This window comes from Phalacrocorax carbo, chromosome 3, assembly GCF_963921805.1.
Source record: "Phalacrocorax carbo chromosome 3, bPhaCar2.1, whole genome shotgun sequence".
In the NCBI taxonomy this organism is placed as follows: domain Eukaryota; kingdom Metazoa; phylum Chordata; class Aves; order Suliformes; family Phalacrocoracidae; genus Phalacrocorax; species Phalacrocorax carbo.
In genome coordinates, this window is record NC_087515.1 from 4,028,067 (window position 1) to 4,082,701 (window position 54,635).

At 41.0% G+C, this 54,635-nt stretch overlaps 1 protein-coding gene across 1 annotated transcript; it reads right to left on the reverse strand.

Annotated features, from left to right (window-relative positions):
• Window positions 1-551: 551 nt before the first annotated feature.
• COG2 (component of oligomeric golgi complex 2) lies at window positions 552-32,960 on the reverse strand. The gene is made up of 18 exons (XM_064445667.1): window positions 32,763-32,960; window positions 31,836-31,997; window positions 30,982-31,047; window positions 29,950-30,030; window positions 29,224-29,327; window positions 27,837-27,945; window positions 26,037-26,216; window positions 22,893-23,017; window positions 21,461-21,587; window positions 17,008-17,147; window positions 13,683-13,744; window positions 12,301-12,452; window positions 10,677-10,877; window positions 9,787-9,859; window positions 8,205-8,347; window positions 6,006-6,145; window positions 2,596-2,776; window positions 552-991 (listed from the first exon to the last, which is right to left on the reverse strand). The coding sequence occupies exons 1-18, from the start codon at window positions 32,832-32,834 to the stop codon at window positions 890-892; spliced, it is 2,220 nt and encodes a 739-aa protein (XP_064301737.1). The 5' UTR covers window positions 32,835-32,960; the 3' UTR covers window positions 552-889.
• Between the last annotated feature and the right edge of the window lie 21,675 nt (window positions 32,961-54,635).

The following is a 54,635-nucleotide window of genomic DNA, read 5'->3' on the forward strand; positions in this document are numbered from 1 at the left end:
TTCAACCATTTAAAACCCTAATAACACTTCCAAATTTCCTGCGATATAAAGATGCACCTTGTACTGAAGTAACTAGGTCTGAAGTTACAAGAATTCTACATGTATCCACGCAAAAATATTCCACTGAATCCTAATAGACAATATAACACAAATCTGAAATATGCCAACTCTGTATAAATTCTAGCTTAGTGAATTAAGTTTTAGTTTGAAGGCAAACAGGTAGCCTGAATGTAACAGCCAGTAAGTGACACTGATACTAGAAATTATGTTTGAAATTTAAAGTGTGAGCTTTTTTATGCAGCACGTCTCACCAACAAGGACCACAGGAAAACTGAACCAGTAAAATGAAAACATTCAAAACTCAGACAAGAGCTGATGATATTCCATGATGAGGGAAAGCAGGTAAGTGCAAAGCAGTAACAAGAAATAGCAGATTCCTATTCCTGTGAGCATTCTCTTTATTCCAAAAGATCTGGAATAAAGTCTCTTTGAAAGATTTTTGACAGCCATCAATGAATACATTTGATTCAAAAACATAGGGGACATCAAAAGTTAGGAAGACAATTTATTACATATTATTTTCATCATATAAGTTCATTCTTCTACATTTTAAAGTGTACAACAAAAATAAAAAAAATCCATTTTCTTCCACTTCCATTCTATAGCAGAAAGTTTAGAACTTTTGATTGCTTTCCATATAATGGAAAACTATGGAAAATTCTCAGTCTTTCGGTGAAACGAGCCTATCTTGACAGAAGATGCACTGATTTGTTGCTCGAGATACACTAGGAAGCACTTCATTGCTACTTATTTGGTAAAATAAAGAAGAGTTAAATTCTCTTTCTTTTAGGGACACTGTTTATCTTCAGTCACATGCTTTCAAAAATATCTAGGATTGTTCCACTGTAGCCTGATCCTTGGCAGTTAGAACCAGCTCTGTAAGGGCTGAAAAGCTTTTTATGCTGCTCGTTTCCAGTCCCATCTTTTGTATCTAAAAAGACACAGAAGAAACGTTAATTTTCTTTAAAACATCAAAAGCTCATTAATGATTCTACTTAAACCATTTAGCAGAGCATACGTTTTGCCCTGCATTGATGTGGGGCAAAACAACACAACTGCATATAGTGAACGCTATAAAAAAAAAAAATTTCTATCCAACTTTAAGTCTTTCCAGTTAATGTAGTGTCTTGCGGGAAAATATTTAACCATCTTCCAGGGAACTTGTAACTAAAGCCAGTTGGAATTTTTCCAATGAAACAGTCAGAAAGAGAAACTTGGCTGTAAATTTGTTTTTAATGCATTGATTTCAAACGAAATTTTTTTTCAAACTCCAAATGATGTTTCTGGGCAAAATTTGAAAGGTAAACATGAATAAATCCAAGAACAGCAAACAGCATGATGATGAAAGCATTTCAATAAGCTGCGAGAGCCTATGGTTCTAGCCTCGAACTTCCTGGGGGATGAAAACAGCTCTACAAATAAAGAGGTTGCTACGAATCGTTTCTTACCCAGGAAATATATTGCTCTGACAATTAGAAAAATACGGCCATGAGAAAACTAAGAATGCACTGAAAAAGAAAAATCTAGACCTAAATAAAACCATAATGAAATGATTCTGAAAAAGGTGTTTACTGCTGGAACTCATTGTAGTGTTCACATGTACCAAAACAGCTCCCAAATGATTATGAATAACGTAGCCCAGTTCAGCTTAAATTCACATTGCAGTGATGTTAGCACACATAATAGGAAAAAGTCCCAAACCAGTCAAATAATAGTTCCTGATTGTAAGATTTCCGTACTTCCACCCAAATCTTCTTCCTTTATGCTATGTCTCAGATATGAGAAAGGCACCTGCTCGCACACGGGCAGACTTTACCTGTTACAATGCATCAACAGCATCTGCTCATAACCAAGACTGATGACAACTGCTTGGCACGTAATGATACGGACTTGCACTTGGAGGTTTGTTTATTTCTATATACAATTTCCAAAACTAAATGAGCACAAAACAGTATGCTTATACAATTTGATGTAGCTACTGCACACATTTCCTGGAATATTTTCTTCTTTTATTTGTTGTTATTTAAGGTTTCATATTTGGCACTGAAACAAACTTACAGTTATGAACCACAACAAATAAGGCTAACTCTTCACAGCTCTTGGGAACAGACCCTTGACTGCAGTAGTAAGCCAAAGCTGGAAATATCCAGAGAGAAGGCAAACAGAAGCAGGGCCATAAAGACATCAGAGTTATGGAAGGTCCCTGCCCTCCAATCTGTCCATACAGTGTTTCTCCTCTGCGCTTCTAAACGCCAAGCAGTACTTGAATTTTCAACAGTAAGAAATACAAGGTTTGCATTTGTATTAGAAAGCAAAGGAAAGCATGCATTGCTCAGGTGACAGCTACAGTCACCAAGGTCTTGAGTCACCTCCTTTATACAGCTGTGATAAAACAAAGCAAAAAGCTCAAAAACCAAAACCACAGCGACAAAGTTTTCAAGACCAAAAAAATAAGCCAAGCTTCCCTTCCTTCCTCTCCTCACTCCCTTCCAAACCCAGTAATAATAGTAAACAAACTTGCTTCTCATAACTTACTTGTTCTCCAAAATACTCAACGTCTAGGGCCAGCTGCAGTCGGATTTTGTTATCATCACTCATGCCTCCATTCGTGCCAACAGGGTTTGACGTTACAGTTCTCCTGGCTTGCTTCAACCTTTTTAGACTCTCTTCCATTTTCTTAACAGAACTTAGCACATCAGATACAGTTTCATAATACCTAAATTAAGGAAGATTAATGAGAAAGCAAAAAATTACAATTTTACAGAAAACCCTACTTCATACACACCAGTACATCACCGGCCCTGAGAAAAATGCTGAACACTGCTGTGAGGAACGGTTTTCCTTGTGAGGAAGCTACTTATGTTTTCATCATTATCAATTAATCAGTATTTCCATCATTAGTTCTAGAAGTCAATCTGAAAATCGCCATTCAGTGTTGAAGCCTCCTTCTCATCTCATTTTTGACCTGTTCAAGATGTTTCATCTCAACAGAGACCACAGAATGCAATTGCTCAATTTCAAACAGTCTGGATCAGCCTCTGTTTACAACCAGTAGAGCACTAAGTAAAATTCCTTTTACAAACAGGACAAGAATAACAGCCTGACAAACCAAAAAATTGCATAGTTTTAGACAAATTTAAGTGTATGTGTATATGAGAGCATGCAAGTGCACACCAGTCAGAAAGGCCCATTTCTAAAACGAAGAAACTGATCTAAATAGGACTCTCGGGAAGTTGGCAGGAAAAGTCAGAAGAACACTAATGCCAAGTTAGAAATGGTATAGCTGAAATAGAACATTGCTTCCCACATACTGGGATCCACATTAAAGAAAGCATGGAATCAAACAAGGTGAACAAATCAACTAATCAACGAAATTTCAAAAAGCCTTATGGGCTGAAATCCCACGCTGAAATGGGAGAGGCATAATATCACGTAAATTAGCTAACAGATGCCCAAGACAGTGACTTGGTAAAAACAGCTAAGAGGAGAAAATAGAGTAACAATGGGAAATTAGAAGATCCATAAGAGAAGTGACCAGACCAGTTCTATAATTTTCTAAAATCAGTAACTTTCAAAGAGCCTCTCTCTGACAGTGATCAAACTATTCCTGTAAGAATTAAGAAAGTTGAAAGAATCCTCCCAATGCTTACTTCTAAACAGGGAGGCAACAGAAAGCGAGCAAGCTTTCTAAAGAGACGATTAGATAGGAATGGCTAAAGAAAAAGTGCTTGTCAGTGCCACGGAAACCATTTCAAGATACCATTCTACAAGAAGTAAAAGCATACCAATAAAAGTCAACCGTGCTCTCTCTTCATATCTTGGTTATTTCCCAGACCCACTCACTTGTGAAGACCTCCTATTTCTGCTGTACTTAGAAGTTCATCTGCCTTTAAGCAAGTTTAGTCCCCAGTGATTTTTTAACCAGAGCTTATTATGCTCGTTTCTGTTTTTCTTATCTGGATGCAAAAAGATATCGTCACATAATCCTAGTGTGAAATTAACTTAGTTACTTGCCCCTGCTTTCTCAATGAAGAAACTGCAAGACTACTCTATTGAAGAAATTCAGTTTATTTGTCTCTTCTCTTGTTCAGTGAGGATAAGACATTTTAAAACAAACTGATAAAAATAGTAACAACAAATCATGAGAACAGAATTCAACAGAAAGTTCTAAGGAATTGACAAACGAAGCCACCAAATCTACTCCTGTGTTTAACCATTACCGTAGTGTTTAACCTCGCACTTAAGTCAGTTTTAGTAACACTGACATAGAAAGTGAGAAACTGCTTTTTTTGGAAAATAAACCCCACAACTCTAGATGGATCCAAGAAACTACAGAACAGCTCCTTACTTTCAGTGTGGTGTCACCAGGTCTACTGCACTTTAAAAGCAAGGCTTAGTAGACACAGCGAGGTAGACAGACAAGAGTTCACTCTAAGATATTTCAGCTCTCCAAGCATGCGACTTGACATTCCAGAAGTCTTTGGAGTCCTTCAGCAATGTTATTTAAACAAACATAACTGCTATGGGTTCAAAGTAAGCTTCTTTTTATGGACTAAACTGGTCAAAAGAAAAGACACCAGGCTTGAATAAGCAGTTTTTGTGCAAAATGGAAATGACTGGTGGAATCCAGACCAATCTATGCTTAGCCCTGTCCAAAATACGTAAGAATAATTTTAAGGACAGTTAGTGAATATTTGAGCGTTAAAACTGTCTTACAATTTTAAGTTTATTCTGAATAACCAAAAAAGTGACTGCAAAGTGCTGCAGATGCACTGGGCATTAACATGAACCTGAGAGGTGCCAGGGTGGAGCAGCAGGGAGGGATGAGGAGGCAAAGGGCAGGAAAGGACTCACGTTCTGACTACAATTCAAAGCCTCAGAATTACATGGCTAATTCTCAGCAAACATCAATCCAATGCTCAGCAGCACCCACATGCTAAGAATGGGAATAGGTAAACCATGTGAGGACAGAGAAACCACCAGCATCACACTTTAACCAGTATGGACTCTTTTGATCATATCACCTATGATCAGAGGGGACAAAGAAGAACAGCAAACAGCACCTATACAGATGGGAAGAGGAAACAACAATATAGGCTAAAGGGACTCTTTAGTCTGAAGCAAGATTACAGAGATATATAAAATTACAACTGTCACAAGGAATAAATTATCCATAATGCAAGAAGTAGGGGGTATCCAGTGAAATTATCTGAACTTCCGAACAAAGGCAAGTATTGCTTTCTCATGTTACATAGTTCAACCGGTTGAACTCACAGAACGCAACAACCCACAGCAGTATGAATTTAAAATACAGCTAGACAAAAAGAAAGAAAATCCATTAAGGAACTTAATGCAGATGGATGTTCATGTTGAAGAAGTCCTCAAGATGCCGACTAGGAAATAGAAGATCTATTAAAGAAAGCATTGCTTTATGACTGCCTTATTAAACTGTGAACCGCTGGGTCTTTAAGAGTTAAAAAAATCCAAGTGGCCTTTTTTTTAAACCACTAAGAAGTCAGATAATCATTACATACATTAAAACAGTAAAAGGAAAATAGAACTCAACTTTCTTGAAAATGCGACCATTGTTCACTGAAAATAACATGAGGTTAAGGTCTCATATCAATTCTGAGACAAAATGCAAGTTTTTAGTTCACTGTTGCATTACTAGAGCTAAACAATTTTTCCAATGCCCCACCCCCAATGCCACGGTTTGCACAGATCTGAGCAGAAGTCAGGTCTCTGGATTCCCTGCCCTGCTTTTCATCTGCAGAATACACAACACCAGAGTAAATCTGAAGAAATACAGCCTGCCAAAAGAGCGATATATTCTTGTTTTCTTTACAGTTGTGTTAATTCATAGTGGTTTTTTTTCTTCCTGTGCCCATTCAATGGACACTAGAATTTTTAATTAACCCAAAGAATGTTTCGTATGGTTCTCTTACTTCTGTGTGCTTTCAGAGAGGGCACCTTCCAACCATTGATGAATCACGGGCTGCTTCAATATATCTTTGTATTCGTTCTGCAGTCGGTAGAAGGGCTTAAGAGCACTGTCAACATAAGGTGAAGCTTTAGTTGGGACCTCCTGGTAGATGACAGAGAAAGAAGGCAGGGAAAAAGAGCCAGTAATTTACTTACTGAAAGCATTGACGCTGAATTATAACACATATATAAAATGTTAAGCCTGTACTTAAGCAAATAGATACATACTCCATTCGTGACATAACAATGAAAAGGTCATCATACACAGGAAAGACACCAATCACAAAACCATTCAGTATTGTTATACTATGGGATGTAATCTAGAACAAGGTTCCAAACGACTAAACCTTTTTGGGAGGTGCCACTCCTATTATCAGGGCATGATCCTGAACACACTTTCTGCTGATTTCCGAGAAAGCTGAGCAGACTCAGTGTCTACAACAGCCTATTATTCTTTTGTTAAAATACCTACTACTTCACACTAAGCTTCGCTAAACTGAAGACATTGTTCCTTCTGTTCTTATACCATTCTGCTCCCTCAGTATATTTTCCAGACGAACACTTTTGGGATAACCAATATGCCCTCTATCTTCCTCCCAGCTAGTTCTGGTTGCAGAATGCTTCATCTCGAGGGATGACCCACACACAGCTCGGATGAACTTCATGCATTGCAAAGCAACAGAACATATCCAGGGTACACAAAATCCCTGACACCTGAAACACCTCATTAACCTCTTAACAGTTCCAAATCTTAGAACTTGGCCAAGCAAAAGTCTGTCCACATCTGATTCCTGCAAAGACTATCCTCATGCCAAATTCTGATTTCTGCTGTAAAACAAAATATTGGAATGTAATAAAAAAAGTTGCCAGAACTTAACATGACTGTAATAATGTACCTTCTCTACCCAAGTTGTCCTGTTCCTGTTTATCAGTTCAGGCTTCGTACCACATAAAGCCAGTTAGACTGATGCACTCACACTTATGGAGTACAGAGCTCAAGCTAGCAACTCGACTGAACTTTAACTCTGTCGAAGACAGAACAATCTAGTCACTACACAGATTAATTTATTAGCCTTGAGGTTGTTTCTTCTTTTTAAATACAATTTTTCATTAAGTACGTCTTTAAAACTAAGACTGTGAGAAACTCTAGTAAAAAACTGAAGTCATAAACTACTCCCTTAGGAACAATTTCTCTTCCAGCTTACCCTAAATGTTTACCACCCAAAGGAAATTTAATATCCTTGAAAGCAGTAGACTTAACAGCTCTAATTTTTTCCATTTAGCCATTGGAGAAGTACAGCCTCGTTGGTGGCAGTGCAGTTTCCTCATGATAGCCAGGAAAGTGCTTTTGTTTTGGTGAATCAAGGCAACCCTCCTCCCACCTCCAACCAAAACCACCCCACAAACAGGCAGGAAGAGTGTGTAAGGGGAGAGGGGTGAATGGGAAAGAATTGTGGTGTTGCCCATTTAAGCCTGCCTTCTGTGTTCAAATTAGGCAAGGATGTTGTAGTCTGTAGTTCCCATTACTCAAATTTTACTGTTGCCTGAATGATACCAAGCTAACTACCAACACGACTGGCAAAGGCAAGTCACAGTAGCAGAACAAGCCAAGATCAGACAATTGGTTTCGGTACTGTATTTCACCATTACTTTTTATTAGTTTCTCAACAAATTACTCTTTTTAGCCATTCTTGTCTTTTTCCTTCTGTGCAAGATAATTCTTGAGTCAAATCCAAGCAGCTGGCTTGCTGGGAAGGAGTTTCTTAACATAGCAGGCAAAAGTGTCATCCCCTCAAAAGAAGCCTGCCACTCAGCAGCACTGCATCTTACGGTATATGCTATGACATGAGGGAAACACGTTTATTCTCATTAACCCTTATTCTTTGCACATCAACGGTTCTACTCTTTGCCCTTCCTTCTATCTCAGGCCTGTACCCTCATCATTGTTACGCGACCTGAAGTTTTGAAAATACCATATTTTTTTTTCCCCTTTGCAATGAGGTAAACAGTACATCACTAAATTATCTCAAGGTATTTAAGAGGGCTCTTGACTGCCAAGCAGAGACGGACAGGCCTGAAGAACTCATAAATGTACTGCCCAGTTCACATTTTTAGCATAGGCCTATCTGATATTTGTTTTTTCATCTGCAACCAGCACTGACCTTATTGGTTCTCCTATATAACCTTGGAACTTCCAGTGCACTCTTCAGGTAAGCGAAGGAGGACTCACTGAGATCCTGGATAATCCTGTTATTCAAGGTAGGCACGCAGGCTGATAAAGAAGTCTTTGAGTCTTCCAAGGCTCCTATTGAAGTAAAAATTCTAAAGTTTAAACTGAGCTACTCTGCCCAATCACAACGTAAATTATGTGAACCCCTCCCCCAGTCTCACTCACTACCCTAGATGGCTGCCGGTGTCAAGTACAGGATGCTTGCTAAATAAAAACACACCAGCAATTTATATATAAAACATCACCAGTAACATCAACTATTCCTCAGCCAGAAAAACAGATGGAGGGAAGGAAAGAAAAAAAGAGGTAAAGTAACATTCTCCAGGTTCACAGGTTTTTCAGTATTACCAATGTAGCAATGGGCTTGAATCAAAAGGCTCTGACCTACCAAGGAAACTGTGGTTGTGAGGTCCTTTCTCACAGCATCTAATTTCCTATGGCGTGACTGGAACATGATCAACTCAGTGTGACTGACAACAGACCATCTACTGAGCAGGGGGATGCGCACAAGCTCCTACCTCTCTTATGGACTTGGACATCTACCAATAATCCTGATTTAGAGATTTAAGTGGAATTCACAGTGCAGAACTTCTGGCTATACTTGAAGAGCGGGACTAGTTCACTCACCCAGCTACATGCCTGGCACAGGCTGCCCAGAGAGGTGGGGGAGTCGCCATCTCTGGAGGTATTTAAAAGACGTGCAGACGTGGCATGTCAGGGCCTGGTTTAGGAAACATGGTGGTGTTGGGTTGACACTTGGACTTGATGGTTCTAAAGGTCTTTTCCAACCTTAATGATTCTGTGATTCTATGCCTGGCTTTAATCACTAAATTAAAATCAGACTCCGTGTTTCACACACAAAAAAATGAAAACAAACCTCCAGGAAAAAAGAGGCTAAATACTTAATTGCTTCTGTCCTCCAAAGCTAAGGTATTTAACTATGAAACTTTGATAACTCTCCTCCTTACATGATTCATCTGGCCAGAGGGAGAAAAATCTTTTTAGAAAAATATTTTAGCTCCAGCTGTGTAATGCAAAGCTTCTCCTTAATTCTTCCCCATTTCCTTTACCAGCAGGAGTTTAAAGATATGATATGAATCTTCTAGTCTAAGGTTCCCCACTTCCTGGAGAAGCATCCTAATTACCGGACAATCACAACTTCAAAAAAAAAAAAAATCCCCAACACAACCCAAAAAAACCCCAACCAAAACCACCCCAAAAAAGCCCTACCCAAAAACCCCAAACCAGCCCCACAAAAAAAGAAAACCCCAAACTGAAAACCCAAAGCACTTCCAACTCACTCAATTTTAACCAAATCTTTTCCAGACTCAGCATGTCTGTTCAAGATAGTTTCTGTTTAACAATTTAAACCCAAAGTAAGCTTCATTAAGTAATAAAAGCATGAGTATTCTCAAAATTTTCATTGTAAATAATGAAACTGTATGTAAAAGCTGATTTTGTTTGGTTGGCAGAGGGATTTAGGGGAAAGGGACTGAATTCAGTCTCAGCTTTACCTGCAATACAAGATATGTTCTTGAAGCCAATCATCTCAAGTTTTGGTTTAATCATTTCTAAGATGTCAGGAATCTGAACAAAAAACCCAAGAGAGATACGGTCAGGTTATAAACACATTTTAATTACTATTCTTACATTCTGTAACTTTCCAGTGCATCAAAAGACACCTTCAATCTTTTCTATATTTTTACTGCATTTGTGGGAAACCAGTACTAGAAGAACACAATATTCACAAGGATTAAGGCCTATGCACTAAATCCCCAACTTCACTATTGTCCTCAGAGGAAATAATTTAGAATTAAGAAAATACTATCAACCCAGATGCAATTTACAACTTCACGAATTACAGCAATTGCAGCCTTATTGACCATGGAAGTCATCCCTACTGGAAGAAAATTAATACCCTGTGTCTCTTTTCAAGATTCTGGATCATTAGTAAAGTATAATCATGATGACAAAAGATTTTTCAACCTCAAAGACTAAAACCAGTAAACATTTTAAAAAGAACATAATATTTATGCTGAAAAATGCACCACACTCCAAGCCACAACAGAGATTTTTGCTAGCAAAGGTAAGATTCTGACACAGTGATGGTTTGCACCAAAAATGAGCAGAAATGTTTTAAGGGTTAAGTCCAGCGGCTCCTGATAAAAAAAAGTTTAAATACTTGAAGTGGTTTCTCTCTAATCTGCCACTCCAAATAAGCACAGAGTAGGCCATTTACTTCAGGTGATATTTTCTAAACCAGACTACAGTTTTAGCATTTAAGATTAAAAAATGCTTTATGATACATTATTTTTAACAATTTAACGTCCTTAACAAGGTGCCAAACAATACTGGCACATAGATCAAGGAGGACTCTTTTGTAAGTAAAGTCAAAAGCACAAACCTGATCCTGGAGTTTGTCCAGATCTGCAGCAACATATACCAACTGAGTACTAGATATAGAAGGCAACGGCTGACTTTCTGGAGAAGACCCATTGCCTTGGTCCTCACTAGGGTTGAGGCTTACAGAAGACTCCTTTCTACCAGCTGGCACAGATTTTTTGCTTTCCTTTGTATTCTCACTGGAAATGGGCCTTACAGAAACCTGAAACATCAAATGGAGATGTGAACCCTAGGAACAGCAAAGGCAGTTGAAGTTGGACAAACAGAAACAGTATATAAAGGATTTGTAAGTTCTCAGCATTAGAATGCCACACTGACAAGGACATTAGCATTCTTAAATTGCATGTAAAAAATATTTTTAAAACTCTTTTTGGTGCACTATGGAGTTTGATGATTTGGAGCAAATGTGTCACTACAGTAGAGGGCAGCCCAGCCCTACAGCAATTTTCACCTGTGTGGTGTCCAAATGAACTACTGCACTGGAGGAACATGCAAGACCAAAAGTCTGATCATTGTCTGCTTTGCAGAAACACAGTCTATTTTCATATGCTGGAGTACAAAAATCATAACCATTCACTGCTGTCAAACAACCCCCTTCTCCCACCTCCTCAAGCCCTCTGCTGTCAGGCATGTGCTTCACTCAACTACTGTTTTAACACTGGTACTTATCAGTACTTCATGAGCCAATTTACCTGAGAGAACTGAGTCACTGAGTCTTAAAAAAAGGACAAAGGGAGACCTTACTGCTGTCTTCAACTACCTAAGGGGCATGTATAAAGCAGATGGAATCAGACTTTTCCTTGAGGTACAGTGACAGAGTAAGAAGCAATGGACATGAACTGTAGCAAGGGAAATTCTGATCAAATACAAGGAAAAAGTGATCAGTTATTGGACCAGGATTCCCAGAGAGGCATGGAATTGCCATCTTTGGATATAGTCAAAATGCAACTTGAAAAGGCTCTGCACAACCTTACCCAAGATGGCCCTGTGTTGAGCAGGAACTGGGACCAGATGACATTCTAAAGTCCCTTTAAACCCCCATTACTCTATCATGCTGCCTTTCTATGACACAAGAAAGAGGGAGAAACTTGTATGGCTGGGAGCAGGGAGTAGAAAAGCAAGGTAAAACCTCTCCTGCTCAGAAGCAGAGAATCATTGATGTTGAATCAGTTGCCCATGAAACTTCCAGTTTTACAGTCTCAACACTGAGCAACTGATCCAGATTAACCTACCCCTTCCCCTCCGCCTATTATTTTTTTTTTGCAGGGTTAGTTTTCACCTGGCTCAGTTTCACAACCTTGTTCACTGTATCAACTGTATCAACACAACAAAACCAAAAGATTGTGGCTACTTCTTTCAGTGGCAGAGGCAGCCTTAAGCATACATGGAAGTACAGCCTGAGCAACCATCAGACAGTAATACTGCAGCAGCACTGATATTTCTATTTAATAACATTATTTTGCAGTGATATTTTTTATAAAACAAACTCATCAACTGGTTGAAAGTTAAAGAATGTTAAGTTCAGAAAAAAAGCACTTAAAAAGAGGTCACACACTTTGTTTCAGAAGGTCTCTTACTGATGGGCATACCCCAACACCAAAACCCTAAGCATGCTGTCCTCTTACCTCACCAATGAACACAGAGTAGCGTGCCAAAATTTGCAGACTAAGTTTCCACAGACGGTGGGCTAATAGCGGTAAAAACATTTGATCTGACCAGCACCTCAGAAGACTCATCCAGACCATGTGAGTGGCCAAAAGACAGTATGAGCTGCCAGCTAGAAACAATCAGATAACAAAGGTCAAGTTCCTAAGCACATTTAAAACGATGTAACATCAGTGTAATTGCATTTTTTTTAAAAAAAAGGTTAAAAAGTCTTCCAAAGAGACAAAGATATCAAAGAGGATTTATTAAGCACTGTCTGAAACAAACTCCTAAAACACTAGCTCCTCATTGCTTTAGATTTCAAATTCCACTAAGTCTGGCTGTAGCTATGCAGGCAAAAGCAATAAATGAGAAATCACCTTCAACAAAGGCAGGAACAGCTTGGCCAAATAATCCACTTCAGGAGATAACATTTCCAGCATAATGTTTGGCTGTCTTATGAAGAAGTTATATTAGACATGCTTGCCAGCCATAACAGTAACGCTCCCTTAGCACTAAACTACTGCTCCTGTCACAGCTATATCCGAGATATCTGCTAGAAATAATTATTTAAAACACAGTAGGAATATCCATATTTAAACCAAATAATTTTAGAGCAGTTCATGCACTAACATTTTATAGCATACAATTAGAGAGCTAAGGAACATGTCAGCAAGTTCCAGGCAAACGCCTTGAAGGGGTAGAATTTATGCATTTCATCTCCATTAGGATTTTTTTTCTCCTTGATCTCTTCAGAGACCATGTGTGCATCTACACACACATTTATGTGGCTCTTACCTAAGTTCTTCATAAGTATTTACTCTGTTAACTGAAGTAAGTTTTTCTGATTACAATATACTTCTAATAAATATACCAGGTTTTCCCTTCCACGCTAACCCTTCCTGTGCATACCTCCTCATCTGCTCATAGATCAAGGTAGGTTTTTAGAGCAGACACCAACATAAACCATAGCAAGGCTAAATGCTGCCAACAGATAGTAATTTTCGCCTCTGCATAGCCCTGCAACAGTTAAGAAAAATATGCCAGTAACACAGCATAGCCTTTTGGTCGTCACGTAGAGGATACCAAGTGCCAGTTTAGTTCCTCCCTGCACTGAGGGGATAGTTCCGCAGCTATGTTAGTGGCTGCTGCCAAAAGGAGTGTTTTTAGAAAGTGATCACTGAGCAGTACTTTCACATTGCCTTCTCTATAAAATTGTATTACACTGTTTAATCAGTTCATCGGGAAACAGAAAGCTCATGTGAACCCGCAGGATGCATGTTACTAAATACTCAGACAGTAACCACTGCTGTTTACCAATTCCTTCACAACAGAGAAGTTATTTTTTGCAATAGAAGTTTACCTGGTGCTTCCTCTAGTGTATCTGAAAGTGCTTCTTCTAAGGCCCCTGCTATTTCTCTGAACCTGAAACACATAAAAGTTTTGAATATTACAATTCAACAGCTGCTTAAATTGATGCCAAACTATTTTTCAATGTTTATTTCAATATTATTTCAATGTGGTATCAACGCACATACACAGATTTTAAATGTGGGGTTATTTTTGCCCAACATAAATTGGGATATAAACCAGACCACCATTCCAACACTTGAAAGAGAACCTTTGACATTTTACAGGCAGATACGAAGCTTATACTTTGGGAAATTATTAAAGTCACGGTTGCAAACATTATCAAAATGATAGCTCACAGTGTCAAGTCCCCACCTTTTCTGAGGCGTGAATTTTTTTTTTTGTTCCTGTTTTTAAACTAAAAGTGAACACATTGTGTCACACTTGCTTTAGCTGACCTTCAGATCTGGCGTGTGACACTAGAGCTTTCAGCTTTCTACATGTTTGTTAATGAACCGTGGCATAAGGTTCTGCAAACAGTTCTGTACCTGATAAAAATCAATAGTTCCTCACAGGATGCTTTGACCTCCTTTTTTTTTTTTTTTTTTGAAAAAAATCACCCTTCAAAGTAAAAAAAAAATCCCTCCTCACAGTTTTTTAGGTATAAGAGCAAAGCTAATATTAAAACTTCTGATACTTCTCCATATTTAAAGCACACTGGATAAAACATAGTATTTCCCTTACCTAAAAATTGTCAAGCAAAATCTGCACAAAATTCTTCTTTAACCAGGTTTTCCCTCTAAACGCTGAGACAAAGCTATCATTTTAAGCTCCCCTATAGACAGTCCTTTATTGGTTTCCCCTTTCTTGCTTTTAGGTGCATGAGAGGAACTCTGTAAGCCTTCCTATCAAACTTACTGATTATGAACCCGTAGGGCTCCTCTTAAAGCCTCTTAACTGTCATCTGTAGAACAGGGGCCCACCCAGCTTTTCTGGTTCAAACTCCTAATGGAATAGGTGCATGTTCAGCAACTAAACATGTTTTACAAATATTTGGGAAATGGCTTCAAAACCTCATTCTTGCCTACGCACTTCCACCAACGGAGTACTGTCTTTAAGTGAAAAGGATTCAAGAATGGAATCAGATTTTTAACAACGGCATTATTTTTGCTGAATGTTTCTTACGTAGGAAAAAAACTTCCCCAATGTGGGGTTCACTACAGTTCAACGATCAGTTGTACTGACACAACTGAAGGAATGGCAAGGGAAAGAGTTACTGGGGCTGTTTGTGCGAGCACTGCTACAGGAGAAATGCCTGTACACCCCTCTGTTCCTCAAAAGAGCATTTGTAAAGGCTTTAGAAAAGGCTGATTGTTCTGGGTAATTTCTGTGATTGAAAAAAAGAAAAAAAAACCAGCAATCTTAACTATAAATGCCATAGTGTGAGATAATACTTCAGTAAAAATCCTGTATGACTTAAGGATATTAACATACATCAAAGAAAAAGCTTCCCTGATATGTAATGAATATGTTGCATTATTTTGACAGTTGTGCGCTAAATACATGGGCACTTCCCAAAGTTATCAGATTATTCCAGTATATAGGAATAATCTGGTGAAAGATGAACCAGCTGCTGTTATCCAACCATTTATTGACATAGTGCACTATTTATAGTATCTTGAATTAAAGGAAGAGGATTTTTTAAAAAAGTTTTTTTTTTAATCAGAGCTCAAAATACCTCAGGGGAAAGAACATTTTTGAACAGAGAGAATATGCTGAAGCTCCATTTCAATTTTATGAGCAAGAGTATCAAAGTTTGATCAAGTGGTCGCTTACTAGTAAAGCTGCACATTCAGAAACAAAAGGGGCAGACTCACAGACCTACACATCTGTTAAAAGGTTCATAGTGGCTACAGTTCCATGGACACTTTTAGTCTGGGCACTCAGCACGGCTACTGTAGTGAGTACTGCTGCCCTTTCCCTTGGGCCAGCACGAATACTTGTACAGTTAAGTGGTTTGGAGAATGGACTGCAGTTGAACGCCAGCCTTTTTTTTTGCCCAGGGTAAAGATCCTCATATCAGTTCACTACACAGCTGCAGGAACAGATGTGCAAGCAAAAAAACACCAAACCAGGATGCCAAGAGGCTGGGCTACATTTTACAAAACACAGTGAACCACAAAAAACTAAGACCCTGCTCCCAGCTGCATGCTCCTGCCATTGATCTTATATTAGCTCCAGCACTCATAAGATTCCTGGATGGGATTTTTCAGCAGCAACGTGGATTTATCCTGGATTAAAGAATCTGTATAAATGTGGCTATGATTGTACTGTTATTGCCAGTTACAGAATCATGCAATAAAAAAGGCCACTAAAGCGATCTGGGTTGAAAACAAACATCAGTTTCTCCCCCCTCTCTTTTGGAAATTCTACAGGTTTTTTTCTTTTTGGTTTTTTTTTTTGTGTGTTTTGGGTTTTTTGTTTGTTTTAAGAGATTCCCAGAAGATTTTGGGCCAAGAAAGATCACACACAGCACACTTAGGTCACAGCAGACTTCATCAACCGTTCTCTTTCTTGCCTGGAGGCTTGCTATCCAGCCCTGAAATCAGACTACACTTTCTAAAAATATGGTTTTTATATTCTGTTTTTTTTCTTTCATTAAAATTCTAGCATTACTAGAATTAAAATGGGGCTTTCTTTGGTCTTTCTGCTCTCTTCCAGCTGCAAGATCTGCAAAAGTAATACTATAGGTACATCAGGCCTGCTGGAAAAGTAAGTTAAAACTTATTGCTTAGCTCCTCAGGAAAAGGGCAGAGTAGGGCAATCTTTGGGAAGGCAATGCTGCAATACCCAGCACTTTACAGAGTACACCCTATGAGACAAAAAGGATGACAGATCCTTGGCTAGATCTGGAAAAGCTGCAAGTTGTCAAGTCCAATTCTGTATTTCTAAGAACGACAGACTTATTCCTTCATAGTAAGTATTCCTCTGGATTTGCACAAGTTGCATCCTTCAACATACAGTTTAGTTTCAGGGACAGTGGAGGGAAAGAATTTGAAACAAGATTTCAAGACTTATCTAGACCTGTTCCTGAAAGTCTTGTGAGTAGCATATCAAATTCGGTGTAACAAGAACACGGTACATATTGAAGAGTAGCTGGCTGTGATTTTGCTAAATTGCTGAAAGATATATAAAAGTTACTTGACTTATTAACTGAATTCATAGTTTGACTTGTACTGTGATTTGCTGACAAACAAAACTTTGAACAATGAGATCTGACCCCAAGGCAGATCATCTTGCTGTGACTGACTGAACCCTGCAAAAAAATGCATACTAACCTTATTTGAAAATATACAGGCAAATTCCATTTGTTGTTAAAGCTGTGGTAAGAGGGATGAGATCTTAACCGTTTCACGCTGGCCTGGGAGCCACACTGTCGTTCAAATTTTCGTACAAAATCCATACTAGTGGTGTACTTCTGCAGAAACAGAATGAGCATTCTGATCACGTACAGGGTCCCAGCAAAGAAGAAAGGCCACCAACCATTCAGCAGAACTCCTGTACCACACTCCACTGAAGCTCAGGGTTCAAAATCGCTGACACCACCCCATCACCTAATTGCACAAGACTAAAATCTTGGACTGCAGTGAAACCGAAACCAATTAACTAGTAGGTGTTATCCCATGATAAGAAAAGCTAGTGCAGGACACTTCCAGAAAGTATAAAATTAGCCAAGTACCCTGAACAACAGAAGTGATTGGAGAGATGCATTGGTATTTCTGAGCTGATTCACTGAACAACAGCGCTGCACAGAACTAAGAACAGAGTCAGTCTCAGGAGGTAAAGGGATAGAACAAATAGACATAGTCAGGCGTAAAACCCAGAAGTACACATAACCAAACACACATGAGAATGAAAGCATGATATTTTTCCTGTCATATAGGACCTGTATTACAGGAATTGCTAGAACTGTTTCCCTAAAAATATGTTTTGCAAACACCAAATATTTGCAGAAGAACTTTAAACATTTTCAGATTAACTTTATCCAGTTGTATACTTCTAATAAGATGTTTATGAATAGTATTAAGTCAGTTGCAAGCAAAGAAAAACTACATTAATCTTCAAATGCACTTTGGGCTTACTCTCAACAGTAACTTACTAACACCCTGAAATAATAAATGAAATAATAAATTAAATCATACACAAAGCAGAATGCAAACACTTGAGTGAAAAACAGAAGCAAAATACTGCACAGAAGTATTATTTCACACAAAACAGACTGTGCTAACAGAATACAAAGGTTACAGAAGAAATCAATGTAGTCAAAATATGGCTACAGTTAAAATCTACCTCTCTGCAGTGAGAAATAGTTTGGCTTATGTCAAGTTTCTTCTATAAAATAAGAAGTAGAAAACATCCATAAAAACTATCATACATGCTCATTAAGCCCCTGCTGAATTAATCAAATAAGCCTGACTGAATCTCTCAGTCCTTCTGACTTCACTGCGTTAAGAGCAGCAGCAGGGTTGTAGCAGCAGGGCTTTTACCAAAACCAGAGAACTACACGAGTGATGTGACTGTACCTCTTAGGAAGCAGTGGAACATTGTCAGGAGAAGCCCCTGAGTTGCTGCTTATAGGTTCTGCTCTCAGAAACATTCCTGCGACCACAGGACACGCACTGACACGAGCATGCTTTTGTGTTGCGTAGCTCAGTAAGTTCATAACTTTCTGTTAAGACTATAATTACAGCATTTTTTCTTGTGGTATGGCAGTTTCAGGGTATCCAAATGGTATTCTGGAAATTGCACACAAAAGCTTTTAGGTAACTGCTTTTCTTCCAACGGGGCTGTATCCATAACATGATGGAACCGTAAAAGCTATGGCAGTTAAATCCAGAATGAGTAACAGATTAGTGCTCTTTCAGGCCTCATTTCTTAGACAATAAACCCAGTGCTGCAAAAAGGCAAACAAGCCCGAGTACTGCTCACAGCTCCGGAGCCCTCAGCACAAGGACATGGACCTGTTGGAGCGGGTCCAGAGGAGGGACACAAAAATGACCCGAGGGCTGGAGCACCTCTCCTGCGAGGACAGGCTGAGAGACTTGGGGCTGTTCAGCCTGGGGAAGAGAAGGCTGCGGGGAGACCTTATTGTGGCCTTTCAGTACTTAAAGGGGGACTGTAGGAAGGGTGGGGGCAACCTCTTTAGCAAGGCCTGTTGTGACAGGACAAGGGGTGATGGTTTTAAACTAAAGGAGGGTAGATTTAGACTGGATATAAGGAAAAGATTTTTTACTATGTGGGTGGTGAAACACTAGAACAGGTTGCCCAGAGAGGTGGGAGATGCCCCATCCCTGGAAACATTCAAGACCAGGTTGGACAGGGCTCTGAGCAACCTGATCTGGTTGGAGATGTCCCTGCTCACTGCAGGGGGTTGGACTGGACGGCCTCTAAAGGTGTCTTCCAGCCTAAACCATTCTATGATTCTAAGCCACTAATGCTCTGCTACCTTAAAATATTAGTCAGAGATATAAACCAAACATTCTGAAAAGGACCTATCACTTTCGAAATATAAGACACCTCAAGAGACATTTGTCTAGTTACCAATAACATTATATCCAAGAGAGGGAACTAACTGCAAGATTGGTTCCCATTTCAGCTTCCAGGATTGGATTGTTGACTGCACAAAGTTATTTAAGAGAAGCTAAAGTGGGAAACAAAATGGAGCAATTTTCAAACACGGGGATGTAAACTTAACAGTCGCAAATGAATGTTCAGGGATAGAAGTAGTATTCTTTTCAGATGCCTGTAAATCTACAAGTCTGACTCGGAAATAAGGGCACAACAACCTGAAGCAATTTAAAAAAAAAAAAGGACATATTCTGCACAATAGTTATTTTCATGTACATGCTTAACGTGGCCAGTCTGATTTTTACTGGATTAAAAAAATAGAATATTTTCCATTCCTCCCTCTATATCTAAAAACCTAACATATAATACTGCATATTCCAACTTCTCAGCATTAAACCTGTACATAAATGCATATGCAAACAAGCCTGGAGAAAGACTTTTCTGCATTTCTATCAATTTAGGAAACAGAGCTATAAGATTACTGTCTAAAATCTGTGTTGCATTACTTGGATTATCAGCAGCGCAGAAACAATTTTAAAGTGCCTCCACCCTCAATTCAGAACTATTAGCCTTTTGACAGATAGAATTGCACTTTTATACACTTAGCATTTCAACTTATTGATTTTTAGAGAAAATATTTTAAGGATTTAGACTGAGTCACTTAAGTAGTCAAAAGCAGTCTGAAAAGTACATCAGACTTACTAAATGATTTACTTGAAAGCAGTGGGGTGATACTGGGTTTTTATGGTTTTGGTTTTTTAAACAAACTCAATGGTACTGTTGGTCAATATCGGCTTAGTATAAGATGACAGCCTTTTAAAAATAATTCATTTAAAACAGCAAACCAAGCATTTCTGAAGAAAAAATACATTCTTGTGAAAACCAAGGAGCACAGATGACAAAAGCCCAGCACGGCTCACAATCTGCAGCATGCAGGGCATTAGGCATAGAAACTTTATAGGAAACTGAGAAGCGTTCTCACAGGGGAGGGGGAACACCCTATAATGTCATTTGCATCGCATTACCACAACTTTCTCCAACATCCTCATCATTTGCTTCTTATTCAGAACCAGCCCTGCAAACACTCACCATTGTGCCTGCCTGCCTTCAAATATTCAATGTATCTGTATGAAATAGATCTTAAATTCCAAGAAAAATATAAGTATTTAGTAAAAGCAGTTTTGCATGAACACAAGAAGAATCATTTGCCTCATAAGCCTCCACCAGCAATCCAACATTTCCTTAAGTCTTTTGTCCTGACTACCTACTATGCCTGCCATCTCCAACTAGGAAACAAAGGTTTCACACTAATCATAAGTCAAGCCGCAAGGAAAAAAAAATCCAAATATTTCAGCAACCCTGGTTAAATACAGACACACAGAACACAAAGAGAAGCAGAAAGCTCACACCTTCTACTTGTGACATACTAATAAAGTACTGCCAGAGCCAATCTTCATCCTAGACCAAGATATCTGTTTCAACATTACTGGAAGATTATCTTTTAGAGGCAGAGCAGCACTGCCAATGATGAAAATATGAGAGTGACAAATACTTGAAACTCATTTTATAATGCACGCTCCCTTCATAATTGTTTGCGGTACCAGAGAAAATACTACTTTTACGTTCTGAAACTTATCACACTGCCTCCAAATGTTTTTGGTTCTTTTAGCCGATTTGTGTTTCTCATCACAACATACTCTGCAGTACGGAAAAAGAGGAAAAGCTAAACAAGCAAATGAAACAAAGAACTTTTTTTAACCTTCCCATAATACAGGGCAAGTTGTACCCCAGGTATTTAACCTTACAGTCCCTCCTATACAGAAGTCCCAGTCTTGGGTGAACACTGGAGTCGTCCGCTCCTGCCTTAATTATGTTGCAATTCTACAACTAAGAACGTATGTCTACTCCTAAAAGAAATATTAAGCCCAAATTCAGATGACCAAATGGCTTCCAATAACTTCTGTATGAACTTTCCTGACACACTTTAGGGGAGAATTAATTACTATAAAAATTAAATCAAATTATTTGAGATAACCTCCTCTTCTGACCTATGCAGCAACATGAATTTACACAGAAGCAGCAGGGAAAAGCCAGAGAACACAACTCATTCAATTCTTGTGTGTGTCAAAGGAATCACAAATGGAAAAAATGAAAGTTAATTACCTCATGAAATACATCTGGGTTTCCAGGGTTAAACAGTGATGGCAATTTCTCTTCTAAACCATGTACTATTTCTGGCCACACTGAATTCACCAGGAAGTCATATCCAGGAACAATATCTGCTTTTTCACTGAAATAAAATGGCAATTATTCCATGGTTATATTTTACCACCAGGCTTCTATTTGGAGGTAGGGATAACTAAAGAGACATGCACTGCATTAGACAAAACACAATTAAGGTTTTTTCATAGGTACGCTGATTCCCTTAAACTGTTCTTCCTTCCAGCTTTTTTTATCTGATCCCACAGACTCATCAAATGAAAGGCATTTTTTATAATTCTCAAAGTGTTCTAAAACTTTATTAGTTAAACATTTTGCAAGTTTGTCTGGAAAATGAGTACATTTCAGCTCACAACTTCTATTCTTACTTGTATATTTCAAGTTTTAACCGCTCCAAACTTCAAAGAGGTACCAAGTAGGACTGTGATTAACGCAATGGAAAGAAGCAGAACTTTTAATAATTGTTCCAAGCTGTATTTATACATGATACTGTACTTCGAAGTGAAAGATTAAAAGCTACCTTGATTATGAAAATTTATAAATTGAAAGCAGAAGAGATACAAGTATTTAATTCAAGTTCAGTTCACCACAGTATAAAGTAGAAACGTTCCATTATTAAGAAGGAAGATTAAAACTTGCTGAAGGATTAAAGGAATTGAAGTGTTAGTAAAACTTAGGAGTCATAAAAAGCTCAGCAATGGATGACTAATTAGAAAAGTAATTCTACAGTCCCCAGGGGCTACATCCATAGTTCTGCTAATTACAGCAGTCTACTATATTAACCAGCCTGCAAACAGATGAATAAATGATACAATTCAATAGACCTGAATTATTTAAACTTCAAAACAGGCAATTTAATTGCATAAGGAATTAAGCACTTTTGGAGAAGACAGTGGAAGCACTACACAAATCAATTAAACCTGTAGTTCCAGTACATGCAATACATCAGTCAAACCTCTGGGGATCATCCCTGCTTTTCTGATGTACACTAACAATGCAGTAAGTTTTGAACTTACATGTTTTAGTAGCTTTATTATGCCCTTCTCCTTGGATGAAGTGTACAATCATGTTTCATGGATCCAAAAAAACAAGGTATCTGACACATTTTATTATGAACAGTACTCAGTTCTACTACTGAAATACAGGATTCTCTTCACCTCCTCTGAAGGTCTGGGCCGCACCAGAACAAACAAGGAAGTTTGTTCACTGTTTTGTTTTGAAAGGCACACGTGACAGAAAAACCAAATTTGACTATGAACCTTCAGGAAAGGCCAGATAAATAGTTTGCACATGGAAGCTAATTATGCATAACATTTCAGAAGTATGATACTTGCTGTAACTTCAGTGCAACCAAAAGAAATCCCAAGATATTTACCTTGAAATAGCTCCCCCCGTTACTTCACGCAAGAGACGGCAATGATGAGGAACAAACTCCAATAGCCTATTGTACATAGCCTGGAGGCCATTAGGATGAGACTGAACGTACTGTTCCACAATTACCTGCCAGGAAGAGCTCCATGTTAAATGTCAGAAAAGTGAATATGGAATAGCATAATGCAAGACTCACAGTCTACTCCTTCAAAACTCCTTAACACCATAATCCCAAATATTGGGACAGTCAGTATATTACTTTTTTACGTTATAGTTTCTAAGTATCACTTGCCAGCTTGAATTATTAATTCCTTTAATGCAGCACTCCATCTGGCAAGACTGGCCACAAGAATGGGAATGAGCTTCTCGCTTTTAGAAGTTAGCCACTGTGTCTGGCTCTCCACCCACTGCACACATCACCGTCCCCTGAAGCAGCCTGCAAAGTTAAATGGGTGACTGGCAAAAGGTAATCAAACCTCGGAATAAAGTCAAAAATTCCTTCCAAATTTAGAGCTTGTTGGTCCAATCCCCAAGTCAATAGCCAAGAACCTTCTGTGACAATGCTAAGCCTTTAACACTGCTGGCAAAGCAGTTTGTCAGGACAGTACCTCACATCCAGTGAAAAGGGGTTATCTCTGCCATAAAGAGAAGGCAGGCAATAGTCAGACAATACAGGAAAAGAACAATAGCTTGTATTTCTTGGTATTCTTCCACCTGTCTGAACACTTTTGCCTCTTGCTACATAAACAAGTGGAATGGTACAGAAGCGTGGAAGGAATAGACACTGAGAAAAATCGAGTGCGGAAGATAACCTGTCCTCCACTATAGCAGTTGCTACAGCATTAGCAAACACCCAAAGGAAATTTGTCCTTCAGGGCAGAGGTCACCACCGTTTGACTACCTCTCCCATCCAAAAGCCAGGAGCTGGCTTTGCTTTATAGATCTGTATGCCTACAAAGTAAAACCAGAATAATTTTACATGTTTCCTTTCGAACAGCAGAAAAGAAACATCCTACTGAATGATGTACAGCTCAGGTGTTACCAGACATACTATTCTTTCACAGGGAGGGGAAGGGGAAGGTAACAATTCTATCTCTTGTCTGCTAATGACATTATTCGGTGGAAAAAAGGTCATTTCTTATCTCTATCTGGATTTGGAAGAACTCCTTCAGCAAAAGTTATACATATTAACTCTTCATTTGCCTCGGCTGGGAACACTGTGGCAAGCAGCCACTAAAAAGGAAGCAAATACCTTAAGGTCACTTCTGTATTTATGCTCAGAAAGGCAATCAGTGTAAGAAAAAGCAAATGTATTATTGCCTACAGAAAGATATTCAATACTTTTAGAAACAATGTTCACATTGCTTTATGGGTCTTAATAAAAATGTCATCTCTATAAGCAGTCTCATTTTTTTTTGTAAAATGCCAGTAGAGAACAAACTGTTTTAAATATCCTGAAAGCAGAACAGAGTACCTCACATCATAACATGCCTCTCATAGTTTACTGAGCAAAGAGAATGTTATTAAATACCTCGATTTAAAGAGTAATGACAGTAAAAAAATCTTGACAGCAAAAAGAAAGACTCATCAATGGCATAACCTGGGACTCAAAGCCACTGAAACGTGCTCTGTATTACAGAGGCAATGATGAGGGGAAGATCTATTCTGCCTTCTGTTAACATGCATAAATTCAAGCAAGCGTATATTTGCAATCACCAAGGCAGCTCCTGTACTTCACAGTTTTATCTCCCTACAGGAGCAGGAAAATTAATCCTGCTGAAAGATTCATAATGCTAGTTTCAGAACAACTTTATAGCCCTGGCGCTGGCCCAGTTTAACAACTTCTTTAAGGACAGTGAATTTAATGCATTTATGAAATACCCTGACAATCTAGTGAAAGCCAGGGAAATGCCTGGAACAGGGCTGACTGTTACCACTAGTAATGACATTGTAAAAGGGCACTTATTTGGATCTCAGTAGTGAGCAAACATCGCCTGAAATGATATGGAATCATTACCTGACCTGGACATAATTCCCAACACACTGATGAAAAGAGTCAAAAGAAGTCTTGGTATTATAGCAACATCACTTCAGCACAAACCTGGTTTATGAAGTAATTTCAAACACAGCAGACTATCAAATATCTTAAAATGAATTTTTAGATTTTTACTTGAAGTTTGAAACTAGAGTTACCACAATATAATTTTGGGTCCTTAAAAGTGTTTTCAGTGGCAACTGCAGGTGTGCTGACATACAAGAAAATCTGACTGACTTGCTGACTGTGACACTGTTGTGGCAGGTTACTGTCTGAACTTGTTTTTGGAGTAATTACGTTACCACCAACCACCAAAAAAGAAAAAACAAACTAGTGTAGACTGGTCACCAACTGCTCAGGCCAGAAGAATCGGTAAGAACAGTGCTCCAAGAAGGTGAGGAGCCATTTTACAGGTAGCAGCAAAAGTTGCACAGTCAAGAGAATTTGCAGAATGTCCCCTAATTTCAGAAAATTCAGCCAGTACTTTCTGGCTGGTCCAACTTGGTACTGTGAATTGATGGCCCGCTAAAATCAGTGTGTCATCAACTGAGAAACTGGCCATCTGACACATTTTTCCCCACCAGACAACAGCAAATGCTTCCCTAACAAACACTTGTTCCAGCTCCTGCTAATGTCCTGTTCCAGCTGGGAACTGCAGAAACTGCTTCTTCATACAATGGAAAGAAAAGGACAGTACACTAAGGACTATTTTTGCTGCATTTGCCTGCTCCTGAGCCAGCCATGGAGAAATGCAAACTCCAGATCTGATCCAGTTCCCACAGATGCACCCTGGTCCAGAATAAACTGGATTTTACTCCAGGCATATGCTTGGTTTAAGGTTTGTTTTTTGAATTCCTCACCCCAAGGAAAATATAGGTTAGAAAAAGGATCCCAGCTGGATATAACCTGAAACTAATGACAGGCAGATAGAGAATTCCCCCATCCTTTTTTCTTAAACAGCAACAACAAACAAATTGACACTGTGGTGGGGCCCAGTTCTGCTCTCTCCACAAAGGCTTTTAGAAGCTGCTAATGAAAGCTGAAGGTTAACAGGAAAAATAAGAAAAATCAATTGATTTACAAACTTGCTTAGGTTTCTTGATTTTATCTTACCTCATCTATATAAGGTTTTACAAGCACTTGACCAACTAATGCCTCTGCGTCTCGTGTTTTGTCAATTGTTGCATAAGTGCGAAGACAGTGACGAATTATGTCAACATTTGAAGTTTGAAGGCCTTCCAAGAGCAGTCCTTCCAGAGACTGCTGCAACATAGCTGTTATTCCAGCTATACGCTACGAAAAGAAACGAAATATAGTAATAAAAAACAAAAAATCAAAGCCTCGTTATCACCATGGAAGTAAATTCTTCCAAAAATACCTAATTCAGGTTCCATTTTATTTTGAAAGATGCACAAGTTTTGATAGCTGGCAGCATCAGATGAATATTAACACAAGCTGAAGAGGTTACTGATGCTATTTAACACAGTGATAATACACAAAAGTCACCAGGGATAACAACTGCGGCATTTACCCCTCATTGTCAAAACACAATAGTGTGTTCCCAGCACTACTTGTCAAATTACTGCAAACCAAAGACACTGAGTGACGCTGATGGCGGGGGGGGGAAACAACAAAAAAAGACAGGCCATTAGATCCTTTCTGGCTTCTGCCAAATAGCTGCTTCAGTCAACATATATTCTCCCATTTGCTAACCATTGTTCCTCATCTCCTGCAACATCTCTTCCACCAGACCCAACTCACTGCTACGCTCCCTGCAGATATACGCTTAGCCCAAAATGGTCCCTTACAACTCAGTATTTGAAGCAAGTTCAGCAACACGCATTAATTTAATCACAGCTGAACTACCACTTTAACACGTCAAAATTTTTTCTCTGGTCTTTTGTATGCTACATCGTGTCCATTCATCCCAAAACGATTCTTTAAATAGACACAGAATTTGTTCTGAACACGCAAAGCCCATAACCCACTTGCTAACTAGTCATGAAAACTATGATCTGATGACCCTTAGCAACACCAGGTACAGGACAGAAGCCCTGGCACACATTGTTGAGGAAGCCACACACAAAGGTTCTCCCACCATAAATACTACCCTGTTGCTCACACTTCTGTTGCTATCCATGTTTGATAACTGAGTGGCCAGAACAGTCTTCTAAACTGCCTGTGCATCAACGTGGTACCATGGAAGTCTTGAGCTGAAACACATTTATATTGCCAACAGACATATAGTGAAAAACTGGAACTATGAACTACCTAGCGAGCTCAAAAGCCATCAAGAATGTCAGCTCCATGCTACTCAGCTTAAAGCATTACCCTGCCTCCATATTCACACTACCTGCCTTTAAGCACCAGTCTTCATTTGTTCCCTCTCTCCAACGAATAGACAGAACACAAAAAAATACATCAACCCATTTTTTACAGTAGACAGTTATTACAAACAGAAGAGTAGGGAGATTAGCCTACCAGCCTGAACAGCCAGAGTTAGGCAACAAATTTCACCAAAAGACAAAGTTGTATATATTCAAGCCAGCCACTTTGGAGGCACATTCCATTTATATTCTGGTCTGTATGCTGCAGCTAACAAACCCAACATAAATCTCTAGAACTAGGCCTCAATATCAGCAAGCAGACAAACCGCAAGATACATTAGGCTGACAAAAATGTCTTATTTCCTGTTCTTATTCTAAGTAATTTATCCTAAAGAAGTTAGCAAACAAAGCATAAACCCTCAGAAGATGCAATACTTCTAGTCGACTGACAAAAATTACCACTTGAAACTCATTTTCCCCCATAAATCAAGTCAGTAAAACTCCGTGGAAACAGGCATTTTTCTTCCAACTGTACTGGTTTTGCTTCATCCTACAAGTGTTAAGCTGGCTATCATGCAACACTTACTGGTCTCACTTTGTCCAGAAGGGGCATTCCTTTGCTTTGTACTGCATGAAATTGTAGTTGATTGAATTCTGTGGCAATTCTTTCTAAAACCTGTCCAGTTAAAAGTGGGCTAGAAGAGAGGTGACACAAAATGAGAACACAGTTAGATCCTTTCAAATCAACTCACTTTTCCTCTGCACCAGATAGATAACGCTATCCCCCATTTTTTGTGGTTTAAACTAAATATTTGGAATTCTGACAGGTACTACTATAATTATTGCAATCATGCGATAATAATCTGGAACAGACTACGTGATTAGAGCTGTTTTGGAGCTACTAAGATAAGAAGTGGGTGAAGCAGAAGCTGAGAGGAACATAAGAAGCCGCCTCAGCAGTACGAAGCACTGTTTTCTTTATAGTAGTGCTGCTTATTGTCACATGAAAAGGCAGTCTTACAGCTCATACTGCAGTAAGTGCTCTTCACCAGCTAGATTTGTTTATTTACCCTTTCTGTAAGGGGTAAAACTAATGACAGCTACCTCTACAGAAACAGTCCTACCCTTCTCAGGTCTATATAGTCCCAATAATTCGCCAAATTTTCAGCCACTTTAGTGCAATCTGGCTTCAAAACATGATTCTGCAAAGTGCCTCACCCTGACTGAAAAGATCTGCACATGCTTTGTCCCTCTAGGTATCAACCTACTCTTCTGCCTACCTCCCCCAACTCATTACCATGCGATCCAGTGAACTAAACTGAAGAGACAGTCTCATATACAAACAGGTTCATGAAATTGCGCTGGAGGAAAAAGACAATTTGCATTTGCATCCCAGTCAATTATTTCAAGCACGTAGCTGGCACATCAGTTCCAAAACTGGCTGAAAGACGTTTTCCATCTCTCAAAGCCAGAGGGAGAGCACGCCTTCCACAAAGTTGTTAAGAAACAAAACTTGAGTCTGACTGGAATTTGTCACAAGTTCTCCTTCCACCAGAAGTATTACATGTGTGGCTTCCCTACCTCAGACTACTCTTGCAGGGAAAACAAGAAAAACTATTTCCCATTTTACTTCCAAATGATATTGAAGTAATCTGTACTGTAGAGAGTATTTCAGACATGACAGGATTAGTGACTTCCAAGAAAAAAAAAATAATTATTGGATGCAAATTTCAAGAAGGACACATTTACTGGAAGCACTAGAAGTAATTCAGAACTTTGGAGGCCGAGTTACATGTTCTGTGAATGACTGGTTTGCAGAAGACTAAACCTGAGAAAATACTAAAGTCAGTCACTTATTCCATCAGTTACGTTTCTCAAGATATATCCTAATATTTGTAAATTCGTCTACACCAATACAATGAAATTAAGTCTCATCAATTACAAACAGAACTGAACGTTTACATATTTTTTACCTGTTTCCCTCTAAGGAGGACAACTCTTTAGTGCCTTGGGAATGTAGAATCTTCTCAATTTTCTCAACAGACTGAATGACGTGAATAAGTCTCAGGACACACATCTGTAATTAAAGAAAGATTTTTCACATCTGACCCCAATCCCAATTTACATTTCCTAACAGCCCTGAAGATATTTTGGATGTTTTTTTTCAGGTTCCTCTCCACCCTCCCTCCACCTGCGGTGTTCTCTCCTTCCATCTTAATACTTCAGTCATGTCTCAGTTGAAGTCTTGCTCACGTAAGTCCATAAAATCCCACAATGTTTGTCACAGATGTAGAACAGCTGTTCTTACCTCTGATTTTACCAAGTTAAGCACAAAGACAAACGTTAGTTCCTCCCCCCATATAAAAATTAAACTGCTGTATTTCAATGACATTCATAATAAACAACTTTATGTACTACCACAAGCAGAAACATAAGTAACCATAATTTTAAAAAGCCAATAAAACCAAACACAGAAGTTTTTGCAAATAAAATAAAATAAAGATTTATGATCAGCTAGACACTGTAAAAATGAAGTCTGTCAATCAAAACGTCAATCATTATTTTTACAAGTGCAAAATCCTGCACAGCATGCATCTAGACAGCCTAAAACTATTAAAATCTCATTTTCTCTGGGTTAATGGCAAGAACAAAAGTTGCCCTCATGAGGATCTTTCCGAGGTAATCACTTGTCTATTTACCTTTTTTCTTCTAATATCTTCCTGTTTAGTCATTCGGTCATCTACTGCTTGAATTCCTTCACTGACACATGCCTTAAGGCTCTGTGAGAGAGAAAGCTGGTATGAAAAGTTGGCTTCCCATTTAAGGTTTAAAAAAACCTTAACTCAAAAATCTAAACTTAAAACAGGAAACAGATTAATAAGAATGTAGGACAAATAAAAGCTACAGTACACCAACTGTCCTCTAAGTGAAAAAAAAACAGAAATGAGACTAAATAACCAAAGGTTTAACCTGCTCCTAAAGTACTGCCATTACAAGTATGATTATTTCAACCAGAAGCATTCTTTTAGTACCTTACAGAGAACAAACCATCCTTCACCCAGAAATAAGCAATAAAAACCAATATGACTCTACATCTTGAAAGTGAATTTATAAATCAGACTTAAGTAGCATTTTTCACAGAATATTTCTTTATGCTAACTGTGAACCTATTTTCTGTTTCAGACATGAAGGCTAAGATATCTAGAAGGCACATTTATACAGCGAACATCCCTTTCCACCAGCTGCCACGACGAACAAAAAATTGCCCTTCACCAAATACCAAGTCCCTGTGGAAGAGTCAGAATGAGACCAACCTTCAAGAGGTAGATCTTTCACGGTTAAACCACAGGACTGAGCAAAAAAGTCCTTAGTGGGACTCTGTTGCATCTGATTTATTTACTACCATCTTTAAGTTACTCAAATATGAACAGTTCAATATTTCACCCCACTCTTGTCTTGCAAGAGTCTGTTCATTTATCACATTTAACAAATCATTGATCTCTTCATTAAAAGGTACTATAAATAGTATAAATTTACTGCTCCTACAACTGCTTGAAAACACGCCTCTCTTACTACCACTCTAAGAAGTCAATCACTTCTTCAAGGGAAGAGTGATCCTCTTTGAAGAGTTTATTATAATAATTATTATAATGAATAAAAGACATTCTATATATCATATGGAAGTGAGCTGAATTCTACCAAGCCATGTATAATGGTTGTTTTGAGCATACCATAACTTCTTCCCTTAACTGTCCCAAGGGTACGGAAAGCTGATTAAGGGCCTTGTCCATGCCAACCTAAAGAAATTACCATAAAAACATTGATGACTTTTTTGATTAGTTCATATGTGAATTACTGACAAACCCTAACATTTTACAGAAACAAAGAGAGAACTGAGAAATGATACCTCCCTTTATAGTCTCGTTTTAAGTACAATGCAAAAATATGTTCCCTCAAGTACAGGGATAAAGATATCAGACCGCTCGCCACACAAAGCCAAAATAAAAGAAAACTCTGACCTATGGAAATTTTTCTTCCAATAAAAATGTTAAATCTCAGTCTTTGAACCTATATAATTGGAACCTGGTTGAACTAGAGTAAAAGAGCAGGATACACAGTGGACAAGACATTTCAATACGAAAAATATTAAAATTCTCAGTCAAGTAGCTGGGGTTTTTTAAGATATATTGACTGTATAATAAATATAAAGATTCCTAAAAGAATCCCCCAGAATGGCTTTATTTTATCTTTGCTATTCAATTTTAATGACTTATTTCCTTCAATTTTACTATTACTAGCTTTTTAAAAAAAAGGTTTGCCTTGAATCTAACTTCCTAATGAATTGATTTTTTGTTAAAACAAAAAGCATATCTCAAACATTTATTATGGGACAACAGCAATTCCGTACAGCAGCTATATTCTACGCTAACGATCTTTCAGTTTCTCTCAGTGCAAGGGGTCACAGTTTAAGGTGTCTTAAATCTATTAATGCCAAAAGAAAACCACATACTTTTCATGTGAAAAATAAAAATCATACTAAAACGTGTTAAGTGTGAACTGCATAATGTAACTTAATAAGACTTACTAGATTTGTTGAGAGATTAACAAAATCTGCATAGTCCTTATTTATGAGTTCTACCATGGCAGTTTTAAGGAGTTTGTAATAGAGCTCCAGATCCTCCCTGAGCTCTTCCAACTGCACACGTTTCCTGCAGTCTGATACAAAGTGATCAACATCAAAATCCGGCTGAAAATGAAACAGGAAAGAGAGAAGGATGTAGGTAAAAAGTTCAAACCAGGGACACACCCCTCCCCACACCCAAAATAAAGTATTCCGTATGCCAGTGAGCCGACCAAAATAAAGGTCAGGGGGGCAAAAGGGCCACTTAACGGAGTCGTTTCCAACGTTCCAAGGTCTTGATCTTTAATCTCAAAAGCACACGATGTCGTGCGTCGGGGTGCCTAAGACGACTAGCTCTCCAAAACACAGGTTTGTATGTTCCTTGTATACAGTTTAAAGAAAGCCAACCAAACAAAAGCCGAAATACAGTATCAAGAACTACTTTAAGCTCTCTAAGGACCGAGGCCCGCCTGCGGCTTGGCTCCTCAGCACGCACCGCACGCCTGGGAGGACGCGCACCCCGGGCCTGCCCCAGGCGGGGCCTGCAGCACCGGCCCGGGCCAGCCGGCCGCAGACCTGCCGCCTCTCCCCTCGGGCGGGCCTCGGCCTCCCCTCCCCGCTCCGCGTCGAGCCTCGCCACACTCAGACGCGGCCCCTGCTCGGACACAGCCGGGGAGGTGCGAGGCAAGCCGCCCGCCTTCGTGCAGGGCGCGGACCCCCCAGCCCCGCCCAGTCAGCGCTCCTCCCGGGGGCTCGGCCCGGGGAAAAAGCCGTGGCGGAGCTACAAGACCCCGACAGAGGCTCCGGACCCCCCAGGAAACCCGGAGCCCCCGCCTCAGGAGGCCCCCACGGGCCCCCAGCGCCCCGCCTGCCTCGGCAGCCCCCACCCACCTTCATGAACTCGTCCTTGTCAAAGCACAGGTTCTCGGGGCCCCGCGGCAGGTTCATCTTCTTCGCCTCCATGACCCGCGGTCCGGCAGGCCCAAGGCGGCGGCAGGCCCGGCCGCTGCCGCAGCACCGCCCCCCCGCCCCGCCAGCACGGCGGCGGCGGCCGGCAGCGGCGGGGCGGGCCAGACCGGAGCGTGCGCCCAGAGAGGCGCGGCGGCCCCCGCCGCCACGGCAGCGCCCCCTGGAGGGCTCCGAGCGGCTCCGCGGGCGGCAACGGGCGGGGCGGGCGGCAGCGATCCCAAAATGGCGGGGCGGCCTGTGGGTGCCAGCGTGTGGGACGCGGGGCTTTAAAGCTGGCCTTCCCAGCCTCTTCAAAGGAATTCCTCTGGTTCCTGCCGCTATGTAAAGTCAGGGCAGCTGGGCTGTGCTGCTGAAGGGGCGCCTGGTGCCCCACGGCAGGCACTGAGCACATAAAACTGACCCAGTAAAGCTGCAAGGGCCAGCTGTCAGGGCCCATAGCGCAAGCTGTGGAGACCCAGGGTTGCGGAGGTGGGAAGGGGCTCCAGGGGGCAGGATGGTGCAGCCCCCAGCCCTGAGTGGGGTCATCCAGGGCCACATCCCCTCGGGGCTTGGGTATCGCCAGGGGTGGAGGCCCCGCAGCCTCTCTAGGCGAGGTGACACCAGGTCTGACCACTCTTAACAGCCAAAAAAGTTTTTTTTAAAAATGTTTAAATTTATTGTACTTGTGCCCATGTGGTCCTGAGTAACAGGAATTGAATCAGAGCGTAATTTACCTCCTCCATCCTCCTGCTTTTAAGCAGACTCTTCTGTTACGGTCTTGTTTACTTCAGAATCTTTTGTTCAAGGTCACTTATGCCTTAGCGCAGACAAATTTAGCTCTAAAAAGCCTCCCTGCTGTCACTAGCGTTTCTGTTTACCGCCTCAGGATGGAAGACAGCAAACGATCTCGTTCCTGGCACGTATATTTTATGGATTTAATTTTGTCTTGGTGAGCTCAAACGAGGAGCGAGCCCAGCGCCTTACCAAACAGTTGTAAGGTTGCATCCACTGTAGCTCTGCCGGTTGCTCCATGAGCAAGGGTGGAGAAGACTCCCCCTGCCCAATGGACAGGGGTTCAGTGGCACTGTAGTGGTACGCTGGGCTGGAGACCCCCAGATCTCCTGGGCAGCCAGCGTTTCGGCAGGCCCAATGTGTACATCCCTGCCTGACCCCGCCGCCGCAGAGCCCGGCTGGCCTGTTACAAGCAACAATTTGTGCCAGCGATCACGGCTGGCACGTGAGTTCGCTAGGACTTCCCTGAGGTATTAGAACTATGAAGAGCTGAGCAGTTCAGTGATGACTATGGTGGGCATGTGCAGCCCCTGGCTCGCTCCTCACGTGCTAATTGCCCTGCTTGCTTTCGCCCTGTGAAAGAAGCTTTGGAAAGCTCTTCAGGAGTGACATATTTCACAGTGTCCCACCCTCTCAGAGATCTCATATGGTGGCAGGCATGGTTTATAGCTGTTATGTTGGCAGCTAGAGAGCAGAAAAGATACCCCCACCACACAAATCCACGCTGGTGCTTTTTTGCAATAGGTATGACTATATGTATCAGATCAAAAAGGTTTTCTTAAGTTGTGATATTTAAATGTCTACATTCTAGTACAGGAACAAAACCACGTTACTGCTCAGCTGTCTTTTTAATTTAATGAGCCAGATGCTTGAAATTAAAATTCTAACCAGTTTTTAATGTTAACTCTTTAACAAAGGAGTTACACCTGCTTTTTTAAGGTCTTATGTATTAGCTAAGACAAATCTTGCTCTAAAAAAGACCTACTGTTCCTGTTTATGCTTTCATTTACAAAGCTTTATTATGAAGTTCCTTGAGGAAATAAAAAATATGCTTCCACTTGAATTTGTTTATTGATGAGCTCTTTACAGTGTTTGTATTTATTGATGTCATTGTAAATTAAATATGAAGTTTGTGGAATTTGATAATTTGCTAATGGAAATTGCAATATAACAATTTCAGTAAGTTAAGAGTAAAACCGGGATTAGGACTCACGGGTTATTTTCACACGCTGTCCCTGAACGGCTGTCTTCACCTGGGGCAGTGGTGCACAAAGTGAAGTTTCTTCAATACAGAAGAGACTAGCAAAGCAGTGGAGGAATTAGCCATTCCAAAGAGTCATAAGAAGCTCTCTTTTCTTCCATTATTTTTATGCTAGGACTACTTAGCTCATTTCTACTACAAGCCCCTTCATCCCTTTCCTTTCCTGACTCTCATCAATGTTGTTCCAAAATTGCCAGGCTTAGAAAACACAGTTTTAAACTCTTTTTCCCATCATCCTTTCCCAGCCACAAAGACATGACACTTAACAATTTCGTGTGAAAACTGTAATCACTATTTTATCTGCAGTTTTTTGATAACATATCATTAATGGACCCATTAGATGAATGAAAAGAGAGCATCTGAAAGTCTGTCAGTATTATTGCTGTTATCTGAATAGGGATGACGTAGGTGCCAGAGAGTAGAAGAGCTACTTTTAGCTCTTGTGTGGGTGCTGAATTTTAAAGATTCCAGCACCCCTTCTTATTCTCAAATAAAGAACATTTCAAGGCATCTGTAATGATATGGCAAATGATGTTTCATGTAATTGTATCATCATTTTCCTGAAGGCTGCCAATGACTAATCCACTATCCTGGAAATACTTCCATTCCAGTATATATCAGTTATATTGGGAAGGAAAGCAGCTAGGTTTACCTCCCACCGCATTCTTAAGATTTCTCTCTGGTTTTATTACTTTAAAAAGCTGAAGGTATTGTGTACAATTTATGATAAAGGAGAAAAGCATGACAGTGTGCAGCATGCAGGGGCAGAGATGCTACAATTAATTTGTGGTAGACACTCCAGGTACCAAGAGCCTTCAGGAAATGTAGATAGTATTAACAAAGGTGCCAGTGCTGATTAATTATTTTTAATATCTTAGCTTCTTAAAATGATATCTCTGTCAATGTATCACTTGGTTGTCTGGCAAAATTGTGGGAGAAAAGTTGTGTGTTAGCTGCTTTCAGGAGATGTTAAAAACAATGGACACCAATTAATAAACAGAAGTTCAAGGCAGAAAAGGGCATTTTCCTAATATTGACATCTTACTGAGTGCCTTTATTTGGTTTTCGTTTGGGAATGGAACTGCTTACGTGAATAAAGGTAGAAGGTTACTGCAACATGTGCCTAACTCCGAAGGGGTAAATAATCCTACTGCAGTCAGCGAGGCTGCAGTCATGCTTAAAAAAGCCTTGGTCCTCAATGAACAAGGTAAAGAAGTTTGCAGATTCCTCAAGTGGTGGGTCTTGGAAGCCAACTATAAAGTGCAGTAATGCCACTGTTTTGTGATTATATTAAAATATGATTTTGTGTGTAGGATATAAACAAACATAGATCTCGACATAAGAAAACTTTTTTACAGTAAGAACGATCGTTCAGGGGAACAACCTCCCAAGGGGGGACGTGGTGGAGTTGTCATTGCTGGAGGTCTTCACAATGCGATTGGAAAGGGTGCTAGATAACCTTATCTGGGCTCCCTTTCCCATGAAAGACTGGACCAGAAGATCTTTAGAGGTCCCTTCCAACCTTGGCTGTTCTATGATTCCATGATTCTATGATATGTGCTCTAAGATCTATAGTGAATATATGTAAACTGTAGAACTGCAGTGTGAAAATGGACCAGCTTAAAACATGCTTTGAACATATATAATGATAAAATATTGCTGAATCATCCCCTTTCCCTGATGTATTACATACGGACTGATACTTTACATCAAATATATGTTGAGTAGAGAGAGATGAGGAGGGAGGAAAGCAGGAGGGGAGGCAGGGAAAGAGCTCATGATTCAGCTCTCATGGTTGAGTTGCCGTGCCCAAACAAATCATAGCATAAAGGAGCTGCTTAACTTATAACATCATACCTCAGTGCCCCAAATAATAACAAAAAAAAAGCTGTGGGTTTCCACCTTCTCTTCCTGATGTGCTCACAATGACGGTGAGGAAAGCTCTCAAAACAGGACTGAAGTATTTTGAGTTCATCTGAAAATTTCTTCTGGCTTGTTGGCTTCTCATCTGGCTAGTTGGAGTTCGATGCTATCCCAGGCAGCACAGAAGTAGCAAACCTGAAACTGAGATAACTGCCTATGTCTGATGCAGCAGGCTCTTACCTAAAATTCAGGGAGTAACAACTTATTTCCATCAGGAGAGGAAACAGATGGTAGAGTTGTTTATGTCTTTGATAACGTTCTTATTACAACAAAGTGCAAAAGCTTACCTTCTTTAAGACAAGAGAATTAGAACAACAGCACTATATATTTGTTTGGAGATCCAGAAGTGCCTGTTAAGCTTTTCATCAACATTACAGTGTTCATGAGGAGGACTATGAAAATGATGAGAGGGCAGGAACACCTCTCTGACAAAGAAAGGCTGAGAGGGTTGGGTTTTTCAGCCTGGAGAAGAGAAGGCTCTAGGGAGACCATATTGTGGCCTTTCAACATGTGAAGGGGGCTTATAAGAAACATGGAGAGAGACTCCTGAGGTGAGAGGACAAGGGACAATGGTTTTAAACTGAAGGAGGATTGATTTAGGCTGGATATAAGGAAGAAAATTTTTACAATGAGGGTGATGAGGTACAGCAAGAGGTTGCCCAGAGAGGCTGTGGATGCCCCACCGCTGGAAGTGTTCAAGGTCACTTTGGGTGGGGCTTTGAGCAACCTGATCTAGTGGAAGATGTCCCTGCCTATGGCAGGGAGGTTGGACTAGATGATCTTTAAAGGTCCCTTCCAACCCAAACCATTCTTTAGTTCTGTGGTTCTATGATGCTATGACTCTCCAAAGATCACTGCTGTTGCTTTTCTTTCATTCTGTACTGTTTCTTCAGCTTGTCTCACTCTATCAGGCACATACCTCCCTGGAAGACTACCTAATGAAACCCTTACGTGTATCTGCTTTACATTTCTCAGTGGTTTCATGTTTGTTTGTTTGTTTTGCTTTGCGATCTGTATCTGTGTTTTGTTTGGAGGTGGCATGGTTTCAGCACTTGGTTTCTTAAGGGAGCTCTCTAGTTTGTTACAGTTATCACAAAGAGAAGATAACAGTTGTATGTTGCAAGTTCAGTGAGGTTTAATCAAATCCATGATAAGAATGTGGTGTGGAGGAGACTGGAAACAAAGTTTTTTCTCCTTTCTCCTTTTTCTAATAGCTATCTGTTGGAGAAAGAGGTGGAAGAAGTTTAGGTGTCCCTTGACAATAGGGATTATGCATTTTTAGCATTTGCATTGGTAGCCACTGGATGTCACTAATGGTTCGCAGAAACATAGAAATCTGTGCACTTTTTCCAGGTGGTAAAGAAATTACTTAAGGAGCACAAGGTTTGGAGGAGAAGCATTTCTATGTGAAATGGGAGTAAATTTTATCATTGTCCAGTAAGCATAGACCTGGTAAGGATTGCCAAGTTGTGTTGAACCTGGTGACTTCTTAGGTAGCAAACAGACCCTGCATTATAAGACTCTGGAGAGCAAAGCCCGCAAAGGTTTCTTGCATAGCTCAGTTAAGAGACATAAGCATAACCAAGCTGGAAGAGAAACTCCCCATGGGAAAATGTGAGTTTTGGTGCATGTATAACGGATATTGCACGTAAGCGTACATTCACACAGTCTGCCTAATAACACCACAAAAGAGGAAATAATGAAAAAGGCTCAGATGTGCCATTATTGTATAAACTGGTTAAGAGGAAAAATACACATCTGAGGATTTTAATAAATGTACTTTAAGCTGGCAAAGCGTCTCTTCTGGCCAACAGCACCATATAGGTGCCACTACTGCTGTGCCTTTTGCACTGCAAGTCTCGGAAGACAACATACCAAATGACTTAATGCTGCCATGATTTTTGCATTAAATTAGCAACCCCTAGAATACCTGCTACACATGTACGTAGAGCTTCCAGACTTCTGCTCAAGAAATCCTAGAGAGAGATTTCTATTTATGCAGCACATAAGCCAGATATCAGACATGCCCCAGCTGCTTCAGATTTGCTGTGAATGTACAGATCACCTGTGCAGCCGCCGTGCAAGGGGACGGCTGTCTGCTGCAGTCCAGGCAGGTGTTTTGGTCAGATCCACTGGCCTCAGATGCATTCCCATTGCCTGGAATGCCACGAATTTCCTGACATACCCAGTCAATCTGCTTGCGCAACACCAGCCATACGCCAGGGGCTGCCTGACTTCTAGAAATGCCAGAAAAATAGCCAGACTCTGCTTTTTCTCCTAGGACATAAACTGCAGGAAGGAAAAGAGCATGTGCCCATCAAAAAATGCATCGATGAGCAAGCATACAGAAGGAAAAGTAAAGGTATGCTGTAAATACAGTATAAGCCCTGCAGTTTGGGGCCTGGCCCACATGTTAAGGCAAGATGCCCTTCTACATGAGCATGTCTGATCAAATTATAATTTAATTCTTTGTTCTTTTGCTATCTCTGTTTTGAATACCGGTTGGTTTGGGGTTTGTTTTTTTTTTTTTGCTTTGTCCACTGTCAGTTCCTTCCATTTCCATTTTCATCCCTGCTTCTAAGTTGTAGTCATGTTAATGTTTGTGTGCTTGTTAAAGCCCAGGCATGACTGAAAGTGATAGTGGCAATAGTGTATGCAAGGTGTGAATTTTATGGTACGGGATACAAAAAACCCCCAGGCAGACTATAATGAGGCTCAATGTACTAATCACCTTGGTATAACATTTATGACTTCGAAAGGATTATACCAATAAAACAAAAATTTATTTTCTTAATATGAAAAAAAAGACATGCAGTTGGTCAATGGGAGCCGAATGTAAGAGAGACATCTGTGGTTTTAAGGGACTGATCATTCATAGGCAGCACACTCGTAGCTCTCTTTTATTGGTGCTTGGGCTGAGGACAGATGCTTACAAGATGCGCTATCAGTTCCTTTGTGGGACTGCGTTCTGGTCTGAGACCTTGCAGAGCTGCAACTGTAATCTCAGCTCTGACATTAAGTTCCTTTTTGATCAGAGGCAACGTGCTTAACCTTTACTTGGCTACATTCCTCCACATTTTAAAAAATGACCCTGCACAGCTGGAAACTTAGAGTGATACTATTTTTTAAAAAATCCTAAACTCTATTTAAGTTAAGCTTACCCAAAAGTTCAGAAAAACCTGTCTTTTATGAGAAAAGCTATATTTGATTGGAATTAATTTTGCTCCTTCCTACCAGGATGCTGTCAGGCTGCATCGTTTTCTTCTGAGAAGGATTCTTAATCCTCATGCAGATGGGAAGTAACAATAAACACCATCTGCTGCAAATTAGGTTACTCTCTTAGCAACGAGTGAGAGATCAGGCTCTGTCTCAGCCTCCCATTTTCTGTGCTGAAGTACGCACTGGCACCTCAGCCTGTAACTGAGCAAGCGATCCGAAACAAAGTGGAAATGAGAAATGAAAAATCTTTCTTACTCCCCTCCTGGCGAGATCCTTCCCATCCCTGCCAACCCCGCAATTTTATTGCTGTACGCCAAAGAGGCCGAGCTCTACTCCTCACCCCATCTTCCTCTGGCTCCCAGCTCCTCCCGGGGGAGTGGGAGCAGCATCACGAAACGCTGGCAACCTCTCACGGCTGCTAGGTGCTGGGAGCCAGACCAAAAAGTAAATAGGATCAGCAGGGGAGGGCTGCCTACCAGTTGAGAGGCGATGTAAAGCTGTCTGCCGCTGGCAGGGCTCATGGGGAAGAGGGCCAGCGACGTACTCGATTGCTACGTAGCCTCCCCGAGCAGGACCTGGCCCCTGACCTGCTGCTGTCCTGTGGGTGCTGTTTGCCTTCCCAGGCAGCCATCAGCCTTCTCCTCCCCTGCTCCACCCCGGGACCGCTGAACGATTACAGCATGTCAAGTTGCTTAGGGCAGCAGGTGTCTGAGCGGGCGCTTGTCATTAACTTGGCATGGCGTTTGTCCATGCAAAAGTGTCTCTCCTGTGCTGCAACAAGGTGATTTTAAAAGAGAAGGGTCTGATTTTTCCATCATTTTATACAGTGCCTGATCGGCGCTCTCTGTTGGTAATGTCTGCAAGGTCTCGACCAGGTTCAGGCGGCCCTTAATTCAAGTTCTGTGTGGATCATAGATTCATATGCACTCTCAAAGACAGAAATTCAGTGTCTTCAGAAGTCATTTAAAGCATCTTTCTGATGCAGCTATATAAGGAAATGTTATCTTTGCCCTGAAATCGCCAAAAATACACTTGTAGATAAAGGACTTGAATTTGACTCACTGCCAGGGGAAGGATCTCTCTACTCTTTATTCAAATATTTGTGAAAAAATTTGCACATCTTGACAGTTTCAAGAACTCCTCATAGAAATACTGTATGTGTCATTCCTTTTTTGTATTTGTCATGCTACGGTTTCCAGTTAACACGGCGGTAGGTGAGCATTGCCATCATTAGTCACCGGGAACCAACCTTTTTCATCTGCCTAGAAAATTTTACTGGCTGTGTATTGGATTTATTAAATTAACTCATGTGACACTCCATAAGTTGTGAGGCTCAGCTAACTGCAATGAACCCTACAGAGTATTCAGTGCTTCTAGGATACGTTGCACGCTACCGAGTGCGTACACGTGTGCTAATCAGCGGATGCTCCCGAGAAGAGTAGGATTTATGGGCACGTGCACTAAACCTTCCACATGTTCATGTGTTGGTCCTGCAGGTCAGACACTGCACATCTGGTCTATTGATGCTCTGAGGAAATATCCCAGCTTTCCAGACATAAAATAGCCTGGTTGAAGCTAGTGAGAAATAATGCCAGCTGCCCAGAAATCATACGGAAATGTGAAAGATCCTCTCATTCTGCCCAGGCAAAAGTTTTAAATGGAAAGAGACCGTATCTGAGACATATGATAACCCAAACTGCACATGAGATGCAGGCTGAGTCACTGCTGTTGCCTAATGCTGTACAGTCAGAGCTAGGAAAGAAACAAGGCTATGATTTGCAACCCTTGTTCTGTCCTTAGGCCAGTTTTGTCAGATTCTCCCTTAGGCTACCAATTAATTTACACCTGGCAATAAATGATCAGACATGAGCTCATATTTTCTGTTGATTCCACCAATTTCTGCTTGTCCTCTGCCATCTAAACTTAATGAATGGCTTATGTCAGGACACTTGCGCAGCCAAGTACCTTTGTTTAAAAAACATTCCCCTGACCTCAGCTACAGTATAGAAAGATATTTGCAGAATTGCAGATGAAATTTTCAGTCAACTAGTTTTATGGCACTTTTGGCTTAGATAGTTTATAATACTTCGAAGGGACCACATATTTGAAAGCCATGCTTGAGGCTTCTTAAGAATCAGATCCCTACAAGATGGGTCGTATTCAGCATCTGAAAAGCAAGGCAGGCAAAATAATGAGTCATTTATTAAAAAAGTAGAACTTATCTGTGCTTCACTAGTGGTGTAATTATGTGCACCAGGTTAAGAAAGCTCTTTTTATTAAAAAGAATTTTTAGCATGCACCCTCCTGAGATATAAGCAAAGAAATTGGCAATAAAAATTACCTGTTCGGTCATTAAGTCCATCCCTTCACAGCAGGGTAACTGCTGTGCAATGAAGAACACAAATAGCTCAAATAAGCTTACATTTCTCATGGAGGAGACTGAAGATGAGATATGACTTCTTTATACAGACTAAAAGGACTTGCCTTGATGAAGCGGTCAGCATTTGTTGTAAAACAAAGAATCATTGTGCCAAGAAGACAATACTCAGCCTGACCCAGTTTCTGAAAAGCAAAAACCATGGTTTCATCTTTTCTGCCGTCTTTGAATATATAGTTCCTAGGAGATGTGGGAAAGATGTGCTATGGAGGCTGATTGGAAACAGGACTGCGAGATATTATTTGCTGTGAAGAACTTCTCTCATTCCTCCCTTTCTGATCAGAGCTACTGGCCATACTACGCTTTCTGAGCAAATACGTGTGCTCCTCTTCTGTGAATCTTGCATGAGTGGTGTTGGATATACGGTGTACTCTGCTGGGATTCCCCTTGCCCACGTTAAAAGTGAAGGTGGAGGGCAGGGTGCCGGGCTGCACGCACATTACCAGTGGCCCTATGTGGTAAATTAACAGAGCCGGCACCCCCTGAGTCACGCCACTGGGGGGGAGCTGGCAGTGTGAGGGAGGCGTTTATGCCAGCTGCTCGCAGGGCTCCCACACATGCTGCTTCATGGTAATTTTTGTTATAAGTCTCACAATACATCACTTGTTTCCTCGAGTTCCTATTTCACTTTTCTTCGCCATAGCCAAATGGCAGAATGGACAGCAGCTGTTTTTCAGTAGTTGGTTGAATCCTTGGGTGCACGTGCAGGGATCAGGCATAGACGTTCGATGGGCAATTAGAGAAGTTAGGAGCACTTCTCAGCCTGAGATCAGAGCTTCACACCCCTCAGATATGGGGTGCAGCCCAGAGTTGGCCTGACAGGTGTTTTTGAGAGAGCTCTTTGCAGTACTGTCTAAAAGGTTGTGGCACGGAGGAAGCCCTGGAGCATACTGAGCACTGCTTCACATCTTAGCATATGTGCATCTCAGCTAAGGAGAGCAAGAGAGAAAAAACAGAGGAAGAAAGGTAATGAAGGAGGCAGAATGGTCTGAACTTACCCAGTAAACCTATATATACGTGCTGCTAAGACACCCAAGAGTGCTGTGTGAAGTATTTAAAGTAAAGAAATCACAGGAAATTAATCTGGAAGAGTTACAGGACACCTGGGAATGCTGAAGGAAGTGTTTTGAACTCAAGGGAAGGGATAGCTCCTGTCTGAATCATGGGAGAGTCTCATGGGGAAAACAATGAGACTGCAATACCCTAATCTTTCTTTAAGCCCACTCCTAAATTGTTGCCTTCAAAATTCTTGGCAGTGCTGAGTCATCTGGTGCTCTGCGATGACTATTTCCCCTGATGTTCACGGCTTGATTCCAGTTGACCAGGTACCTCTAGATCTATCTCCTTTGCCTCACTGGTTTTGTATCCGTCTTAGGTTTCGTAAGCTGTATTTCACATGGCTGTAGCACGTGATTCCCAACTGGGTATGTTGTCACCCACAACAACGACATTGTTTGAAAAAGAGGAAAAAGAGCCTGGGAGAATTTTCAAGGCTGAGGTACATTTTGAGTAGGTATAAATAGACTAAGCTATCATCACACCTGCTTCTCTTCTCTAACAGTCCCGCAGATCACAGGCTTTAAGTGTCACACTCAGCAAGGACAGGAGAATACAGAAGAAAGAAAGGAATACTGCTGTCAGTGTCAAAAATACAAGGTTTAAATTTATTCCTGGCTCACAGGCCCTGAACCATGGCTATTTTGTGCAAGGTGTGAGTTCAACCGTGAAGGCACTTTGGGTCACCTTGCTACCAATATAACTCACTGCTATTTTCTCTCATTGTCTCATAAAGTATGACAGGTGAGGTTTCAGATCCGCTTTACTGTTCCAGCTCTCTCCCATTCTGCAACTTCCCTCTCCTAAAAAGTTTTCTTCAGTCCCCTCTGTAAATTAAAAATATTTCCAATTCCACTTTTGGGTTCTTTTTTTTTTAAAGATGGTAGCAGTTGCTACAGAAAGTCTGATTGACAGCTGAGCTGGCCCCACATTCTGTCTTTGACGGTGTCTAAAAACAACAAGGATATTTACTGAATCCCTGAAAGATACTCTACTGAAATCTCTCTCCCTAGCTAATACTCAAAATAACTTAGATGCCTCAAAGCACATTAACAACCTGAGATGTCAAAAAAATCTCTTCTTATCCCAAACAGTGATTGCAATGTCCCCATTAATGAAACAAAAGACCAAGATTTAGGCTTACAGTTAGATCCAGCTTCAGACAGGAAAACTCCGATGACTGCCATGACTGTGTGCTTATAAGGACCTTGCCACGTGCCACCCTGCCCGGTCCAGCATCCTATCAAGCCACCGCTCTGCAGGCTTTGATTCAGGGTAATTGAAGGCCTCTTTCCCTGTGAAGGACAGACAGTTTCTTGTGCACTGTGGCACAAGATAGTAGCAATGCCAGAGCAACAGATGTGTTCTTGTGGGAGGTAGCAGGTTTGCAGCTCCCAGATCTCTCCTACAGCACCCTGTACAAAGACTGAACCGGTGTTAGGATCAGCACTGCCCTGTAAAAGCACTGGTGAGGCTTGGGATGCAGGGTTCAGGATGGGGTGAGGCACTGGAGGTGAGCGGAGAGAATGTGGGAGAGGTGGAAAGGATGAAGACAGCAAAGGGCTGGGCTCTCACCACATGGGGGAAGGTAAACGTGCTTATTTTAGAACAACTTAGAGCTCTGAATCCAAGTTTGGCAGGTGGCCCAGTTTTATTTCAAGCCAGTCTTTACAGCTCACATTCACTCTTCACCAGAGAAGGAGGAGAATTTTCTTCACAACAGCTGAGCTGACAGGACCAGCTGGAAGTAGACAGAGTGGAAAAAGGGAAGGGGGACTTTGAACTGGTCTTTAGCTGGCCTGGTTGAGGGCAATAACTTAATTTGTTCCTTCAGCTCAGAGGCTCTGCAGAGAGCAGTGTTTCATCAGCATCCCAATTTGTCTTTATGACCCTAGGGCAGAAATCTGTGCTCGTATTTTTTTGCATTGACCTCTCACATTTTTTATTTTTTAGGGAGGGCACAAGAAATTCCACGTGCTCTAACAACATTTGCTGTTTGTTATCCTCCATCTCATTCAGATCATCACTTGCAGTTCTGCACACTGGGGAAGTCTGCATAATAGTTTCAGTTCACTTGTTAACAGTAATTATTTTCTCCAGCCTCTCTTTTGATGTAAGCTGAATAGCTTGGCCTCTGAGAGATGTAATTAGTGATTCCTGCAGTTTGCTATGGAATGGGGCAATTGCATCATTAAATTCAAGATAAGTCTTAACTTGGTATTTCAGGCACTCACATAACGTGTTATGCAACAAGGGAATAAAAGCTGCACGATCCTGCCCTTAAGAACTTTCCCCCACTTATTTCTGCCTCTCCACAGCTTTAATACAAAGAGGGAAAACATGGATTTACCATGGCAGGTGAAAGGATATCAGCCACCCAGATAGCACCGGCTGGAATGTTGTTGGCTTATGTGACATGGGACGAAGCAGTGCAGCTCCCCTCACTACCCACACCCCTTTGGCCACGCAGCTAAAAGTGTCTGGCTATAACATGTGCAGCAGCAAAGACGAGAAGCAACGCTAACTCAAGAGAAACAAAAAACCCAGTCCCAAATTATTGGGAGGGAATTGTATCTGGGGAAGTCAGGTCAGTGATTCCGGAGTATTATCATTTACCATTTGCTCACAGCTTGTTTATTGTCGTCTGTGGAAACTCGGTTATTATAATAACAACACTTGAATCTTTTTTAGGATTTACTAACAGTGGATCTGAAAACTCCTAATGTTATTTAAGCCTCATCTCACTCCTGTAAAGTAAGCACGATGTTATTAATAGGAATAAATATTCCTTACCTCGTAGGGAAACTGAGGCACAGAAATTGTAACGGTATCTGTGTATGGCTGTGCATAGAATAAGTGGTAGAATGAAGAACTGATACTGATACTGATAGAACCTAGTATCATGCAGCTTTACTAGTTCCCTACCTTCCTGTTTTATCCCAGTAACAAAATAATTTAGAAAAAAATCCAATCACAGGGAAAAAAAATCTTTATTTAGCAATATTGAAATCTACTGTTTAAGATATTATTTATTATTTTAATTTTATTCACCCCCTTTCTTTGCAGATAGCTAGGGTCGATTTTAAGGTAATGATTCCTGAAGTTTATGTATAATCTCCTTAAAAACGTCCCTGCTTTGGGACTGTCCTTTTCTCAAAGTCATATGGCAACGCTGTGACAAGGCAGTGTTGTACAAGCACGCAGAAATCCTAATGCTGCTGCAAAGATTGATAGGACACTGCCACTCAGGAGGCAGGAGCACATTTTTAACAAATTGCAGTCCTGTCTTAGGATCAGAACTACAGGACACTCAGTAGAAGTCACAAGTACAGCAAAACTTATTGCTTTTATTTCTGTCTCCCTTGCCCTGAAAGCTAATACATAGCTGGATGGGTGTCTCCAGTATTTCTTACCACACTGTCAGTTGTTCAAACCACGGAAAACATGTATAGTCATTCTTTGACTATTCCCTGAAGTACACCAACAAACTTCCATCCTAGAACCATCCAACAGTTTTACTAGGGCTAATGCCCTGCCCTCTGACATTATCAGGAAGCAGAGAAATGAATAGAAATGTTCTCTTCCTTTGTTACGTTGCCTTTTCCCACTTATTTGTGTAGCGTGTCTCTTGCCTACGTCATATTCTGAGTTTCCCCCGTTGTCTCTTTTTTCCCCTCTCCTATCTGCTTTCCAACAGGTTTTGCTCCCCCTTCTCTCCACGCTTCCATTCCAGTTCTTCACTTTGACATTCCTAGAAGAATATCCCAGATAGCCCAGTGGATCCTGTGAATACTGGGCCAGATTTGAAATCCATTTTAACCTTGGGAAATCTCTCCATTTCAGCTATAGACAAAAATAGTGTAATAAGAACTGAAGTTTGGCATATCGGGTGTCTTCTTCCAAAGCACAGATCACACATTGGAATTCAACAGCTCTGTTTCATATGTTGCTTTTTAACTTCACAGAGGTACAGTCCGTTAGTAGGCCTTGTGAGTGTTTCCCCATTTCTGAATTACCCAGAGGTTTTTAAATTTTAATACCCAGACTCTCCCATAAACGTGTCTTATTACAGCAGTATCGCTATTTCCTTGAAGATAATATCCATTGCACTTTTGGCCTTCTTGGACAAGCTATGTCTTGCCTAAAACCTGGAATCAATTTTTGAAGATGTCCTTTTACACTCAGTTAATTTTTCTGTGGTATCTCATTTGTCAGGTGTTTAATTCCTCTTTCTTGCTGTGGCCAATAGGCAAGAGAAACATCATTCCTCTAAAGCTTGCTACCACAGGGATTGTCATGGTTTTAGCTGGGACAGAGTTAATTTTCTTCACTGCAGCTGGTGCAGCGCTGTGCTTTGGGCTTAGTATGAGAATAGTGTTGATAACACACTGATGGTTTGGTTGTTGCTGGGCAGAGCTTGTGCTAGTCAGGGGCTTTTCCAGCCTCCCGTGCTCTGCCGGGGGCACAAGGAGCCGGGAGGGGAGGGGGCACAGCCACGAGAGCTGATCCAAACTGGCCAAAGGGATATTCCATATCATGTAACGTCATGCCCAGTACGTTAACTGGGAGGAGCTGACCAGGGGGGCTGGCAGCAATCGTGGCTCAGAGACCAACAGCATCGGTCGGTGGGTGGTGAGCGGTTGTATCGCTTGTGGTTTTGGTTTTTTTCCCCTTTTCCCTTTTCCTTTTTATGATATTATCATTATTGTTATTACATCATCGTTATGATAATTATTATTTTATTTTAATTATTAAACTATTCTTATGTCAACCGACAAGTTTTTTTTTGCTTTTGCTTTGCCGATTCTCTCCCCCATCCCACAGGGGTGGGGGCAGTGAGCGAGCGGCTGCGCAGTGTTTAGTTGGCCGACTGGGGCTGAACCACGACAGTCCTTTTTGGTGTCCAATGTGGGGCTCGGACCCACGACCCTGGCAATATGCCAGCTACAGTGAAGAAAATTAACTCTATCCCAGCTCAAAGCATGACAGGGATCAAGGCCAACTTCTTAGCGTGATTTATGGGACGTGCATGGCTGTACTCAGGTGGCTGATCCTCTCTTTCTGTTCCCCACCACTGCCTGTCCCGTTGATGGATGCACATTCTTGGGATCTGTGATGTGACAAGGGCTCTGTATTATATCTCTTCCCAACTTTGGTTCACATGATCCTTGTATTCCATCAAGGTTTGCCAAAGAGAAAAAGCAACAGGTGTAAATCTCTGATTAAGCTGGGAGCAGAGGCTGTCCTGGTGATATATGTGAAAAGCAGCTCCCTTTGCATTCCCAGGCAGCTCAGCTATCAAAGTTAATTAGTTAATTAGTGTCCCCATTAGTGTCTGGCAGCATGTGATTAAGCTGCATAGAGCACAATGGGGAAGCCAGTCAACAAGCTAGGAGGAACTCAAGTCACTCTGAAGAGCTCTGCCAGCAACAGAGCATTGGAGGATACCGCTCCATGGTGTCAACACAAGTCACGATGACTTCTGCAGAAGTGAAAGGGAATAGAGGTCCCACCATATGTGAGGAAACATGCTTTGGAAAGGTTGATGAGGTTGCTCTCTTCTTTCTCAATCTCTCCTTTCACCATGTCCCTCAAAAACACAGACCTCTCACTGATTCCCAACACGAGGCAGTTCGATGGAGAGCACTGTCCGTCTGTGGGTGATAAAGGCCGTGGCCCACCTCTGGCCTTTCCCTCTCTCCTCTCCTTAAGCTAAGGCTTAAGGACGTGTAGCTCTGAGCAGAGCAGCGAGGCGTGAATGCAGGTAGATGTTCAACAGAGCTGGCCCACAGCAGAGTTGGCACAAGATGAGTAGTGCAGACAATGGAAGTGTGACTGCCCTGGTGTTTTGGTGTTTTCTGATCCTGTGGCTGTCACAAGTTGTTACGCTACCCTAGGATCAGTGCATCACCCAGCACGGGTTTCTATGTTCTTATAAAGGGCGTTTATGAAAGCACAGCTGTGGGGATTATTCATCCATTCATTGCTAATACAGCACTTTCTTACACCTGTATTTTTTATTGCATTAGCGTAATTTTGTTACTATGAGAAGTCACCACTCATTTTTACACATTACACAAATGTATTTTGGGTTTTTTAATGAAAATTAATTTTAAAAATAAAAAATCTTACCACATTACACAAAAAGTACAATTTCTTCTACTTTTTGTTCTCTTTTATGTGATGAACTCTGTTGCTGATGGAAAAACCATGTCTCCTTACCTATGACACAGATCCTGTGCATTAGCTATCAGTCCTTACGGGTGATATCCTTGACCACCAGACTAGAAAATAGTCTGGACTTCATTCTTTTTCACAGAGAGGGAAAGGCGTATGAATGCTTGCCTTATAGTTCCTGTCTTTCCTAGTACCTGCAAGGCTCCTCTCCTTGCATGGGAGCTGGGCGGGAGCATCACTTTTGCGTGTGCAGGCAGCTCTGCCGTGAGCAGGTGCTCCATACCTGGGACTCGGCAGGGAAGGTGTGCAGAGGGCTGCAGCTGACACCGGCAACCGGCTGGACAGAGCCCGCTTGCACAGTCACTGACACCAGCCGTGCTCCTCTCTAGTCGATTAATCCCTCACAGAGCTGCCAGGAAAACGAGCTTAAGAAACACCTGAACCCCTCTTCTGGTTGTCGCCGTTTCCCACTCCTTCTCACAGGCAGAGGGCATCACCTTCCAGACCAATGCGCACATAGGCCCAGACCCAAAGGGTGGCAGCCAAAACCCAGAGCTGTGGCTCTTTGGTGTCCCTTTAGGACAGCACAGCTGCTGAAAACACCTCCTCCACAATAGCTACAGATTGTTTTATGGAAGCTATTTTGCAATCAGCTAGGGAAATAACTTCTCCGTTCATTGACTATAGCAGTGACTTTGCAGTCTGTGAGAAGCCTAGGCTTTACTTTGTTACAGTATCCTCAACCCCTTTATTTTTAATGAAGTGGCTTAAGAAAGTTCTAGTAGCTATGCTATAGCCATTTTTTCCCCAATGTAGCTTAGGCACTATTTTTCCTGCAGTTTCCTTACTCTGATGAGGAGCATAAATCGTCAGTTGTGTAGTACTGCGCTGGGGATACATCCTTCGCAAATGTGAGAAAGAAGCCAATTACTGCAGAAATTATTTTGGATAGCCAAAGAAAGCTGCCTTTGTATGCCAAGCTTAGCAGTCTTGACAAGTCATTAATATTATGCTGCCAAAACCCTTCTTTTTCTTTTTAATCTATATTTTTAAACTCAGTGCCCCCAGTGATTTTACAGAAGACTAATACCGGACTAACACAACCAGTGTAAAATCAGGGCACAAAGTTACACAGAAGAAACAATAACAAGGAGAAGAAACATGAAAGAGCGTATTGCAGCAGGAGCCGAGTTCCTATCACCGCCTGTAAGGCTGCCTGACACTTCGCAGATAAGACTGCTTTCTGTTGACTGTAATTATCTAACTCTTTAGCTGTTTAGGATGAAACTTGCCTTGCTGGGTGTTTGCCACAAATAGATCTCTTCTTCTTCTTCTTCTTCCTTTTAATTTTTTTTTTATTTTTTTTTAATGCCAGCTAAATACTCAATGACAGAAAAGAAACCCTGGGGAAGCTTTCCCTGATATTCACTGTCTGGAATAGTAAATTCCAGAATGGCATCCTATGAACCAAGACTGTCCAGAAAAGCCTCTGTAATGGATTATATGTGGCTATTGTGCCTGTTTCTTTAACCAACTAGCAATGCCCTGGCCTTGGAAACCGCAGCCTCTTTCCGTGACCTATCCATTTGAAGAGACCACTGTTTCTGTGATGGGATGTGACAACTTCTCAGTTTCACAAGGCAGTGCAGTACATCAGATCTATCTTTCTGAAACTGAGGAGAGCAAAGGTGAGCAGCTTTGCCTGTAGTGAAGAGGAGAGACTAAACCTCTCTATTTTGACCCTTGCAAAAGGCAGCTGTAGCCAAGGGTGGGAGCTGCAAACGGAGTGGCATATGTTTGGTTCAGGAGGCAGCCAGTCTTTGCATACGAACTTTACCAGGTGACTGTTCCTTTGTGCTTTGAGACCAGTGCTCCAAAAGCGCTTTCTGACTTCACCCGTCGATGGCTCCGATCCCATCTCTCCTGGGTAGAAGGATGAATTGCGTGAAGACTGTCACTCTCCATCCCTTTCCTCAGCCGTCACCCCCACGTATGCTTAAGTTGATTAAGGCTCATCCTCATCCTTCAGCTCAGTCATGTCCACTCTTGGTTCATTGGGAAGGATGGATCCTTCCTGCTTCTGTAGGCGCTGCCCACATCCCTTAGCTTCGGCTCCCTCCGTGGAAAGCAAACAACAAATACGTGCCCCAGGGATCTGTGATTGGTGACCTGCTTTGGCAGGGTAGCTTCAGCTCTGCAGCGTATGACGGATCCAGACCTCATTTCCAGTGAGCAGAGAGTGCCCGATGGACCAGTCTGAGGCACCCAACCCAGAGATAAGCCACAGCGGCTTTGGGCACTGGTCCTCACTTCTCTGAAGTGTTTATGAGTTATATAAGTGTATAAAGGACGCACTGCCTTTGGAAGAGATGCTCAAATCTCAATTTTATTAGAAACCGAGGAAATTAGTCATGACACAAACAAACTCAGTAAAGCACTACTTTTTCTAAGCTTGATTTCTGAAGCTGAAGGGGTGCAGAGATTTTCCTTTCTTTTTGCATTCTCAAGGAATCCTTCTGCAACAATTGGAAGTCAAAAAAATCAGGTTTGTCCTTGAATGATGTAGAAAACGCTTCCTGTTTGAGCTCTGAGATACCGGTTGAAGTCACATTTTTAATATGACATATAGTGGAGAAACTTTGCGTGTATACGTACCACTGCCAGTTCTACCAAAGCAACTAAGTAAAGCTGAAAAATCAGTAAGTCATAGCTGGATTCAGAATGCTGGTCTGTAAATACACCCTGAGGTGAAATTACTGTTACTGATGGGAATGGTAAGATTTGCCAGCTTTTGAATAATTTTATAGCTTTTGCCTTCAAATCTGGATTTGATACTGAATGGAGATCTTTGAAATAGGTGGCTTAAAAGCTTTCATCTGTTACTTTGATTATCTGAATTTACATGTCACCTACTTTTGTATTTTCTTAGTTTTTGTATGTTGGGCACGTAGAAACCTCATCAACTTCCAAGCTTCTGGTAGCATTGCTTCCAGAAAAAGTTGTGGCTTCTTAACTCTTTGGGTGGATGGAGGTGAACTGAATGTTGTTTTCAGCAGGGTTTAGTTGATGTAATTTCCAGGCTTTGCAGTACTTCAGCGAGATTGTTCATTGAGATTCTGTAGCAAAGGGGAAGATTAACTTTTCCATCTGACATGACATGCCCCACCATTCAAAGTCTCATTTTGCAATCTTTCACTGCGCCGCTTCACAACACGCCGTGCCAGATAGCTTTGGAAAGTAGAGCTAATGCGTTCGCACAGACAGTTCCACTTGTTGGATGAAAGGCGTGCATGCCTGATGCTGTGACTAACACCTCCCACCTTATGTCCTGAAATGCAGCATCCTGTTTGGATCATTTCTTGCTTCCTTTTTCTTCCCCCCACCCCGTAGTTACGTAAACAGCTTTTGGCCTGCCTCTTACAGCGGTTTTGGCTTGTTGCAGTCAGAGCATACCTGCGGCAACAAATACATGTAGCTCATATTTTGTTCTGTTGCTGTCTGCTTTCTACACCTGACACAAAGCCTGGCCTATTAGCAGAATCATCATTGCATGTGCTCTATTTTTCCTTCATGAGTAGTTGTTATGGTTCCTCATAATAGCTAATCTCAATCACATCCATCATGTGACTTGTTTACTTAATGTCCTTCAGTTTATTTATAGCCCATTGAAAATCATCATCAGCTCCTCCCTCATGCAGCAGAGTATTTGATCATGGAAGCTCGTTCACGAAATTGCCCAGAACAGGGTGGCTCGCATAGGTGCTTACATTAACCCTGCCTCCAAATACCTGGGCAGCGCAAGATTTAAACGAGACTCTTCCTTGGCTAGAATTTTCCTTGGATGGTTCTGCATTGCAAATGCACTTTCTGTACTTCCAAATATCGTTGCCATCTGTGTAGTCTCTTTGGAGGCTGTATTGATTGCATATTGGAAGTACCGGAGCTGGACACTGTGTTTACTTCTTTTCGCTCGATGGATAAAGGCACTTTTGGTCAACAGTTTCTGTACAGCCTTTTCTCCTTAATTGCAGGAGGATGCCCATGCGGAGTGAGAACAAGGACACCTCTAGCTCCGCATCGTGTCTCTGATACTGGCCAATAGCTGATCCTTAGAAGAAGAAAGTAAGTAAAAGGGCAAATATAAAACAATCTTTCTTCTATTTCTTGATGCCTCAGCTGTTGAGTCATTGACAGCTGGACATTTTTGGACCAGGAGGTTTTCTTCACCTTGAAGACTTGACTGGAGCATGCATTAAATAACTCTTTGCGGACTTCTTCATGAATGAATGTGTCTAGCAGGTTTTTTAACCCATTCATGCTTTAGTCTCCTCAATACCTGTGGCAAAGAGTTCCATGGTTTAACTACCTGCTGTGCAAAAAAGCACTTCTTTTTGTTTTATTTATATTTGCTGCCTGCTATTTTGTTTGGGTGCTCTGTTGTTTTTTCACTATGAGAAGCAGTGAAGATCCATTGTCCTTTTCCAAACCAGTATAATTTCATAAACCTTAATCATACTTTCCCTCAGCCATCTCTTTTCCAAGTTAAAAGGCTCTAAGCTATTTCCATAGCTTTGAACAGTCTTAGTTCCTTTGTCCATATCTTTTCTGAAAAAAGATTTTTTTTCTCTGAAAAAATGTGGGCACACAGTGTATTTATCTAATTAATGATGGTTTCTGTTTGTGATTCCTATTTTTCCCCAATGTCAATGGCTAATTTAGAGCACGTTCACTTTTATGTATACTTTAAAGTGTTTTTCCTGTATGTGATACTATGATCTTAACCTTGTGTTTCATCTACCATTTTTATCTTGCAGCTATTCAGCAACTCTTGCCACTCAGCCACTTCTTGCCGTCAGCTTTAGAACTGATTCTACTAAATCATTTTTTATCATCACAAAAAGTTTGTCACCTATGGATGCACCTCCTTTTCCTGTCATCTGTAGCTGTTTCA

Excerpts from the sequence above, each read along its gene's own strand:
- COG2 (XM_064445667.1), bottom strand. The coding sequence starts at position 32,834 with ATGGAGGCGAAGAAGATGAACCTGCCGCGGGGCCCCGAGAACCTGTGC. Across the intron at positions 30,031-30,981 it reads AGTTAAGGGAAGAAGTTATG|AGCCTTAAGGCATGTGTCAG; the intron begins GTATGCTCAAAA and ends TCTCTCTCACAG. Across the intron at positions 992-2,595 it reads TTGAGTATTTTGGAGAACAA|ATACAAAAGATGGGACTGGA; the intron begins GTAAGTTATGAG and ends GTGTCTTTTTAG.